The 52,255-nt window shown below is 37.4% G+C and overlaps 2 protein-coding genes across 2 annotated transcripts; one reads left to right on the top strand and one right to left on the bottom strand.

The window, feature by feature from the left end:
- The first annotated feature begins 25,438 nt into the window (after window positions 1–25,438).
- Window positions 25,439–41,775, top strand: aadac.L (arylacetamide deacetylase L homeolog). The gene is made up of 5 exons (XM_018263797.2): window positions 25,439–25,687; window positions 32,668–32,890; window positions 35,131–35,200; window positions 38,008–38,179; window positions 40,743–41,775. The coding sequence occupies exons 1-5, from the start codon at window positions 25,550–25,552 to the stop codon at window positions 41,349–41,351; spliced, it is 1,212 nt and encodes a 403-aa protein (XP_018119286.1). The 5' UTR covers window positions 25,439–25,549; the 3' UTR covers window positions 41,352–41,775.
- An 804-nt stretch (window positions 41,776–42,579) lies between these two features.
- On the bottom strand, window positions 42,580–50,659 carry XB5844514.L (provisional ortholog of cysteinyl leukotriene receptor 2 L homeolog). The gene is made up of 2 exons (XM_018263796.2): window positions 50,559–50,659; window positions 42,580–45,486 (listed from the first exon to the last, which is right to left on the bottom strand). Exon 2 carries the CDS (start codon window positions 45,484–45,486, stop codon window positions 44,479–44,481), a length of 1,008 nt encoding a protein of 335 aa, XP_018119285.1. The 5' UTR covers window positions 50,559–50,659; the 3' UTR covers window positions 42,580–44,478.
- Window positions 50,660–52,255: the final 1,596 nt, after the last annotated feature.

The raw sequence follows: 52,255 nt of genomic DNA, 5'->3' as shown, positions 1-52,255 counted from the left end.
TATATATATATATATATATATATATATATATATATATATATATATATATATATATATATATATATATATATACAGTGGTGTGAAAAACTATTTGCCCCCTTCCTGATTTCTTATTCTTTTGCATGTTTGTCACACTTAAATGTTTCTGCTCATCAAAAACCGTTAACTATTAGTCAAAGATAACATAATTGAACACAAAATGCAGTTTTTAAATGAAGGTTTACGTTATTAAGGGAGAAAAAAAACTCCAAATCTACATGGGCCTGTGTGAAAAAGTGATTGCCCCCCTTGTTAAAAAATAACTTAACTGTGGTTTATCACACCTGAGTTCAATTTCAAAGGTTATAAAGCCATTTCTAAAGCTTTGGGACTCCAGCGAACCACAGTGAGAGCCATTATCCACAAAAACATGGAACAGTGGTGAACCTTCCCAGGAGTGGCCGGCCGACCAAAATTACCCCAAGAGCGCAGAGACAACTCATCCGAGAGGCCACAAAAGACCCCAGGACAACATCTAAAGAACTGCAGGCCTCACTTGCCTCAATTAAGGTCAGTGTTCACGACTCCACCATAAGAAAGAGACTGGGCAAAAACGGCCTGCATGGCAGATTTCCAAGGCGCAAACCACTTTTAAGCAAAAAGAACATTAAGGCTCGTCTCAATTTTGCTAAAAAACATCTCAATGATTGCCAAGACTTTTGGGAAAATACCTTGTGGACCGACGAGACAAAAGTTGAACTTTTTGGAAGGTGCGCGTCCCGTTACATCTGGCGTAAAAGTAACACAGCATTTCAGAAAAAGAACATCATACCAACAGTAAAATATGGTGGTGGTAGTGTGATGGTCTGGGGTTGTTTTGCTGCTTCAGGACCTGGAAGACTTGCTGTGATAGATGGAACCATGAATTCTACTGTCTACCAAAAAATCCTGAAGGAGAATGTCCGGCCATCTGTTCGTCAACTCAAGCTGAAGCGATCTTGGGTGCTGCAGCAGGACAATGACCCAAAACACACCAGCAAATCCACCTCTGAATGGCTGAAGAAAAACAAAATGAAGATTTTGGAGTGGCCTAGTCAAAGTCCTGACCTGAATCCTATTGAGATGTTGTGGCATGACCTTAAAAAGGCGGTTCATGCTAGAAAACCCTCAAATAAAGCTGAATTATAACAATTCTGCAAAGACGAGTGGGCCAAAATTCCTCCAGAGCGCTGTAAAAGACTCGTTGCAAGTTATCGCAAATGCTTGATTGCAGTTATTGCTGCTAAGGGTGGCCCAACCAGTTATTAGGTTCAGGGGGCAATTACTTTTTCACACAGGTTTGGATTTCTTTTCTCCCTAAATAATAAAAACCCTCATTTAAAAACTGCATTTTGTGTTTACTTGTGTTATCTTTGACTAATAGTTAAATGTGTTTGATGATCAGAAACATTTTGTGTGACAAACATGCAAAAGAATAAGAAATCAGGAAGGAGGCAAATAGTTTTTCACACCACTATGGCACAGGTTATATAGCGGATAACAGATAACACCATTATGTTCGACAGAGCTTATCTGCTATCTGCTGTGTAACCTGAATGGCTGCCCCCATTGCTACACGGCAGTTTATTTATATAAACAATAGTAGTGTTTCTGAAACAGACACATCAGTTTTACCTGTGCAGGGCAACACTACACTAAGATGTGTAGTTCGCTGCGCTTTGCCGCACTTTGCCAGGCGTATTTTCGCCAGCGCTGCGCAAATTCACTAAAATCCGAAGTTGCACTCAGGGGAAGTGTAAGGTTGCGAAGTTGCGCTCGCGTTAATTCGCCAAGCAAAGCAAAGTTACACTAGCGATGCTTAAAGGGGAAGGAAACCTAGTCAGTGCAAACCCCCCACCCCCCCTCCCGTTTGTTGCCCACCCTCCCTCCTCCCCCCTGGCCTACGCGTCCCACTGGGCAAATGCCCCTAACTTGTTACTTACCCTTCTGCGCAGGTCCAGTCCAGGGAGTTCACAGACGACATCTTCTTCCATGCGATCTTCTTCCTGCTTTGAACGGCGCATGCGCAGTAGGATCATTTCGCCGGTACGGATCTACTGCGCATGCGCCAAAAGTCATGCACATGCACAGTAGATCGTACCGGCGAAATGATCCTACTGCGCATGCGCCGTTCAAAGCAGGAAGAAGATCGCGTTGAAGAAGTTGTCGTCTGTGAACTCCCTGGACTGGACCTGCACAGAAGGGTAAGTAACAAGTTAGGGGCATTTGCCCAGTGGGACGGGTAGGCCAGGGGGGAGGAGGGAGGGTGGGCAACAAACGGGAGGGGGGGTGGGGGGTTTGCGCCGACTAGGTTTGCTTCCCCTTTAATTTGAATACGGCGCCAAATTCAAGTTATGTAGCAGCACTACACAAGCCTGGGAAACCTTCAAAACAGCAAATAAAACTTTTATTTTGCCCTACACATGTGCCCACTGTATAGTTTAGTTGCCATGAGTTAGGAAATGTAGGGGGGAAGGAGGGTAGCCCCATAAAAAATTTCGATCTTTTTCAGCCTATCACCCATAAAAAATGAAAAAATGCCAGCATTTTTTGGGACTATTTTGGGAAAATTTTTTAACTTTTTTTGAAGCAATCCCTGTCTACTCTATTGCACTTTGCCTGGTCTGAGGTGGCGAAGGAAGTCTGGCGTAAAAGGTAGCATTCAGAATAATTTGCGCGTCAGGGAATTTGCGTAGTTATGTCTGTTGCGCAAATTTGCCAGGCGTAAGGGTGCGAAGTAACATTTACACCAGCGTCCGTTAGTGAATCGGCGAATTAGCGAAAATGCGCTACGCTGGCGTATTCACGATTCGTTGTTTAGTGAATTTGCCCCTATATTTTTATTACTTTAAAACACTTCATTTTTTAGATTCTCTGCTCTTTAAATATTATAAATTCACCCACCTACAGTACATTAGTAAAATTAAACTACCAACATACCTAGTATGCATGTATATTTTTTTATTTACACAGTACCTAAAGTCTATTTAATTTTCCTCACACTAGGGGGCACATTTACTTAGTTCGAGTGAAGGAATAGAGGAAAAAAAGTTCGCATTTCGAATGGTCGAATATGGCTACTTCGACCATCGAATGGGCTACTTCGACCTTCGACTTCGAATCGAATGATTCAAACTAAAAATCGTTCGACTATTCGACCATTCGGTAGTCGAAGTACTGTCTCTTTAAAATTTTCTTCGACCCCCTAGTTCACCACCTAAAACCTACCGAGGCCAATGTTAGCCTATGGGGAAGGTCCCCATCGGCTTCCTAACAATTTCTCGATCGAAGGAATATCCTTCGATCGATGGATTAAAATCCTTCGAATCGTTCGTTTCAAAGGATTTAATCGTTCGATCGTTCGATTATTCCTTCGTTCGATCGTAAGAATAGCGCAAAATCCTTCGACTTCGATATTCAAAGTCGAAGGATTTTACTTCGACGGTCGAATATCGAGGGTTAATTAACCCTCGATATTCGACCCTAGGTAAATGTGCCCCTAGCTGTCACAATAGCTGACTTAATTTTCCTATACGTGTTCATCCATACCGAGTGCCAGATTTAAGTCAACTGTTATGTCAACTGTTGGCTATGGTTAGCCTAGAAGTGGTGGCTTTCTCTGTTTGAGAAACCTCTTCCCATCTGAGTCTGTAAAGCAGTAATAAATATAAGCACTGGTAAACAGAAGCAATCTAGCAAGGCAAACAGTCTGAAGATATCTGCCTGGGAAGTCCTTTTTATGAAGTTGTTATTTATGGCTGGCTCCACTCAAACGCATAAACAGTATATCACAGACTTGTTGGAACAGCTGTCGGAAGTTCTTCCAAAATATAGATTAGCAGCATTGCATTGCTTGGTCATGCTGTAACATACACGAGCAATTGAGCAAATTGTATCTATTTATTTCTTAACCTTAGCAGATAAATTCTTCTAAAAAACTCTCATTCATTCTTTTAAAATTCTTTTTTTGTATAGATTAACTGTAGAGTCAAATTAAATTTTACTATACTGTATATGAAGTTGTTTTAAAATGAATGTGTTCCTGATATCCTAAGCTTTTCAATTAGCAGGGAGCATTTATTTCTTAACCTTAGAACATAAGTTGTTGTAAAAAAACTCTCATTCATTTTTTTCAAATACTTTTTTTTATATAAATGAATTTTAGAGTCAAATTAAATTCTAATATATATGAAGGTGTTTTAAAATTAATATGTTCCTGATATCCTAAGCTTTTCAATTAGCAGGGAACATTAACATGTTTTCAATAATGACTATTAACACATATGTTCCAAAAGTAATCAGATATAAAAATGCTTGCTCAACTTTCATTGTCTGTTCCTGTATTCTGATTGGCCAAAAACGTAATAATTGTGCCTGGGAGCAAAACACAGTTGTGTGTGCAAACTGTTATGAATTGCCTACAATAATGAAATCTAAAATGCTTTGAAAAGAAACCTATGAAACCTATTTTAGGGTCCGATTTATTAAATATCGTTTTTTTTCTGGTCAATTTTTTAGGGGTAAATGAGAATTTTTAGTGGAAAAATGGAAACTCACATTTTAAGAGATTTATTATACCATAAAGCTGCTAAAAATCCAAATCTGAAAATACTCAAACCTGTCGAGGTCAATGGCAGATGTCCCTGAAGTTGTTTCTTGACTTCGTGATCTGCACTGGATAATCCGATAAAGACTGAATTTTCAGACTTGAGTTGAGTTTTTGCTGTGAATTAAAATGAATACACTATTAATTAAAGCTTGATTTTTTCTTAGTGTTCTTTGCACTGAATTTTTAGAGAAAAATTATTGTTAATGAGTTAAACTTGCGGAAGGGAGTGTGGTCAACTTTGTTTTAAGAAAAAAAATTAGATTAATTTGAGTCTTTACTAAATAGGCCCCTTAGTGCAGATCTCATCCGTATCCAAAAAGACTTAGGAAGGTATTTAATAATATTCAAATTAATCAATTTTTTTTTATTAAAACAAAGTCAACTAATCTCCCTTCCATGACTATAACTCATTTATCAGTAATTCTTCTCGAAAAAGTTTGAATAGTTCGATTGACGGTTTGAAAACTCGACTATTGAATTGTCACTGCGGCAACTAGAATTTGTCATGATGTCAGGAAACATCTTCAGGGACATCTGCCATTGACTTCTACCTTGCCAGATTTGAGATAGAGTATTTTTGGATTCGGATTTTTGGCAGCTTTGGGTTATAATAAATCTCTTAAAATTCAGGGGGTTTTTTTCCTTTAAAAATTTGAGTTCTCCCCTTTATGAAATCGACCAGAACAATTTGAGGTTTAATAATTGGGCCCCTAAATCTTGCAAAACATTTTAATCCTTTTCAGTATATCATGCACATGCATCATGTTATATGATAGAGTTTTTCTTGCAAATATAATGAAACTAATCCTTGGTTTGGAATGGAGGAGAGATTCCTTTGCTGCTGCTGAATCCATGTGATTCTCGTGACAGTGATCACATTGCTCTGGGAAAACAATAGCCAAAGTCCTGATGCATCATTACACACAGTAGCACATTATACTTCTGATTAGTAGACTATGCAGTATATCACACTGTGGCCTTTCCTTTGTTCATATATTTGTGGATAATCTTTTTAAGCTACAACATTACTGCTTCTTCTAAAGTCAATCGCCACTGAACATTTTTTGAGCAAAAGCAATTTAGGGTTCCCAATTAGCTGACTTTACATTCTATCCGTGTCTATACATTACTTTCTAGTTTTTCACCAAGAGATTAGCTGTAGCATTTTTGCACTAAGCCGGGTGTAAGGACAATTATTTCATGCTCATATTTTTCTACTTCACTGTAATCCGATTATTTGCCAAATCCAATTACATGAATCCTATTTTAGTCTATTTATGGAATGATAGCTGAAAACGACTGCTTAGTGAGGAATATAGTGCTGCTGTGGGCATTCATGCTTCATTTACATTGGCAATTAAATGGTTTTAATCACATAAAAGGGTGAGAACAAAAACTGCTTTCATACACTGAGGATAAAATATTTGCTGCAGAACCTTTGTTTTAACTGTATTACTTGTAACAAAGTCGGTAAATGTATTGTACTCTATCTACGGCCCATGTTTTATTCATAGCAAAATTAATCATTATGAGATCTCCTGAACTGAATGCTACATTATCATTAGGATTATATTTCCCATCCCCATTCTGCATAGTAGGTTATAATAATGCGATATGATACTCCTAGACGGCTTGGCAAGCTTTTTCTATATTTTCTATATATTTATTTTTCATCCCTGTGGAAGCTGTATACTGTGCAGCAAAGAAGTTTATCAGCACATCATATATTTAGTGAGTTGTGCATTTAGTGAGTTGACTTACAATAATAATAAAATAGGAGGATTAGAGAGCGCTGATTGTAAGGATTTGTCTCCATATGTAATACAAGGTACTAAATTTGCCCAGTAGCAGCAATCCAAGACAGCCAATAAGATTATTGCATTTAAACAGGTAACTAGTAAATGCTACCTGCTGATTGGTTGCTTAGCGCCTTTTATTACATAACCCCATAAAGATTTAGCCAGCAGTTGACTCACAGGCTGTTGTAGTGAACACACCCTTAAAGGAAAACTATACCCCCAAAATGAACACTTAAGCAACAGATAGTTCATATCATATTAAGTGGCATATTAAAGAATCTTACCAAACTGGAATATATATTTAAGTAAATATTGCCCTTTTACATCTCTTGCCTTGAGCCACCATTTCGTGATGGTCTGTGTGCTGTCTCAGAGGTCACCTGACCAGAAATACTGAAACTCTAACTGTAACAGGAAGAAGTGTGGAAGCAAAAGACACAACTCTGTCTGTTAATTGGCTCATGTGACCTAACATGTATGGTTTGTTGGTATGTTTGTGAGTACAGTGAATCCTACGATCCCAGGGGGCGGCCCTTATTTTTTAAAATGGCAATTTTCTATTTATGATTACCCAATGGCACATACTACTAGAAAAGTATATTATTATGAAAATGGTTTATTTACATGAAGCAGGGTTTTACATATGAGCTGTATGCAATATCTTTTTATAGAGACCTACATTGTTTGGGGGGTATAGTTTTCCTTTAAGACCAATATTCAAACTTTTCTTTGTCAAAGCTTATACTACAGTGATTTTAGTTGTTTTCTAATTCTATATTGTAGGAAATGCTAAAGCGCAGCATGACTCAATTTCTGGCTCTGCTATTATTTCAGATGTGGAATTTCAGCATTTTTCACTTCCATATTTCCAAACCTCAGCATTCACGGAATACAATTTCGTTTCGTCATCTATACAGAGAAGTATTTAAAGCTTGTGCTGCCCTAGGCTTCTATAGAAGGTAAACAAACTCATTTTAAATGGGTAACACTATTTTTGATGTGGGACCTGCTGCTCACAGCAGGGCACCCATTACACATGACTTTCTCTCATGGAGGCCTGGCTGTTAGTACTGGAGCAATGGTCTTCTCACACATATACACTTTACGGCTTTACAATAACTTAGGCACTGGTGGTTTAAAAGCACAGTTTACAACTTTATTGCTGGAACTTCACAAGAGTCTTCCATCAACAGAAATTTTAATATATTGGACAAGACAGCTGCTTGCTAATCATAGAAAGCTGTATAAGCATAAGCAGCTATGTTCTTGGGAACACCAACCCAACCAAAAAGATATAATAATATCCAACACTATCAACAAATAAAAAATCAATAAAATCAATCAAGCATCTTTCTTAAAATAATAATATGAAAACATCCATTTTTGTGCCCCACATCTTATGCCATCATTTCACTTAATCATAGTCACATAGGCTTAACTGAACAGCACTGTAACAACTCAAATTAGCACTTGCTCTGTCTCTCTTTTTGAAACTCGGGCATTGGTGCTCTGTCTCAGACCCAGGACTCTTGGCCCAGCCTTTCACTTTCAATGAGAGCTTCCCATGCTTTTATTGCCCGAATGCAAAAAATCCCCTTTCTCTCTTTCATGTATGCATTTTTTGCACATGCACACAATACTTAACAGTGCAAACAATGCAACCAACAATAATAAATGGCAAGCTCATTATATAGACTATTTAGTTCACCCCCATATATATCTGGCTATTAGTTGCTATAGGTTACTAGAACTAGACCAAACACTTGCCAGTTTTTTACTGCCCCTGTATATCAGTCCATTATTTCTCATACACAAAAATATGGTAGGTATACAGCATGTAAGAAATGAGCCCATAATGGCAACAACGTATAAACATTTAGGTCATTGGTCAAATTTCTATTTGTTATTTACAGCCACATACTGTATAAAACTTTAAATGAAGGTCTCATATTTGACAATGGGTGTTGTTTTGGGTGCAGCTTCCCTTTGTAAAATGATACAGTTGTGGTGGCTCTTCAATGCCCTGACTATTGAACAAATACAAATATACAAATAATACCCAATAGGTAAGGGTACCAAAAGAATTTCCTGGCCATAACATTTCATATCAGGTCAGTTTAAACCTTACTTATGTACTCCACTATCAACATGTGATTGTCAAAATGAAATTCCCGTATTCATAAGATATGATAATAATAATAATATTGCAAATATATAATTTCTTCAAACTAACCATTTTAACAGTATTCGTAATTTCATTTATTAATAACTAAACAATTTTGTCCCTTTTATTAAATCTTCATGTACACTTTACAAAATGTAGGGGCTGATTTATCATGGCCTGAAATATTTTAACTGAGCATCAACAATTTTATATGAGCTGGAATAATTCTTCCACTCAGGAACAAATGTCCAATGAGGTTTCAAATATACTAGGTGCCACTCCTGCTCAAGGGGTTACAACCTCAAGGGAAAAGTATGGATAATACAACCTGAAAGAACTCTCATATAATGGCTAATATCCATGTCTAACAATATTAATTAATTCATTGCAGAACATTAATTACAGAACTAAGTTTAATTTTTATGTTGAAATGCTTGGCTTTGGGTTGTATATAAATAATTTATAAAAAGTATAATGATTTTCCTTAATGATCTTTACAAATGTGACAACTTGAACGTAATCCGGCGAATGCAATTTTTAACCGACAAAACTTAAAAACTTGAGAATAAATGAGAATGATAAGTGGTCAAACGCTAGACCTAGGGATCATTATATTTAGTGATGGCCAAATTTATTCGCCAGGCGCAAATTCGCAGCGAATTCCCCTGATTGGCCACCGGCGAATAAATCCGCGAAACCGCCACCAAAAAAATGGACGCCGGCATCAAAAACGAGATGCAGGCACTGATTTTTCGACGTTTCGCAAATTTCGTGGGAAATTGGCGACTTTTTCGACGAATCGAAACGCCCCAAATTCGCCCATCGCTAATTATATTCATATTGTTACTCAATCTGGACACATAAAAAGTTCATAAAATCATTTTATGTGGTCTGAATTAACAGTAATGTTGTTTATGTGCTGTGATTAAAGTGAGATGACAAATAGTAATTATTGTTAATGGCTTGCAATGTCCAGAGTAGCAACATGTAATAGAGAAAGCAATGTAAGATTCTGTAAATTGATTCCTTACCTTTTTGTCCTCAAATAAATCACTGCAATCTCTCTGCCAACTGCACATTTTTTCATCTTATATACATCTTGTGTTACTGTAACCCAATCCCAAAGGCCCTGCAGACTATAACAGATGTCACTATTGCAGGACTCTAGATGGGATTTTGAGCCACTAGCTCACCCAGAGAAGGTGCCTGGTATAGTAAAATGGTAATAAGTTTCTGCCCTTTAATTTAAAACAGATATAGGAGGCTAATTCCCTGTTATCTATGATAATACATACATACATATTTGATGCAGAACCCTTTATTGTTTCAAGCTGTTATACCATTCTCTTATTTATCTCTAACCTTGCTTTAAAAAAAAGAGAAGCACTAACAAATATTGAGTCTTGTGTTATACCTGAATTTAAAAAAAATCAATCAACCCATGATTTAGATGTTTATCAAGGGAGGGACAGGGGGCATAATATAAACAGAGAAAAGGGGTATAATATAGAATCCATTGGGTGTCAAAAATTGTAGCTCATCAAAAAAATGTTGCAGCCCATAGACTTCAATTTATTTCAGCAAATGTCCGGCAAAGCATATTGGGTCAGATTCACCATCACTAGTTATAATTGTGTTTTTTTGGATCTCATAATCAAAAAATCAATTTTTGCTTGGGAAACAGGCAATCCACAGCACATACCTGTAATCAATATCAGTTTAAATTAATTCTGATCATTTGATGACTATGTTGAAAAGGTTTAGAATGGAAAAAAATGCTTCTTGGTTATAACTAACTGACGTTATGGCATATGTAGGGTTTAGTCACTGGCAATTTTCCGTGGAGATGTAGATATCTGTCATAATTTTGAAAGTACAAGAGCTATGTTGAGAATAGTAAGTTAGATCAAGGCCAAGACTGAGTTACTGGGCTGTCTGCAGTGAGTGGTGGTGATAAGTTATTGATTTGCTGCATTGTTTGTGAAGGAAAGAATGTATTCTTTGGACATTGAACAAAAGCAGATATGGCAAAAATCAAATATTTGTTGGGTTTTACTTATAAATTATGCATGATTTGCAAGAAGTAAATATCAAAATTTCATGAAAAAATACAATACCAGGACAGTTCCAGTGAATATGTGTTATACAGTAGTTTGGAAAATTTCGAAAGAGGGCATTACTAAAACTATAACTAGGTTAAAATAACTAAAAGTAGACTAGATGGTAAAACTAGGCAGCCACTTTGCCGATTAACTGATATACTGATCTGACATATTACAAGAATGCAGACTGGAAAATGGGTCTAAATACATCACTTTTTACACTTTAGACATTAAGACAAAGCACGTTTTAAAAACTTGTCTTTAGAGTCCTTCATCTGGTTGTTGATATGGTCCTCTCCTAAGTCTTTATAGATCCCTAGTGGACTGGGGCCACACAATCAGTTTCATCACCTGGAAAAAACATGCAAAGATCCAAGTGTTTCTTGACCTTGTCAAATGAGCAGAGAGGTATTTATGTAAGCTCTGAATGCAAACACAAGGGCACTAAGGGCAATATGTGCCATCTGCAGCCCTGCTATTCATGAATGCATAGCTGCCAAATGAAGGCAGAGTTGTGTTAAAGAGGGAAGTGCAGCCAGGATGCAAAGTGTATTGCAGAGTACAAAACTGCAAAAAACATGAAGATTTTTGTCAACATAGGAAGGTTGTTTGACATGGCCCATAAATGGGAAGATACACTGCCAACTTGGTCTAAAGGGGCTGAATAAGCATTTATAACCTGCCCATGTATGACCAGCTGTAGAGTCACCATTACACTGTACCATTTGCAAAACTAAATGAGTGGGAAACAGCCCAAAGATTAGTTAAAAAGAAAAAAATGAAGAAAGCTCAGTGACCTTAATGTTGGCTTTCACTATCACCATTGTTTCAACCTGCTATGCTGTCTGATCAAAATAGATTAACATAATATCTACTGTATGTAATGGATAGGATCATTGCAGAAGGAAAAACTCTGTATTGAGTTTGGGTTTATAGTCTTAGTAGTAGTCAAGTAAGAATCAACCACATTAAATTATTCTTTTTGTATGGGTGCTCAAGCAGCTTAGACCCTTGCCAGGGTAATATTTGATCATGTAACAAAGAACACGCTGCAGCACTTGCATTTGCAAATATGAAAAAGGTGTTTTTATTGGTAAACGATCAATCAATGCTCTTGGCTTTCTCTTGCCTTTTAGGGCTGATGATCTAAATTTATCATAATTTTGGTGATGCTCAGACTTTTCTTGGAGAGAGAGATTACCATTAGGAGCTATACATTTAAATTGTACAAGTGTGTCTCTAGATCTAAACTAGATAACAGTCTCTAGATAATAGTGAAAAGTTGTGACATTCTTGTACAACAGTGGTGTAAGAGGGGAGAATATCTGTAATACTGGGATTGTCTCCAAGCCTGTTCTTCAAGTATTTGAGTACTTAATGCCATGCCTTTATTTAGGAGGAATATTGGGTGTTTCTGTAAATTACATTTCAGAGGTCCTTCAAATGGACCAGTTTATTTGCTTTTCATAAAGACCCTGGATTTTCTGAGTTAATGTCCAGCCTCCATCTAAAAGTTGTAGGTTGAGTAGCTATAGGGTTAGTTCACATGAGGAGATTCGGGAAGATTTTGTCGCAGAGGAAACTTCGATCGACTTTGGAAAACTCTGCGCCATGTGTGCGTTAGCGCAGGCGACTTGTCATTATAGCAGATGGGAAGACAAAAGGAGGCAGTTCGGGGAGATTGTCGCCCAGAAGAAGAGGCGATTAGTCAGCAGGTGACAAAATCTCCCCAAATCTCCTTGTGTGAACTAAACCTTAAAGTAGCCCTGCTTATCAGACACCTCAGGTCCTTTCTCTTTCAAGGAGAGGAACAATGAACTGTGTTTACCCTGGAGATTACAGGTGACCAGTAAAACTTATGTAACAGGGTACATACATTCCTGAAGAACCCAGGAGGAATACAAAAATTTAGGAAGACACTTAATTATGTAAATATTCATCCTTCAGGTTGAGGTTTAGCCATTTATCTATTACCTTGTATAGCTGTATCATTAGGGAATCTATAGTTAGTTCAAGAAATTTATAGATCTGAGAGCAAATCCTTGCCCCTAGACACTTCATTGTGTCAGTTTAGATATGTGGGTTCAAACACATCAGATTTCCAATACTTTAAGAATCTAAGAGCATCACAGGGAGCATCACTGTCTCATTTCTCTCTTGAGGTCTATTGATTGCGATATCATCTGCTTAGTAAGGATCTTAGCAGTATGGCGCATATACACAGACTGGATCCATAGTAGGAAGTTTTTGCCAAATCCAAAGGCTCTTAACATTTCCCATTAATAAGTCCACTCCACAAAATCCCTGTTGCTGTATGAAATTATGAGGTTGGTAAACAGCCAACTGGTATTAATATGAGTCCCCCTTTTGTGAGATGAAACCCACTTTGTTGGGGCCACTAAGGATGTTATTACCATATGAAGCATTTAGACAATATCTTGGCCAAGATTTTGCTTGTATTAATATATAAATGAGTACATCTCTGAATAAAAGAGCAAGGGCTCTTCCTGCTATGGAGTCATAAAAGATTTTTGTGAGATTAGGTGGCAGAAGTTTTGCATGAATATTTTACCATAAATCAGGAATGTTGTCATAGCCTGGAGCCTTATCCTCCAATACTTTTCTTCTTGTATTGGGGAATCTCTTCTATTATTGGGGAATCTAGCACTAGTTTTTCAGGGGGAGACAGAGTAGGACAATCTAAAATAAGGGGGTAGTTCCTGATTTCAGAGGGCAATTCTGTTAGCTTAGATGAAAGTGGGCAACCCGTGGGCCTTTTTAAGGGTTATGGCACACAGGGAGATTTGTTGCCCATAAGAAATCTGCATTACCTACAACCAACAAATCTCCTATAAATACCTTTGCATGGGTATGTCCAGGCTAAAACATCTGACATATAAATTGCAGATGGCACAAGTGGAGCTCACCAATATTGAACTGCAGCAATAATCAATCATTTAATTCTAACCAACTCTCAGAATTGGGTGCTCAAATTGATCATCAAATATAAATCATAGAATTGGTGATCGCTAATGATCAAATGCATTTTCCTAGATGAACGGTCAGAATAAGAGTTTTCCTGAATTGTTCTGAAATGAGATGTTGCCCACTGACCATACCCACAGTTATTAAAAGATTTTTATGCTGAAAGTGCATGTATGCCTGGAAATATTCCTGTGCAGTTACATTTATTCCATAATGCCTATTGTAGTCTAAAAGTCTTTACTCTGAACATTTCTTTATCACTGGAACATGATATTGAATATAACAAAGGATTTGTGTCTGTTTTTTGTTTTTGTGATGTAGCTGACTTGATTGTTGCAAGCTGCCTGACAGCACACAGCATTTCACTACAAATATGTACCTGATCTAGTTCTAAGATTTTGATAGGCTGTCCATGGTTGATTAGTTGTGTGTCTTGTACCACTTACAAGGGAAACCCGAATTCCTGTAGCCCTTTCAACTAAGAGGCAACACCTCAAATGCATTCCATTGTCATTATACATTCCCTTTGTCCCTCTAAAGGATTTATATACTTTGAGAAAATCTCTGTGGCACTTTGCTTGCCCTGATAATCACAAGACCTGCAGCATTCCAACAGCAGTCATTCTGTGTTCTCTCAAAGCAGGATACTGAAGAAATAGTTGACTGAAATCCAATAAATTTTTGGGCCAGACTCTGTCCAACTTTTTAAGAATCAAGTAAAGGATCTATTATCTGGAATGCTTGGAACGTGGGCTTTTTCCTGTGTAAGGCTATAATAAATTGAGCTGCCCAGTTATTCTAACTTGTATCTTTACCCCACTAATGGCTCCAGTTTAGAACTATATTCCTGAGGGGGTGAGCACTCGCAACAGTGAGGAGACAGTGAGGAGTTGTGCAACTGTAACTGTATGCAGTGCACAATAATTTGGCGTCAGTGGTTCTTGAACAATAACTGAACTGATTTATTAACACAGATCCACATGGGAGGCTAGAGCAACGATACAGAAGACAACAATAGTCAATACATACTCACAATGCAGACCAATTGTAGAGTCTTCCCTCTAATAGTGCTTGAGAGGGAGATATCAGTCTACCCAGAGATTCCTGTTTCCTCTGGGGACACTTCTAACTAGGAAACAATGCCCTTGGGATCTAATCCCTTCTATCACTCCTCAGTTGAGCCAGAACTGCCCAGTATAGCTAGCCCTAAACATGGTTGGCTCTCCTAGAGAGACTATTTCAGAATCTAGCTACCCCTTACTAGTCTTGATTATTGATGACTCCACGGGAGGCTCAAATCCATTTAGGAGAGGTTCCGGCACAGGCAGAATCCTTTGGCAAAAACCCCCATAAGCTCATACGGATCAGGCCTTATCTATTATAGCAAAGCACCACCTAGCAGCCAAGACTGGGATAGCTAGGGGTCATGCTGTCACCCAGGAAATGGGGCATTACTCCTTCCCTTAGACTAAGGGTCCCGATTGGGCATAATCTTTGGGGAAAGCAAAGTAAATGAGTATACAATTAAGCTCCAACTTATTACATGTAGTTGGACAATTTTTTTTCATACATCATGGTAAAGGTCCAGATTATCTTAAAATAATAATGTCATACAATAAAGTCTATGGAGCCCTTGAGCAGATTATGGGCCATAAAAACCCTTTGGAGGGTTAATTACAGCCAGCACACCTCCATTTGGACAGCCCTGCTCTATCTCAAAAGGCTGTTTGATAAAAGCATGGCCTTTGAAAATGGACCTAGAATGTGGTTTTAAATCTATTTCAGAATTTTCTCAGCCCACTCAGTCTTTATCACTTTAAATGTAAGCTTAATTTATGGAAGAACATTTTGAGGTTAGAAAATATTTTCTACTAGTTTTACAATGTGAACTAGATTGTAATGCACAGCAGATAACAAAACAGTTAAATATTTTAAAAGTCACATTAAACATGTGATAAAGAGCAGTTTAACATATTTCATGCTTTTAACTGAAAGACAGATATTGCTGAGGGCAAAGTAAGAGAAAGTTTTTAATGTCTGGCTGAGACTGTTTACTTGTTAAGCAATGGCTTTCTGTTTGTGTCATTAACCAACTCATATGCTACAGGTCAGCAGTGACTGAGAGAATTAGGTATAACTTGGAGGAAATGAGATCCCAACAGATGCTGGAGTCTTAGCTGAAGCCAATTGTGTTGATAAAAGGAATATGGAAGACGGCAGCTGCAGATTATAAAAAAATCCAATTAATTTGCTCAAACAGAACTAATCTTTCTCAAAGGTGTAGTATTCCAGCCTTTCCTCCTGCAAGTGAAAACGAACCTTTTCTTAATATTACTGAATATGATCTCCAAATGCAACTCTGATCCCTTGTGTGGGAGGCTATTGGCTTCATTTACGAATAGACACATCTACATTTCATTAGACTATGATTAATACAGAGTTTCTTGAATAGTTGCCATGTTTTCCTTGTTCAGTGAATACGCTAGAACAGGGATCCCCAACCTTTTTCAGCCGTGAGCCACATTTAAATGTAAGAAGGGTTGGGGAGCAACACAGGAAAGAAAATAGTTCCTGAGGATGCCAAGGAAGGGCTGTGATTGGCTATTTGGTAGCCCCTATGTGAACTGGCAGCCTACAGGAGACTCTATTTGGCAATACAACTGGTTTTTATGCAACCAGAAATTCAAAATTAAGCACCTGCTTTGAAGCCACTGGGAGCAACATCCAAGGGGTTGGGGAGCAACATGTTACTCACGAGCTACTGGTTGGGGATCGCTGCGCTAGAAGCTCATGCGAGCATCAACTGGTAAAATGTATTTTCTCATATTACTTTTAGCATGAGTAAAATTTTTACTCCATAATTGAATAGAAATATACAAACTGCATTCACGATAGCTAAAGAGCATGACATTTGTTCAGAGGATCATTTCTTTGTTAGAAACGACAGATGCCAGCTACTGAGAATGAAAAGTTCATGTGGGAATGTAGCAACTTCTCTTTTTTAGGCCATTTAGCAACATACAAAGACGCTCAATTTAGGCAACTTTCAATCATTACTCAATAGTCACCCCATATATGGAATTGTGAAGTTGCAATATGTTGTTCAGCACATTGTTTGCCCTGCATCTGGTTAGTAGCAAATGATTACCATCTCCCACATCTTCTGGAGTTATTGCATGGGAAATTATGGCCATTTTTTATGTACCCAAAGCCCCAGAGCCCCCAATAAGAAAAAATGTTGTGAAAAGAATAATACACGGATGTACTATATGGGCAAAAGTATTGGGACACCTGCCAATCCAATATCACATTCTCATTCATTGATATTTTCCCTGTATCCTATAGGGATGTCCAACTTGTGGCCTTCCAGTTGTTGTTGAATTATTTTGAGGGTTATTTAAATGATAGTTGAACAATAGCTGGAAGGCTGCAGGTTGGGCTTCCCTAATTAACATATAAAACCTCATTTATAACCAAAATTGCAAGTGCTAAATCTTTTCTATGTTCTTTTTTATCTTCTACCTTCTTTCCCCTTCATATTGGCCTAGAGCATACATTTAGTACTTGGATAGAGAATTGGCTGGATGAGATCTTTTGCAACTAACATCACAGGACCCATACAGGATGTTTCTACTGAGGTTTAATATTGATCAATGCAAGGTTATGTACCTGGGCAGAAGTAACATAAATGTCAGTTATACACTAAATGGAAATGCATGGTCCTCTTTAATTGAGTAGGGATTTGGAAGTAATTATTGATAATAGAGTTTAAAATGAAAGGTAGTGTAATTCAATATCTACTAAAGCTAACTCTTTATTGTATTCTCTTGTACTTTTTGTACTCTCTTGTTTACTCTCTTGTACTTTCTTGTACACTTTTGTACAAAAAAGGACATTTATACATCAGACTGTAACTTGAGTAAACAGTGTAGTTTTGGGCATCAGTCCTTATTAATGATATTAACCAACTTAAAAGGATGCAGAGTTGTGCTAGTAACTTGTAAGGGGAGCTAAACAGACACAACTTGTTTTGATATCCATCACTTGAGAATGTCGTAACTCTGTTTGTGCCGGTCAGGGTGCTTGTCACTGAAGAACTGTTAGGAACAGTGGAGGAGTGCTTTGTTCTTCACTGTTCTCCACTGGATAGTAGCAGAGGTCAAAATGGCTTATGTGCCATAATAAACAATATTTCATGGATATATGCTATCTCTGGGTGATCACTGTGCCAGGGCCCAAAAGCACTAGGCAGATATGCATGGTAACTCACTTCAGGCATTTATTTGTGCAAAATTGTGAAAAATAAACTCAAACCGTACCACATGTCAGCTACTTCCTCCTGACGAGTTTCGCACCATTGGGCACTTCACCAGAGGAGGCCATCACCCTAAAAGGAACAACTATCATCAAGACTAAGTATGTATATAATTACATAAGCGGCACATTTCCTAATGTGGGTCATTGATGCTGGGGGATAACATAGAATGGAATTTGATGGACAGTTGGCATTTTCCAAATTAAAGACTTCTTAATAGAACTGTCATAAAAGGAACTAAAAGACGCATTTCCAGATATGAAGTCCATGCACTTAAATGTTTCATAATGCTTAAAGATTTCAAATTATTATTATAAGTGCCACAATAGTTAAGTGGCCTATAATTAGCCATATATTCTACATTTTAAAGTGTAGGGATGCAGACCAGCAGGCACATCACTCTTGTTATGTCTAAAAGGCATCATACAGGTAAAACTGGCCTTGCCAGGCTCAATGACTAGTTTAAATAATTAGGGGGAAAGTAAAGGGATTTAAGCATTTGAGCACATAAAGTAGAGAATTTGAGTATACTCTGCCTCCTAAACATCTGCGAGTGTAAAACAGTTGCTGCTACAATATTAGAATTGCATGAGTCTCTTACCAGCCCACTGCTATAGAAACAAAATATTTCTTCAATACAAGGTGTATTCATGTATCATATATTCCATACAATGCTCTAAAGATCAACATATAGAGGCCCAAATATAAACATTCTCATTTTAGAGTAATTAGAGGTTCCTTCAGGTCCCCAGGCAGCATACTTCAAGGCATTATAGACTTGATGTTATGTCTTCAAGGGAGGCTGCTTTAGGAGAGAAAGTGTTACAAACAGTTTTATCCCTATCATTATTTTCAATATCTCTTGAAGTGTGCTGCCTGAGGGAACCTGAAGGAACTGTAAATTACAGGTAAGAAATTCTAGCTTTTTCTAAACCACGATTAAACTCATTTTCTCTACAACCACAAATGCAATGAAACTTACTAAAAGGTCCAACTGTAAAGAGCATGAACAAATTAATTTTTTTGAATGCATGTTCGTAGGAAGAACAGAAAAGAAGGGCAGCCATTGACTTCTACATGACTTTGACAGCTTTTGTTTGACGTACTCTTCTTTTTTTTTTTTTTATAATGTCTTTATTTGCACCAACAAAAATATATTAATAAACAAGATTGAATGCAAAATAATATTATACTTTTAGATAGGGTTACAAATATAGAGGAAGTAGGCCTACACACAAGGGTTACCCCCGGCCTATTCCCACATTTGTAGATATAAATAACAGGCTAAGATACCCTATCTATAGTAATAGATATCCTCTTTACCTGCATCTAAGGACCTGTAGAATATTGTGCCACTTGAACTGTTCCCATTTCCATTGTGTTTAAGTTCTCATCATTATTGGGTTTCTCCCTGCCAATTCCTCAGACATGTACCATGTGGTGAAAAATATAGGAAATTTCCTGCTGACGTGTGTGAGATAATGTTTGTATATATGTGTCAAAGAAGGCTGTAACTTGATGTTGTCTGTTTAGGGAGGCCTCCAGCTAGTCCATGCGATAGACAAGATCTAGCTTTGTAATCATCATGTCAAGTGGTGCAGGATTGTCTGGTCTGTTATCCAACAGTGTAATATAGCTTTTTTGCCGACTGCAGAAATTATATTTGCCAGTTTCTTGTCTGGCTTTGAAATATTTGATGTGTCTCCCATCAAATAGAGGTGTAGGAGGAATCTGGATGTGTAATATATGTTTACAATAAGAAATGACCTTCTCGCAGAATTGTTTAATTATTGAGCAGGACCATATATAATGATAGATGACTGCGACGTACTCTTCTATTCATGGATTTTATGACTTGGGCACTTGATAAATTATTAAAAAATCATGGATTAAGGTACAAGATCATTTGTGCTAAAAAGCCAGAATCAGAAAAGTGAATATTCCCTCAACATCCTTAAATTGGCCCCATAATAATTATTTACTACCATATTGTTTATAGTCTCTTATAAGAAAAATAGCAAAATCAGGCTTGTACCTGTACTAATACTTTAAACACCTAATGTAAACTGATGATCTCCACAGCAATGACTCAGCACTCACAGGACTTGCTTAAAAAATTATTTTTATTGTGAAAAATCAACGTTTCTGTCACATACTGTATTCAGACTTTATCAAGATGCCTCATAGTGTACAAACAACCATCTAAATACCCAGTGCAAGTTACACCAGCATGATGTCCAAAAAAAATAAAGGAATAGAAAGAAACCCCCGTCTATGACAATTAATTGGTGTCTGGTGATAGATTCAACCCCTACCAATAAGATAGGTGATTGACTTAAATTAAAGTGCAGTGCGTGCCTATTCTTTTAGTTCATCAACGATAATACAGTATATGAAAACCAATCACTTCCTGAATCAATTAATTCCAAGCCAATTCATCAATAAATAAATATAAAGTGCAAATTAGTGCATATACCCAATGACTGCTGCCCAGTTAATGGTAACAACCAGTTCATTGACAATTCATGATTGGACTCGAATAAATTAAGTTAAAAAATACCAAAATTCATTAGGAAGTGCCCAAAGTTTATACACACGTGCTTAATAATAAACTGATGGTTTTTTTTTATAAAAAAAAGAAATTCTAGGTAAAGTGCCAGGCATACAATTATCTATTACTAAAAAGATAAGTTAATGAGAAAAGTTTAAATCTAATTGATTATGACCAAGGATTGGGTAAAGGTCAATCAGAGAGCTACGGTCTTGAGGAAAGATAGAAGGATGTAATGACAAAATAGAGGGTGGAGCTGTCCCAAAACTAACTGCCTATTCATTTCTAAGACTGGGACACCACAAAGAGGAGGCAGGACAGGGTAACCAGGACTGTGGCCTTGTAAATTAACTTGCCCTGATCTTGTTGGAGACTAAGTTAAACCTGAAAAGCCACAAATCACTGGCCCCTTAGAATGGAAAGAAGATTGCGTAGATAGAAGGTCGACCGTGGCAACAGTGGATGAACCCAGCCCAATTAAATAACCCAAAGATTAAAGTTTGTTAAAAACCAGAGAAATTAAGCAGCTCGTATAATTGTATGCCTGGCACTTTACCTAGAATTTTTTTTTAAAAAAAACATCAATTTATTATTAAGCACGTGTGTATAAACTTTGGGCACTTCCTAATGAATTTTGGAATTTTTTAACTTAATTTATTCAAGTCGAATCATGAATTGTCAATGAACTGTTGTTACCATTAACTGGGCAGCAGTCATTGGGTATATGCACTAATTTGCACTTTATATTTATTTATTTATGAATTGGCTTGGAATTAATTGATTCAGGAAGTGATTGGTTTTCATATATTATCGTTGATGAACTAAAAGAATAGGCACGCACTGCACTTTAATTTAAGTCAATCACCTATCTAATTGGTAGGGGTTGAATCTATCACCAGACACCAATTAATTGTCATAGACGGGGTTTCTTTCTATTCCTTTATTTTTTTGTGCACTGATTTTCTGACGGTTGTCAGCCCGATTGTGACCTTTGAGAATTTGTTAGTTATTGTGATTGAAGAGTCCTTTCCTTTTAATTTAATCAGCATGAGTTCACCAACCCCCACTCATGCATACTAATGAGCCTCCTAATCATGCTTAGTAATAAGACCAACGTGTGAACCCAACAATATTATGACAGTTGTGAAGTGATCCATACAGGTTAATCCATATAGAAAGTGGTGTTCACAAGTTGGTCTTATTGACATGCATGATTGGGAGGCTCATTAGTAGTGATGGGCGAATGTATTCACCAGGCGCGAATTTGGGGCGAATATCTGCGTTTTCTACATTGAATATGTATATATATATATACACATACATATATATACATACATATAGATATATATATAGATATATATATAGATATATATATATATATATATATATATATATATATATATATATATATATATATATATATATATATATATATATATATATATATATATATATATATATATATATATATATATATATATATATATATATATATATATATATATATATATATATATATATGTGGGATCCATTATCCGGAAACCTGTCATCCAGAAGGTTCCGAATTACAGAAAAGCTATGTCCCATAGATTCCATTATAATCAAATAATCCAAATTTTTAAAAAATATTTTCTTTTTCTCTGTAATAATAAAACAGCACCTTGTACTGGACCCCAACTAAGATATTATTAAACTGGCCTATTGTGTTTATTGAATGTTTCCATGATTTTCTAGTAGACTTAAGGTGGCCATACATGGGCTGATAAAAGCTGCCGACAGGCCGAGCCGGCAGCTTATTGGCCTGTGTATCGGGCCCCCCAACGGGCTTCCCCGATCGAGATCTGTTCGTTGATGCGGTCCCACGATCCGACTGCCCGTAAAGCCACCATTAGGATCCGATCGTTGGGCCCTAGGGACCACGATCGGATCAGCCTGATATTGCCCACCTCAAGGTGGGCATATTGGGGAGAGATCCGCTCGTTTGGCGACATCGCCAAACGAGCGGATCTCTCTGTGTATGGCCAACCTTATATAAAATACATTTATTATTATTTAGCAAGGACCAAGACATCGGACATTTTCGTACAATGTGTTATATAAATGTATTTTATGGAGTAATATACACACACACACATATATATATATATATATATATATATATATATATATATATATATATATATATATATATATATATATTATAACAAACAAGGGAAAGTTGTGCTCACCACTATTTTTTAAAACCATTAGGCGGGGGTGCAATGAGGGTGTGACCACAAAATACATATAGTCAACTACAAGAGTCCTCTGCACTCAACCCATTATCAATATATTTAAGACAGAGACATTTTGTGCATACAGCTACTAAAAAATGCCTTACCCTTTAAACAACACAGGGATTGTTTGTCCATATATTGCAATATATTTAAGCTGGCCAACTACGTCAAAGTCATCCCATATCTGGCCAGTCCTATGCTCAATTTTCATCTGATTCATTAAGAATTCAATTGCTTAATTATACATTTTACAAAGGGACTAAATTTTACCTGCAACTTACTAGCTGCTTTCAAAGTAAACCTCCCAAACTTGGCTGCCCTTTTATTAGACACCAGTGGGATCACCTGACTATAGCTGGGAGGGGTGGGAGCTACAACATGGAGCTGGTCACTGCTCCTGTATAACTATAACAAACAAGGGAAAGTTGTGCTCACCACTATTTTTTAAAACCATTAGGCGGGGGTGCAATGAGGGTGTGACCACAAATACATATAGACAAATACAAGAGTCCTCTGCACTCAACCCATTATCAATATATTTAAGACAGAGACATTTTGTGCATACTGCTACTAAAAATGCCTTACCCTTTAAACAAAACAGGGATTGTTTGTCCATATATTGCAATATATTTAAGCTGGCCAACTACGTCAAAGTCATCCCATATCTGGCCAGTCCTATGCTCAATTTTATCTGATTCATTAAGAATTCTATTGCTTCATTATACATTTTACAAAGGGACTAGGTATTACCTGCAACTTAACTTGCTGCTTTCAAAGTAAACCTCCATACTTGGCTGCCCTTTTATTAGACACCAGTGGGATCACCTGACTATAGCTGGGAGGGGTGGGAGCTACAACATGGAGCTGGTCACTGCTCCTGTATAAACTATAACAATCCCTTTGTAAAATGTATAATGAAGCAATAGAATTCTTAATGAATCAGATAAAATTGAGCATAGGACTGGCCAGATATGGGATGACTTTGACGTAGTAGTTTTGGGAATATCTCTCCTTTAAAAGCCTGATTGCTGGCTGGGGAGGATTTAGCCCTCACTGAAAAAACAGCGTTCAACGGACATTGATTACAGGTAATGCTAAAATGCACATAAAATATAAAACAAGTTAGGGACCGCCATTCGGGGTTTACCTTGACGTGGTATGGTGGCTTATCAATTTTATGATCATAACTTTGTAACAAAATAACCCCTATTTGGGTACATATGCAATAGCATTTATTATACTTATATATATATATACTTTAAAGCCTTTAGAGTGCTCCCACAACCCCCCTGTTTTGATATTGTATATTTAGCCAGGAGCTGTGGCATAGCTTCAGTGGTTGTAGCACCCCATACCCCCCCTTTAAACTAGTGGTGTTCCTATGCTTTTAAAATTGGGCGTTTGTTTTGGGAATATCTCTCCTTTAAAAGCCTGATTGCTGGCTGGGGAGGATTTAGCCCTCACTGAAAAAACAGCGTTCAACGGACATTGATTACAGGTAATGCTAAAATGCACATAAAATATAAAACAAGTTAGGGACCGCCATTCGGGGTTTACCTTGACGTGGTATGGTGGCTTATCAATTTTATGATCATAACTTTGTAACAAAATAACCCCTATTTGGGTACATATGCAATAGCATTTATTATACTTATATATATATATACTTTAAAGCCTTTAGAGTGCTCCCACAACCCCCCTGTTTTGATATTGTATATTTAGCCAGGAGCTGTGGCATAGCTTCAGTGGTTGTAGCACCCCATACCCCCCCTTTAAACTAGTGGTGTTCCTATGCTTTTAAAATTGGGCGTTTGTTTTGGGAATATCTCTCCTTTAAAAGCCTGATTGCTGGCTGGGGAGGATTTAGCCCTCACTGAAAAAACAGCGTTCAACGGACATTGATTACAGGTAATGCTAAAATGCACATAAAATATAAAACAAGTTAGGGACCGCCATTCGGGGTTTACCTTGACGTGGTATGGTGGCTTATCAATTTTATGATCATAACTTTGTAACAAAATAACCCCTATTTGGGTACATATGCAATAGCATTTATTATACTTATATATATATATACTTTAAAGCCTTTAGAGTGCTCCCACAACCCCCCTGTTTTGATATTGTATATATATATATATATATATATATATATATATATATATATATATATATATATATTGAGGGCTTTTATATAAAGAGAGAGAGAGAAAAACCACACTGCTCAGGTCTTATAATAATTAAATGTATTTTTATTGGCACATACTGATGTTTCTCAAAGTACTTTGAGACTTTGAGAAAGGCTGCAGCAGCCGAAACATCAGTATGTGCCAATAAAAATACATTTCATTTTTATAAGACCTGAGCAGTGCAGTTTTTCTCTATATATAAATTGAATTCTTTCGAAACCTGCACCCAGGCATCTAATGATCTTGTTTTTCGAGAGTGCCGATATTCCAAGGTTGCTATATATATATTAGTCGCTTTCTAAATTCTATTAAGAAGCTGCTTACTAAATGCATTTCATTCTGGTTGGTTAGGTAAAGATCTGTTACTAAGGTTTCCAAGTGTGTGTGAATGAGTCTGTATGTAGAGCATTATGGTGATCATATGATACATGGGCTTAGGTCCAACACAACAGATTAACTTTGCCCTATCACTCTGCTGCTGACTTGTTACACAGTCCGTGTGGAGCTTCAATCAGTTGTGGGGAAGCAGGTATTACGGTGAGACATGGCAAGCAAGTCACTGCTCTTTCTCTTGCTATCTGCACTGCTAGCCTATTATATTTACACTCCTCTCCCGGATAATGTGGACGAGAAACTCACAGTCATGCTGGTACATGGAACATTTAAAGCTCTTGGACACATGGTGAGTTAAATACTTACTTACTTCTGTACAACTGCCATTCTAAGTGTGAAGCTCTGTCTGTGTATTCATTATCTGAGCAATTGCTCATAAGCCAGTAATGATAAAAAGAACATTTGCTAATCTGTAATCAGGATTTAGAAAATCTCTGAACGTGCTGGTGGATTCGTTTATATAGGGGATTGTTTGCATTATGTCAGCATTTCCGTTCTTCATTTATCATGATCAGGCGGTGAAGGGATGCTGGGACATACTGTACCTGTATGTTTGTCCTGAATTGTTACCTCTAGTTTACTGTGCTTTATTCAGCTCCTATCTTGTTTATTTCATGTAGGTGTAGTTTTGATACACTGTATAAATATAATGAAATCTGTTGATAAAGAAAGGGTTTAGGCGGGTTTGGGATTGATACATGTGTAACAACATGGATTTATCTCAGTAGGGAATACACTGGCATCTTTATAAAAACAAAATTGCTGGGCAGGGGAGGAATATGCAGTGCTTTTAGTCTTTGACTGAGCAGAGCTGCGGCTTTAAAAGAGGTGTCCTGGTTAAAGTAAAATGCATGGGCCCCCCAACTTGAGGGAGAAATTACATATTTATATTATACGTGTATATATATATATATATATATATATATATATATATATATATATATATATATATATATATATATATATATATATATATATATACAGGTATAGGATCCCTTATCTGGAAACCCGATATCCAGACAGCTCCGAATTACGGGATGGCTGTCTCCCATAGACTCCATTTTATCCAAATAATCCAAATTTTTAAAAATGATTTCCTTTTTCTCTGTAATAATAAAACAGTACCTTGTACTTGATCCCAACTAAGATATAATTAATCCTTATTGGAAGCAAAACCAGCCTATTGGGTTTATTTCATGTTTAAATTAATTTCTAGTAGACTTAAGGCATGAAGACCCAAATTACGGAAAGATCTATTATCCGGAAAACCCCAGGTCCCGGGCAGTCTGGATAACTGGTCCCATACCTGTATAGGCATGCCAGCTTAAGTTGTACTACAACTGCTAGAACTGCTGCAGGCTGTACATGCTTGGCATGAATATTAAAAATGTGTCATTTGCAATTTCTATCAATTATAAATTCTAACCACGGGGGTCTTTTGATGTTAGGGCCCAGGTCAAATGCCCACTTGTCTTAGGGTTGCCACCTTGCCAATAAACATGATGCTGTATACCACTATTATTAATAGTAAAGATAACAGAGATAGGGTGGCTGGCATTTTTCCAAATAAAGTTGAAAACCCTAACTTGGCCCTACCATAAAACTATCGCATGGGGTCTGTAATTATTCTTATATTCCAGTATCTTTCCCCCCACCAGGCTTTCTCTCTAGCTTGGTGTTATCACCTCTAGCCCTACCAGCAGCTGTATAATTATCAGTGCACTACTCCTCCTTATGTAAACAGGCTGGACTACATTATAAAAGGTCAACCTTTGGTATGTTTTCCCTTCAGAGGAATCTGATTTACTCTTGCTTATATAAACAAAACAAACAAACAGACTTCAGATTTATGTGTAAATGTTTTAAAGGAAAAGGATCAGTGCTGATTCAAAGGAACAGTAACACCCGGAAAAAATTAAGGCACTTTAAAGTAATTCTAATGTTGCTGTGCACTAGTAAAACTGGTGTGTATGTGTCATTATAGTTATATAGTAGTATATACTGTAAATAAGCTGCTGTGTAGCTGTGGGGACAGTCATTTAAAGGAGAAAAGGATCAGATTACATAGCAGGTAGCAGAAATTTGTATGATTCGAATTGTTGTCTGATTTTGTTGAGACTTTTCACACACCGACTTCAAGCTCATTCTTTGATAAATAAATTCCTGGCTGGGAGTTAGTCAACTTTGTTGTAATAAAAAAAAAAAAAATAGATCAATAGATTTGAGTTTTAGTGAAGACCCCCATAAACTTAGGCAGACAAACACAGGGAGATAAAGTATTCAATAGTCACAGACCCTGATAGCGACAGTGTGTTGCTCTGCAAACATACATTTTCAGTGGCATTCTTATTTTATCTGATTTTCTTTCTTTTGAGGCCCTCTTCTATTTCTCTTCCATTCTGACTTACAGATTATCAGGTAAACACCAAACTGTAAAGGTTGCAAAACAGTGAATTAAAAAAAAAAAAATGAAGATTAATGGCAATTTGTCTTAAAGTAGCATATTCTATGTCATATTTAAAGTTAATGTAAGATTAAATATCACTTCAAGGCTTGAGTTACATATCCTCATAGACCAGCAATGGACACTTGCAACCCAGCAATCCTCCAGCGTAGCTCAGGAAAGGCAAACTGGATTTCTTAGAATATTTCCCAGCTGACACTCAGTCATCTGGGGGAAAATATCAATCTTTCAAACCCCCCCCCCCCCTGGTTCTATTTACTATTCTTGGGCAAAGCAGTATTTGCCAGGCTGTTTGGGCCTTTGTGTACTTGAAATGTCATGGCCTATGTTAAACTTTAGTCTGGGCCTGTACTTTGCAACTTGCCACAGCTTATTCTCATCTTCCACCATAACTGAAACTCTCTCAGTTTACCAAACTGAGTGCAAAGAGTTGCAAACAATGTGTAATTATATGCAGGACAGGCAGCTCATGCTGGCACTGTATATACAGTATATAGGTGGATAGTAGACATGACATAAGTGTCCTTTATCCCACCATCAACCTTTCACCTACCATAGGCACACAGCCCTGTGCCTATGGTGGGTGTTTACTACAGAGACATCGATGATCTTTGCACCTTGCATTTGATTATTTACTATATGAAAAGTAAGGTTCTCTTACACTTGTGTTCAGGGCTTTAATAAAAGGACTAGGTGTGAGTCCAAGCAATATACATTGGAGGGGCCAAAATACTACTGAATTTACTACTACCTTGGGGCACACCCAGTTAGCTGGAGAATTGGTAGCATCTTTAATCCAGATGGATAAGTAACTGCTGCCCCCATAGATATATACAGAGAGCAGCACTTCAAAATGAGTCCACAACAACTAACCTGGGTGCAGGTAAAAGCAGCACTGTAACTAAACCAAGCTTACTGCATAAGGGTCTGGCCACACAAGCAGATTCGGGGAGATTAGCCACCCCAGCGACAAATCTCCTCTTCTTCGGGGCAACAATCTCCCTGAACTGCCTTCCCTCTGCCCTCCGCCTGCTAAAATAAAAAATCAACTGTGGCAATGCACTCGCGGCGCTTCGATTTCTGAAGAAGAAACTTCGGGCAACTTCGGAAATCAAAGTCGCTGGTCGCTGGGGGGCGACTAATCTCCCCGAATCTGCTTGTGTGACCAGACCCTAAAGGGCTTACAGATAAGGGATCCCATACCTGTACAACAAAACTGAAAGGAGTGATAAATAGTCAAAAGTGTGGTGGCACATGCTGCTACTGTGTCGCCCAGCAACAAATCACCTTTTCTTCGGATGTCTAATCTCCCCGAGAGGCGATTTGTCACTGGGCGAATAATCTCCCCAAGTAGCAGCATGTGCCACCACCCTAGTCACAAAAAGTGAACAGATGAAATAAACTGAAATGTATGTTTATATATACACATACACACAAACATAGCTACACACAAAAAAAGATATATAAGTAGATACAAAGAGTTAAAGAGATCAATAGATGATTCACTGGGCAGGTACTGTAAATTTAGTTGTAAAAAAAATGTTAAAACAAAATAAAATTATTTTATGGGGAAAATACTTTAGACTGGTTACAAGCAGTATAATCCTTTCTTCTGCCTCTGTAGGCGGTAATACAGTTGTAGGGATTCTACAGAGAAACAAACACAAGATAGCTTTGCTTTTTATGGGGAATTGTCTTACCTTGACTTGTTGTTTCTAAATCTGGACTTTGGTTTGATTGAACTCTCAGATAAATTTTACAGCTGTGCGTTATGTCAATAAATATGCTTTTCAAAAAATACTACATTAGGACAGTCAATTGTGATATTTATTGGACTTCAATGATCAAATTTGCAAAAATGCTATTCAATAAAGACAGTACCTAGTGATGGGCGAATTTATTCGCCAGCCGCGAATTCGCAGCGAATTTGCGCGATTCGCGAAACGCCCGTGAAAATTCGCGGAAAAAATTTGCGTCGAAAAAACGGGCCGTTTCGCGAATTTTTCGCGTTTCGCGAATTTCACACGAAATTTGCAAATTTTTCAGCGAAGCAAAACGGCGCAAATTCGCCCATCATTAACAGTATCCTGTAATTCATTTAAATCTCAACAGTCACTATAACATTAACAATCCCACATATTCCTTTTTGCAACCAAATTTCTCTCCCTTGTCCATTTTTCGTCTGCTTTACTGTTATTTTACCTTGTCATATTTCCACTTCTCATGTACACGTATTTTCCTTTATGTTCCCCTTTCTCTAACCTTTTGTCACCTTTCCTCTTCTACTCATCCCATTTGTTCCAGGTCTGGACTGGGAATCAAAATAGGCCCTGGTGGTTCAGGTACACAGAGGCCCAAACAGCCCCCCACCACCCCAATTAATAGTGACAGTCTATGGCAACTTACAGCAGCTCCTCTGGCATTGGCCAGAACCCACAAATTGCCACCACTATGCAGCTATGATATATCCTTCCAGCAGAGAACTCTGGATAAGGTTCTAGCCCAAAACAAATTATTACAGGAGAGAGAAACTCTCTTTGAAGGGAGGCATCTTCACCCCTCCACACACAAGCAGCCAACACTGAAAAGGACTGTACTCTGTATCTGACTTTAAACATACAGACGCTGCATCAAACTAAATGCAGAACAAGGGGGAATTGTAATAAAAGTTGTAAACGAAAAAATGCACACAAAGTTTGCATTTCAATGTACCATTCTTTGTTAGACTGTTATTGCACTGCACATTTTAATTTTGTATAGAACACTTTCCTCGTGAGGAAACTTCGGAAAACGAATCGCCGCAAGTGCCATGCCGCAGGCCTTTTTTTATTGTAGCAGGCGAAAGACAGGGGGAAGCAGTTCGGGGAGATAAGTCGCCCCAAAGAAGAGGCGATTAGTCGCTGGGCAACCAAATTTCCCCGAATCTCCAGGTGTGACATTAACCTTACTATTTAAGACAAATACAAGAGATCCTCTGCACTCAACCCATTATCAATATATTTAGAACATTGAGACATTTTGTTCCATAAGATACTAAATAAAGCCTTAAACAAAACAGGGATTGTTTGTCCATATATGCAAAATATATTTAATATATTATAGTTTATACAGGAGCAGTGACCAGCCCCATGTTGTAGCTCCCACCCTTTCCAGCTTTAGTCTGGCGAACCCAGTGGTGGCCAATAAAAGGGCAACCATGTTTGGGAGTTTTTTTAAATTGTTTAATTTTCTTTTTCATTTTTCAAAAAAAATAAAAAAAATTTACAGCATACATAAATGTCGCAACATTTCCATTTCCTGTGCATTTTCCATATCATTACAGTTTCTATCTCTTCGTTACATTGCAACATAGTAATACAAGAAAAACATAATAAAAAGAGAGAGAGAGAGTGAGAGAGAGAAAGAGAGAGAGAGAGAGAGAGAGAGAGAGAGAGAGAGAGAGAGAGAGAGAGAGAGAGAGAGAGAGAGAGAGAGAGAGAGAGAGAGAGAGAGAGAAAGACAAAGAAGAAGGGGAAAAAAAATTAACCAAAAAAAAAGGGTAAGAGCATGTTTGGGAGTTTTAACCTTGACAGCAGCAAGTGAGTTGAAGGTAAAACTTAGTCCCTGTGAAAATGTATAATGAAGCAATAGAATTCTTAATGAATCAGATAAAATTGAGCATAGGACTGGCCAGATATAGGATGAATATATTGCAATATATGGACAAACAATCCCTGTTTTGTTTAAAGGGTAAGGCATTTTTAGTAGCTTATGGCACAAAATGTCTCAATGTCCTAAATACAGTATATTGATAATAGATTCAGTGCAGAGGATCTCTTGTATTTGTCTATATGTATTTTGTGGTCACAGCCTCATTGCATAATGATTTTAAAAATTAGTGGTGAGCACAACTTTCCTTTGTTTACTATTTATCTAACTATTTCCTGAAGTGATTAATCTGTATTTCAGGACTAGCCGTAAGAACATTCAAAGCTGCTTCTGAAATTAGATCCCCCGCCTGCCTTATGTTGCGATAAAACTTAATATGCGCTGAGCAAACATGCAGATTCATTGCAAAGCAAATGTTGACACTGATATTTTGTTCTGCGTTCAAAATAACTCAATCACGTTGAGTGTAAATAAGGATATTGCCCAATATCATTATCTGCTCAACGATATTAAACAGAAATTTGCCGTAGCTTGGCATATGCACAATATCTATGATATAAACAGGTTTCTGCAGGAGAGATAAGCCACTAATATTGAAGCTTGAAAGTATAAAATGTATGTTTTCCAACTAAAAACAAAGCCCAGGATCCAGTTACTCTCAGCTGAGCTGCATTATGTGACCGTGGAGTGTCTTAAGTTAACATTTGGAATCAATGTGCTTATCCCAGAGGGCCTTATGCCTAAATCCTATCCAAAAGCTGGTATCCAGCACAGGCCCTTTTACTTTGCTCATCTGTATCCAGATGAATTGTGGTGCAGTATGAGAAACACCAAGTTTAATATGGAAAGGAATAAAAGGAGCCAAAACCCCTCTACAAAGCAAGAAATGTACTCTAAAAACAAAAGTTATTTGCATTATTTATGGTGCAGGCTTAGCTTTGCCTTAAAACCAAGGATGAGAGGCTTTAACTTTCACTTCAAACAAATATGGTCTCAGGCATGTAAAAATGAAGGCGATATTAAGGTGAAATTTGCTTGTCTGTGCCCAAAGTTTTGTGTGTGTGTGGTCACATGTGGTATCAATACTGTAAAACAACTTCCACACAACAATGCTTTTATTATATGACTGCATTATTAATATGTGTCTGTTCTTTCAGGCATATATGGCAGAGCTATTTGGAATCAAACATTATATGGATGGGATGATGCTTTTAACTCATGCTGAGCACACAGAACCAGTATCTGATGAAAATGTCTCAGTCACAGATACCGTCTTTAGCAATGTTCCCGTACGTTTATTTATCCCTAAAGCAGCAGTCACTGCACAAAGACGAGCAGTTATTTATATTCATGGAGGAGGATGGTGCTTAGGAAGTTCAGGTAAGTAATGCTTTGGGGAACTTCAAGCAGAGGTTAGGCAGGATTAAACGTTACACACTGTAATCTCCAATCTACTGGTAGGGATGTAGCGAACCGCCGATAATGTGTTCGCGAACGCCGTTCGCGAACACCGGCAAAAAATGCGAACAGTTCGCGAACAGTTTGCGAACTTCGAACATCCGAAAATCGTTCGATTCGAACGATCGAAGGATTTTAATCGTTCGATCGAACGATTTTCGTTCGAATCGAACGAAAATCGTTCGATTTTAGCGACCGAATGGTCGAATGGTCGAACGATTTTGACGCGAACGCCTATTGGCGAACGTCGCGCGACGTTCGCGAACTTGCGGCGGACGCGAACAGCCGATGTTCGCGCGAACAAGTTCGCCGCAGAACAGTCCGCGACATCCCTATCTACTGGAAGAACTATTTTATTTCATAAATTGTAAATGTGGGATATTCAATGTGGGATAACACAGGGGGCTTTATTTATCATAATCCAAATTTTTCTGACTGTTTAAATAAAAAAAGTCCAACCAAACTAGAATCCACGATTTGACCTTATTTGTTATTAAAAAAGCACAATTTAATAGGACCGGGGACAAACACAACAAAAAAATGAGAAAAAATCTTAGTTAGAAAAATCAATCGTTAGATTCTTTCAGATGTTTTTCTCAAATCGCTCGATTTTTTCAGGATTTTTCTTGAAAAGCCAGAATTTTTTGGATTTTTTGCCCGAAAAGTTGTATTTTCGGGTTATTTCCAGCACAGACCACAGAAACTTCCAAATAGGATGGGGGCCTCTCCCATTGACTTATATATGCTGGATTTTCTGATTCTGACTTTTTCCATCCTCGGGGTATAATTAATTTCAAAAATTCAAGTTTTTTTCCACTACAAATCCGGATTTGATAGTAAAAAAACTCAACTCTTTTGATAAATAACTCCCTAAAAGATCCTGCTTGGGTTTTTCTGGATAAGGGATTTGTCTATAATTTTTATTACTTTACCTTAACTCTGCTAAATATCCTTTATACATTAACTAAACCCAATCGGATGAGTTATATTTGTTGTTTGTAAAAGAGATTGTTGCTGATACAATCCTATACAAAGCTAATACATTTCTCCACACTACTGCATTAGGACAGTGCATAAAAGTGTACACTGCTTCATATTCCCATTACATTTAATGGGTTACTTTTGTAAATATAGATCCATATATCTGTACATCTGTCTTCATATAATTTGCACTTTCGTTGCACTTAGCTTCTACCTCCTGTTCCATATGACATATTTATACCAGGAAACTCTGGAGCTATCACCGACATCAGGCTGGTCGACAAGAGCAGTGGAATTGTGACTAAAGAATCTGGCACAGATGTCATTTTTACACAGAATAGCAAAAATAACAGCAAATGGAAAATGTACAGCAAAATTGTGTTTGATTTGCATCAAAGTGCACACAATTTGACACTTTGGCTACACTTGGGGAAGACTCAACTACCCCATCACAGCTGCAATTAGACTCAAATTCAGGGGGAGATACAGTCTTTTGGGTAAAAATCATTGTGTCTGAAAGTGCACATTGCACTTGCATAAGTAAATGACCCTTTATTGCTAATCTGTTACAGCCCAAAAGCCCTTCATCAAGATCAGGGCCCCCAAAGATGCCTCAAGTTCAAGTATCTCTCCATCTTCCTTTGTTTATTCACATTTCTGATGCAAAATGTTTCTGTGCTGTCATGTACAGTATTGATTAATAAATCAGCCTTGTAGCATCATCTTCTCTGTACGCATACTTTCTGCTAATGTTTTGATGCTTGTTGATGGCCCCTGAGCTTAGCTTGTCAACAGCAGCCCAGAGCACACTGAGCATGTGCAGTGTCACCAACACTCAAAAGTTGGCTTTACAAGAATGATTACTGTTATAGGACTGCTGAACCTCTAAGTTCAGTATATAAAATTGAACATTTGTAGCTATATTTTTTTCTAGGATTTAGTTCTATAAATGGTCAAACAGTAGACATAATATGGGTCAGGTGAACAGGGAACTTGTCCTCTAGCTACAGTCTTTACAACTTGCTCAGATTTCAGGTGAAATTAGTGATATTATCATAAGCTGACGCACAAATAGAAGAGAAAAATGCCTTTAAATGTCTATACTGACTACTAAATTGCTCATATATTTTTGTTTCCTTTTCTAATAACTGTGTTGTAATTATTGAACTAATTTCTTCCAGCCATGAAACCATATGATCTTATGGGAAGAAACACTGCTCAGCAGCTTGATGCTGTCGTTGTTTCAATAGAGTAAGGAACCTTTACTTTTCAGCAGATAATGTTCATCTCACAGTTTTCTTCAATAGCAATTATGATGGAAAAAACATTTACATTTTAAATGAATGCATATGGTAAGATTGCTTCAAATTGTATTTTCTCTAATTAGCCACAACTTTGTTTTTGGATTAACATCCCCTATATATACAAAAAGAAAAATATCAGTTATCAGAATAGAGTGTACATTAAAGTCATTAATAATTTACATGTCATATTCCCTTTTAAATGACAAATACATATTAGTGTTTTGAAACTTTATAATTTTAGACACGTTAGGATAGGGGATCTTTCTTTGGTTGGATCTCCATACTTTTAGGGGGGTATTTAGTTTGACTCAAATTTTTCCCATTTTGTTATTAGTACAAAGTCGACCTAACTCCCATCCATGAATAGACCTACAGTAATTTAGCAAAAAATCTGATCATAGTCGGTGTGGGAAAAAGTTGAGACAAAATCGTTCATCAAATAAAATCATGCACTTAAAGGAAAACTATACCCCCCAAACAATGTAGGTCTCTATTAAAAGATACTGAGTAAAACGGCTCATGTGTAAAACCCTGCTTCATGTAAATGAACCATTATCATAATAATATACTTTTTTAGTAGTATGCGCCATTGGGTAATCATAAATAGAAAATTGCCATTTTAAAAAATAAGGGCCGCCCCCTGAGATCGTAGGATTCACTGTGTACACATACAAACCACATGTAAGGTCACATGAGCCAATTAACAGACAGAGTTCTGCCTTTTGCTTCTTCACTTCTTCCTGTTACAGTTAGTGTTGTAGTATTTCTGGTCAGGTGATCTCTGAGGCAGCACAGATAGAGTCACGAAATGGTGGTTCAAGGCAAGAGATGTAAAAGGGCAATATTTATATAAATATATATTCTAGTTTGGTAAGATTCTTTAATATGTCATTCAATTTGATATAAACTATCTGTTGCTTAAGTATTCATTTTGGGGGTATAGTTTTCCTTTAATTTGATTTGACACTTGAACTCAACTTTTTTGGATTGTCAAACAAAAACCAGTCTGAAACCTGAAGGCAAGAACCATCTTCAAATTGTAAAAGGAATATCTGCCAATGACTTTTACATGACTTCGACAGGTTTTAGCTGGAGTATTTTCAGATTCGGATTTTTAGCAGCTTTGGAGCATAACAAATAAATAAAATTCAAGTTTTTTTTCCTCTATAAATTCACGTTTTCCTCTAAAAATCTTGACCAGAAAAAAATCTAGGCTTAATAAATAGATCACTAAGGGGCAAATTCACTATGATTAGTAGTTGCGCCAGCGTCCGCTTCGCCGCACTTCGCCAGGTGTATTTGCGCCAGCGCTACGCAAATTCACTAAAATCCGAAGTTGCGCTCAGGGGAAGCGTAAGGTTGCAAAGTTGCGCTAGCGTTAATTCGCCAAGCAAAGCGAAGTTATGGTAGTGATGCTTAATTTGCATATGGCGCCAAATTGAAGTTACAATGGAGGTATATGTAGCATCACTACACAAGCCTGGGAAACCTTCAAAACAGCAAATACAATTTTTATTTTGCCCTACACATGTGCCCACTGTATAGTTTAGGTGCCATGAGTTAGGAAATGTAGGGGGGAAGGAGGGGAGCCCCAAAAATGTTTTTGATCTTTTTCAGACTATCACCCATAAATAAAGAAAAAGCGCCAGGGTTTATTGGGACTTAGAAAAATTTTTAACTTTTTTTGAAGCAATTCCTATCTACTCTATTGCCTGTTTTTTGAAGCAATTCCTATCTACTCTATTGCCTGTTCTGAGGTGGCGAAGGAAGTCTGGCGTAAAAGGTAGAGTTCAGAATAATTCACGCGTCAGTGAATTTGCGTAGTTACATCCGTTGCGCAAATTTGCCAGGCGTAAGGGTGTGAAGTAACACTAGTGAATTTATGCAAGCGTCCGTTAGTGAATCGGCGAATTAACGAAAATGCGCTACGCTAGCGAATTAACGCTAACGTTAGGCGCTACGACGTTTAGTGAATTTGCCCATAAGTCTAATTAAAATATCATATAACATTAAGGGGCAGATTTACTAAACTCGAGTGAAGGATTCGAATGAAAAAAAATTCAAATTTCGAAGTATTTTTTTGAGTACTTCGACCATCGAATGGGTCAAATTCGATCGAATCGAATGATTCGACGATTCAAAGTAAATATCGTTCGACTATTCGACCATTCGATAGTCGGAGTGCCGTCTCTTTAAAAAATACGTCGACTACGTACTTCGCCAGCTACTGAGGTTCAATGTTAGCCTATGGGGACCTTCCCCAGCACTTTTCTAAGTTTTTTGTGGTCGAATAAAAATCCGTCGATCGATCGCTTAAAATCGTTCAAATCGTTTGATTCGAAGGATTTTATCGTTCGATCGAACGATTTTTATTCGATTGTTCAATCGAAGTATTTGCGGTAAATCCTTTTACTTTGAGGGTTTTTTAACCCTCGAAATTCGACCCTTAGTAAATCTGCGCCTAAGTAAACCCAGTAGGATTGTTTTGACTCCAGTAAAGATTTATTTTATCTCATTTGGGATCAAGTACAAGGTACTGCTTTATTATTACAAAGAAAAAGGAAATATGTTTTAAAATTTTGAGTTATTTGATTAAAATGAAGTCTATGGGTGATGCCACTCAGATCTCCCATACATGCATTACATAACACAAGTAGTAATAAGCAGTAAGACTTTTTGAGTTATGTTGTGCGGCTTTATTTGCCATTTGTATTATTTGTATATAATGAAAACTCTTTGTTTACTTTCGCTAAGTTACCGATTAGCTCCTGCATTCCATTACCCAACCCAATATGATGATGTGTATGCTGTGGCGAAGTACTTCCTGAATAAAGACATTCTTCAGAAATATTCTGTGGATCCATCCCGAGTGGCTGTAGCTGGTGACAGTGCTGGAGGAAACTTGGCTGCTGCATTAGCTCAAGAGGTAGCATTTCATTGATAAGCTCAAAGGATAGAAACTTAATAATATTAACCACAACTTCATGGCACCTCCAGTGAATTGCTTTCTCCTTGTCCTTTCTTTACATTTACATTTTCTAAAATGAAAGCAATAATTTGAGGCTGGAATTTATTTTAAAGGGGTTGTTCACCTTTAAACTAACTGTTAGTATGATGTAGAGAGTAATATTCTGAGACAACTTGCAATCGGTTTTCATTTTTTATTATTTGTGTTTTTTGAGTTATTTAGCTTTTTATTCAGCAGCTCTCCAGTTTGCAGTTTCAGCTATCTTGTTGCTAGGGTTCAAAGCCTTACAGAGCATTTGAATTTAGATAGGGGCAGGGACCCCCATTTGAAAGCTGGAAAGCATCAGAAGAAGGTAAATAATTAAAAAAAACTATAAAAATAAATAATGAAGGCCAATTGAAATGTTGCTTAGAATCGGCCATTCTATAACATTCTAAACGTTAACTTAGGGCAGAACTACACAGGCGATTTTCTGAGGCAACGTGAAGAAGCGCAGGCGTCACGTAAGATGCCCGAATGTAATGTAAGTAATACAAATGTCGTACATAGAAGCTGATTGCACCCGACATGACTGTCGGACGAAGACACAACATGCAGCTTTGTATTATGTCATGTCGGATGCAATCAGCTTCTACGCTTCCACGCATCATGTTGTAATGGATGAATGTGCACCGAAAATCGCCCGTGTAGTTCTACCCATAAAGGCGAATCACCCCTTTAAGCGTCTTGAAAGTTTTTGCATTGGATTCACAAGGCTGACACTTGCAATTGTAATTGAGCATCATACTGTATATAAGCGAATTACTTGGAATGTGATACTCTCAATCCTGTGCCAAATTAAACATTATTCTGGTTCAATAGTGCACTCAAAAACTGACTGCCAGGAATGTTGTAAATCATTGGGCCCCACCTCCCAACTGGAGACACGCACATTCAAACATGTTGAACTTGCTAACTAAAAATGAAAAGGGGGGAGAAATTATACCATATTACCAACCAAATGTATTTGTAATCATTTGATAAATGGCCGCATCAGTGGGTCTCATTTATAAACACCAGTGCATTTACACTTGTGCATTTGATGAGCATTTACACTTGTGCAGTAACTCATGGCAACCAGTAGCTCTCACTGGTAAATGAGCTTTTAACAACACAATTTAGAGGGTCAAGAACCACTGTAGGTTCTTTTAGGTTGTATGGTGGAGTGGTGTTAGCAACCCTATAAGTAATTTTTCTCGTTGTCCATAATCTTTGATAATGACACAGAATTGTTAAAAAGTAGCTATCAATGGTACCAACACTACTGTATAATGCAGAACATTGTCCCTTTAATATTTGATTGTTGATGTGGGTAGAGATTATTAAACTGAGCTTCAGTTTTCTGTTTCCTGCAGTTTCTTCATATGAATAAACTCATGTATTATATAAATTAGTCAACCAGTGGGGGGAGATGGGGTATCTAGAGAGGGGTTGCCCCTGTCCTTCTTGATACAACACTGCTGAACACAGACTGTACTGTATTTAATGACAAACACAGGAACCCCGCTCCATTTTGGAATACAGAAACCTGCAGTAATTCTTCTTTGCTTAGAGACATGTTAGGGGGGTTATTTACTAAGCTCCGAATACCCGAAATTCCCCCGAAATCCCCCCGAAATGCAAAAAATTTTTTATTTTTTGTGTTTTAATAGGCTTTTAAAAAAAATAACGAATTTTTCGGAATTTATTAAACCCTAAGGGGTAAAAAGCCCGAATATAAAAATACGCCATCTCAAAACCTGTCGAGGCTGCATAAAAGTCAATGGGAACAGTCCCATTGATTTTTGGTTGTGTCGGGGGTTTCGGGTAATTTCACAATGTTTTTGGAGCTTTTGGGTAAAAACTCAGAGTTTTCGGGGGAAAATTCACAAAAAAAACTTGAAAATTTGAGATTTTCCCGCAAAGGTAATTTTCGGAAAATGTAATAATAAATGAGCATTAAACTCCGTTAGATCGGAGTTTGTAGCAGCCGATATTGAGATAAATTCGGACCTTGATAAATAACCCCCAAGGGGTCATTTACTACCTATAGGAAACAACAAATTGGATTGCATCCTGGTAGTAAATGACCCCTAAAGTGACCATAAGAAAAGAGTAATCACTCTACACTCTACATACTTCATAACATCCTGCAGTTGACATATGGTCCTTAATTACTGTTTGATCATGAATCTTTTTATCTGATTTTATTATGAAATGAGGAAATAAGAGGAACCATAGTTTCCTTCCAAACACCTTTTGAAAGTTGTTGTTGAAACATTTATGCATTGTTCCTTTTTTTTAATAAACCCGTTTGCATTTTTACATTTACCTTAACAGTATGGAGCTGCATTCCTAGACTCTTCTGTTTAACATTCTGTTATCCTTGAATTCTCTGAGTTATTTCCTTTTGTCAACAAAAACAAACAAGCATCCCTGGCATGTGTTGGGAGAACTGCTTATTTAGTCATTATCTGCTAAACTTTGGATCTGATTTTTACAGCTGTTAAATGACCCCGAAGTCAAAGTGAAGCTTAAGATACAAGCATTAATCTACCCGGTTCTCCAGGACATCGACATGAATACTCCGTCCTATCAAGACAATGGAAACATGCCCGTACTGTCCAAGTCGCTGATGGTCCGTTTCTGGAATGAGTACATCACTACTGACAGGACATTGGGTGAAGCCATGTGGCATAACAAGCACATCCCTGCTGAAGCTGAACATGTGTTTAGATATGTAAACTGGAGCACTTTATTACCAGACCACCTGAAAAAACAGCATGTGTATTTGAAACCTGAATTTGGACCTTCACATTTTGTTAAAAAATACCCAGCAATTCTGGATGCAAAAGCAAACCCCTTATTAGCTGGAGATGACAAGTTAAAAGGCTTACCAACAACATATTTCATTACATGCATGTACGACGTCTTAAGAGATGATGGCTTTATGTATGCAGAGAGGCTGAGAAAAGCTGGAGTCCATGTGGAACATGATCATTATGACAATGCGTTCCATGGCGTTCTTTTATTTAATACTTGGCCATTTGAATTAAAAGTAGCACATGCCATGCACAACAACTACATACGATGGCTAAATGAACGCTTATGAGGAGCTCAGATTGTAAGCTTGGCCAACAGATTTGAGCAGAAGCACCTGGTTGTGTTGTAGCAAGGCATCCATGGTGCTTGAGGGTGCTGCACCCACATACACTGTACCTCCTGACTGACAGGCGGGTTACAGATACATGTCAAAAGGTTCAATAATATGTAGGCAAGTGACTGTTCCAGTTCAGTTTGTGCACCATTTTTGTGTCTTGATAGGGAGTATCTGGCTCACTGTGGATTGAAAAATGTATCATGGGTATGGTATTTACTTGATTTTTTTTGAAAAACTGCTTTACTGTTAAAGGAAAATATAATCACTTTTTTTTTAAAATAAACTCTCCAGTGTAATTATAACTATAAGCAAACTGTTAACTTAATGCTGGTGTGCTGTGTGAATATACATATAAATAAAAGCAGTGATGGGCGAATTTGTCCCGTTTCGCAGAAAAATTCACGAAATGCATTGAAGTCAATTTTGACGCCCACGACAATTTCTAAACGTGGACCTATTTTGTCCAAATGATTAAAGTCAATGGGCGACTGAATAACTATTCTGACACTTGACAATTTTTTTTGACTCAGCACATTTGTCGCCAGCGAATTTTCTCGACAGAAACACGAAAATTCGCAGCGAATTCGAACCTGCCAAATTTATTCGCCCATCACTAATTATAAGTCATTGAGGAGTACTGTGACCATATAAACACATGAGGCTGAAGGCTGAGTGCTTTTATACAGCTCATGAAACTCTGGGGTGACTTTTATTATCCACATATTTTTCAACAGAGTGTATTTTATTTACAGATATGTGACCTGTTATCTACAATGTTTGGGAATGTTTCCGCATAAGGGGTTTTTCTGTAATTAGATCTCCATACTTTGTCTCCTGAAAAATCATGTAATCGGTAAATAAAACCTAATAGGCTGGTTTTGCCTCCAATAAGGATTAATTATATCTTAGTTAGGATCAAGTGAAATGTACTGTTTTTACATAAAAAGACAAAATCATTTTTAAAACTTTTAATTATTTGATTAAAATGAAGTCTAAGGGAGATGGCTTTCCTGTAATTTGGAGCTTTCTGAATAACAGGTTTCGGGATAATGGATCCTGTATTATCCTATCCAAGTTTCAGTGAGTCATGTGACAGAAATTATATAAGTTTGTGCACATAATAAAACAATTTCCAGTGACTGAAGCATTCTGGTCTGCTTTCTTTAAAATCTGTCATTAGCAATATAACATGTACGTTTCACTTAATAAGCATATCCCACAGGTGATGGGTTCATACCAAAACACTGTACTGGGCAGTCTGAATACATCTCTTATTACTGTACATCTTATTCTGAACAGACCTTGTTCAATGCATTTTGGCATACATGTACTGGAAGAGGAAACATTTATTTCCGGGAACAATATGTACAGACAAATGGCCACAAGTATCACCCTCAAAAGCCAGATCACAGCTTTTAGTCATTGGAATAGACATTACTTAGATTGCAGGCTTCGCAGCATCTTTTAGTTAACTCTTAATGGTGTCACAATATTTGTTTCCAGTACACGACTTAATTTTGAAGCTAGGTTTTTGATGATCCCATATTTGAACATAGAGCATTCCCAAAGACTCTGTTTTATCCAAATAATCCACATTTTCAAAGACAGAATATTTTTTATCTATAATAATAATAATAATAATACAGTATCTCATACTTGATCCAAGCTAAAATATAATTAATCCTTATTGGAAAGAAACCCAGACTATTGGTTTCATTTAATGTGATTTTCTAGTAGACTTAAAATATTGTGGAAAGATCCATTAAACACCAGGCCTCAAGCATTCTGGATAACAGGTCCCATACATTTATTTATATATAAATATATGTATACATATTTCACAGTCATATAACATCATATAACACACAGATTGAGCTGGTTTACTTGAAGAGATGTGGAGACTGTTTGGTGCTTTATTTAATCTAATTTCATTCCATATTCTTCATACTGTATAAGAAAGCAAAGATACTATGTAATGTTCTATATATGGCTACTTCTAACAAACACACTATCAGCATAGTACTAACAAAAGTTAATTTGTGGTTGTTTTATGCATAAACTTACTAAAAAAATACTGGTGATTTTTCCATTGCCCCTGGTGCAAATGCTGATTTAGAATCTGGTGAAAGGTGCAACGCACAGGTGCAGGGGAGCTCTGTAATTAAACTTGCCATAGACAGGCACTATGTACAGTGTTCTCCTTGCCTTGCAGCTTCCAGTGCTCCCTAGATTTTAAGGGGGTTATTTACTAAACCTCAATTTTTGTGATATGCATTGGGTTTTGTCCTATAATCCAAAAAATGTGGAGTTTTAGGAAGATAACCCAAAAAAAATAAGCGATTGGGTGTAAAAAAGAAAAATTCATTTGATTTGGGTTTTTGCTCGATTTTATCAAGATTTTTTCTGACCTGACTTTTTCGAATTATTTTATTGATCAATAAGATAAAATCGTGGATGGGACTTTGGTCCCGATTGGTTTAGTAAAAACATGAGATAAATCTGAGTTTCATAAATAACCCCCTGAGGGGGTTATTTATCAAGGTCCGAATTCATCTCCAATATTGGCTGCTACAAACTCCGATCTAAGCCGCTCGGGTTTTTAACGCTTATTTATTATTACATTTTCACGAAAATTACCTTTGCGGGGGAAAAGCTCCGATTTTTTTCGGGAATTTTCCCCTGAAAACTCCGAATATTCCGGAGTTTTCACCCGAAAGCTCCAAAAACATTGTGGAATTGCCCGAAACCTAAACCAAAAATCAATGAGACTGTTCCCATTGACTTTTATGCAACCTCGACAGGTTTGAGATGCCGTGTTTTTATACTGGGGATTTTTAGCCCTCGGGGTTTAATAAATTCCGAAAAATTTGTGATTTTTTTAAAAGCCTATTATAACACAAAGAATCACAAATTTTTCAGATTTCAGCTATTCGGAGTTTAGTAAATAACCCTCTACGTGTCTGAATGCTGTTCAAGCTAGGTGCACTTGCTGAATTTTGAGTTTTAGCTCTGCTTTATGACATGTTACCCCATACGTTGTAAATAAGAAGATGTCTGCACTGATATCTTTACAAATACTTCATTCATGCCCTAGATCCATTGCTTCCATCTGAACTTCCATCAATTGCTGGTCTCCAATATCAGTTGAGCTAGGAATTAAGTATAACTTAGTCTTAGACTTGCATATTAACTCCAGCCAAGGCTTGAAACCATGGCCTACAAATACATAGAGCAGTGGATCCAGGCAGCTATTTAGAACAGCCAAACACAACGTCGCAACAACGCTTCTCTGAAGAATAGCATGTAAGCTGCATATGTTTGGGTGATGGACCAAGTAATAGAGATGCATTGTTCTTTGAATGTGGTATGGCAAAAAGCAGAAAGAAAACACTGAAAGGACAAGGACAATCATGATGCTTAGTTTTCTAATTTTTTTTTTCTCCGTGGGTATTTGCTTAATATGCCTGATGAGTAACCCATTAAATATCACAGTAACCAAGAACGGTATTGAGAATCCACAAATCAGGGCAAAATAATTCATGTACATGACCCGAGTCCACGAAAACTGCCCTGAGGGCTCAAAACAGCGCGTTGCATTTTCACGAATTTGAGTTCCTGACAGGAAAAAGGGTGAGGTGCTGGCTCCTGAAAATAACCAGACACATGTACAGAGTTTAATAGTTGTCTTTACACTTATGCTTCCTGGAAACACCACAGCAGAATATCGTAAGCCACTGAGACAGGCCAAGAGGAGTATGCTGGCGTACATGCTGAAATAAAAAGAATATGTGGTAATACGGCATAGTGCGTCTCCGAATATCCATGTGGCGTTATTTCTGTAATAGGATATTCTTAATGGCAGGAAACATATGAAGGTGAGATCTGCAGCTGCAAGATTCAACAGGCATATTGTTGCGTTCCCCTTCTTCTTGCAGACAAAACAGAACACATACAAAGCGGCTATATTAAAAATCAGCCCAAAAATAAATACAACTGAGTAGACAGCAGTGTAAACGTGATATTTGTAACTTTCATCTGGTTTGCATTGAAGGCTTTCATTGCCTGAGGGTGGTTGAACGTCAGCCATCTGAAAAAAAAGGGAAAACAAAGCCATTTCATTATTTTAACGGACTTCTGTTTCTGTAACACTTTTGTAAAGCACAGCTAAATAGAAATCCCATTTTTTCAAATTGTTATTCAGTGGTTAGAACCCCCCAAAACACATTTTGTAGTGAGCCATCTGTTCTCCACCACTGCTCCTTCATAATGTCAATGGTATAGACCCCTTTACAGTATTAGCAGTCACTTAGGCTCAGTTACAAATGCAAGCACAGAACATTAGTCTGAATGCACAATTGGAAATGCATTGATGCTATTCATAAGCTTATGAACTTTTATTATTATGATTCTAAAGCCCCAGCATACTGAGCAGCACTATACAATAAAAGGGTGCATATACTAATCATACAGATTATGAACAAAACTACAACAGAAGAGGTACAGTACTTACATCTATACATACTCCTATGCAACATACAGAAAGTGCCTCTCCAGTCAGACGAATTCCACATGCATTCACACAATTGTGCAATTACCAGCAACGTGGGCCAAGTCAATGCTATTTTAAAAGTTGCTGACTCTCTTTCTCTTTTTCAGGGGGCCCCTCTCTTTGTGACTGAAGGAAGGGTTTCCATACTGATTTTTCACACAATAACTTGGGTTTCAAGTGTTCTTTAAACACAGTTAACTATTTAAAGGCTGGAACTTCACAACACATTCTTAGATCTTACTTTAAGATGACACACACACTACATTCACTTCTCAGTATTTAATATAGCTATTAATTGCCTGATGACATAGTAGTGGCAGGATATTACAGCCAATGGTATAACTTACAAACAGTGGTAAGTCTCCACAATACAAGGCGCTAACAGTGTTTCTACTCTTGGGATCTATATGCCTGCACCTATACACTTGAATCCCTACTTTAGCATTTAATGCAAGAGATCTGATCTCCTCTGTGGAGCTTACAGCTGCACTGCTAACTACCCTCTGTCTGACTCTCACACATTGTGTGAGTTATCCCTCTATCGTCAGTCTTGGGGGTTCAGGGCCCTACATAGCTGCCGGCCGCCAGCTGCCCCATCTGCAAACCCCCTCTGCTTCTGGGCCCCCTGCACAAGCCTTGCCTCCACCCTCCCATTCATACTTTATTTTATCTTGATGTGCCTGAGATCAGGTGGAGGTAAGGGTGCAGCACCCAGGATTTTTTCCAGTGTTCTGCCAGCACAGTCCAACCCTGTATCCCTCTTCTGCAACTGAGGCATCAGGCTCTTTAGCACCATCCACCTCCTCTAGCAAGTGAGGTCCAAAAATGCTGAACCTTGGGTTCCCTTTCCTTTTAAAAACTAGGGAACACCTGAAATCCATGGTCAATAACAAAATCCCATTTTCTAATAAGGCGCCAACTGCTGCGTAGGCTAAATTTTCCTGAAAATACAGACACCCATTTTGAGGCAATACTTAACTGAATTTACCATAACTTCAATTCATGGTATTTGTTTTATGACAATATTCCATAACCTGCCCTGTATAACATGACCCTTGGGATAAAGCACCTTATATAGAAACAGCTCCTTAAAAAAAGGTACAGTATTTGCTTTCTCTATTGCATATACAAAAGAAACCTCTCTGCAGGAGGGGAGTGGAAAAATCAGACACATACTAAAACTTGGGTTGGAAGCAGTTGCTGAGATCTAAATTGTGTTGGCTGCTTTAACTGCAATATAGATTTATTGTACAATTATACACATCTGAATATTTCCTCTTTGTTCAGCTAATTGTGTGAAATCTCCATGGTGTGACACCCGCCCTGCCAACACATTCTCTCATGCACCAGTTGAATTGTCACGGATCAGTGCCCAGCTACATCTCTAATTTATTTTGATTAAAATGAACCTGTTCTCTCTATGCTCTGATAATACATGTGCAGTTTGGCATTAGCAAAAGGGCAATAGTGGATGACAAGTCCAAGTCTGAAATAATAACACAACCATCTATAACAGGAATCACTGTATAACTGTGTAGTTGGAAGCTCATATTAAAGGGGTAGTTCGCCTTTGAGTTAACTTTTAGTATGATGTGGAGAGACAATTTTTTGCTATTGGTTTTAGTTGTTTATTATTTGTAGTTTTTGGATGATTTAGCTTTTTATTCAGCAGCTCTCCTGTTGCTAGGGTCCTACCTTAGCAACAAGGCATTGCTTTTTAATAAGAGAATGGAATATACTGTAAATAGGAAAGGGTCTGAATAGAAAGACGAGTGATAAGGAGCAGCAATAAGAATAAACATGTAGTCTTACAGAGTATTTGTTTTTTAGATGGGGTCAGTGACCCCCATTTGAAAGCTGGAAAGAGTCAGAAGCAGAAGGCAAATAATTCAAAAATGATAACAATGAAAAATGAAGACCAATTTAAAAGTTGCTCAGAATTAGCAATTCTCTAACATACTAGTTAACTTAAAGGCAAACCACCCCATTAAGCTCAAATAAGCTCATTCGACATTGAACAAATTAACTTGTCTCCTAATTCTATGCCGAGATGGGATGGCCTTGCTCTCTAATGCAAACACGAAATCCTTAATTCGTTCTGAGTTTAATTCATAAGTCACGTCACATGATGTGTACTTTTACTCACAACAAGCCAAGAACCACCCTTGTTCTTAAAAAGACTTTGTGGCCAAGATAATGACTGGATTTAGTGTTCTGCACTGAATTTTCTATTCACGTTTATCCAAGAAAATGACTTAAAGGAGAACTAACATAAAAAAATATGATGACCTTTCTCCTGCTTTTCGCATTAAGATATATAACTGGAGCTGCCATATGTGTTTCTCTGCTACGACAGTCTTCTTGAATTCAACAGGGTATAAATTACCCATATATAGAATGCTGTTCTGTTTATGTTATTGTGCAGCACATATGCGACCTGAGAAAACGGAAAGAAGAAGTGCTATGCCTTACACACCGTTTAACCCTTTCCTTGCTTGCTCTGTCCGTTCGAACCAGCATCACGACAGATTCTTCATTGCCCAACATGAAAAATTAAAGTAAGTTGAAATATATAATACAGGTATAGGATCTGTTATAATCCACATATTTCATAATGATTTACTTTGTCTTTCTAATAATAAAACTAAGATATAATTAATCCTTATTAGAAGCAATACCAGCCTATTGGGTTTATGTAATGTTTGCATGATTTTCTAGTAGACTTAAGTTATGAAGATCTAATTTACGGAATGATCTGTTACCTGGAAACCCCAGGTCCCAAGCATTCAGTATAATCAAGTCAATAGTGGTGCCACACTTACACTATATCACCTTTTGAAGCGTCGGGTGCACAGCTGTGTTCCTCTCTGCCAAGGAATATATCCACAGTATGAAAATAAATCCAGCAGCACTCTGATATGTGATTCAATTGTATATTCGTGCCACTAGCAAAGCGATGTTTCTGGCTATTCCAGCCCTTTATCAAGCCTTGATAAAGGGCTGGAATAGCCTGAAACGTTGCATTGCTAGTGGCACAAATAAGCATTCTGGATAAGAAATCCCATACCTGTATTAGCAAGCTCAAATGATATATTTCACCTTTAAAAATCATTCTATTACTTTTATGCATATAGCACATAGAGCTGTCTTTCTCTTCCATGGGATATTCCATAGTCACCTTGAGCTGCCTTGAGAAACCTTTCATTTCCATGGAACTGAATAGTTAACACCCCCCCTCCCCTTTGACAAGTACAGTGGGCCCACCATTAACTATATATTAACTATAGGACTGGAGTTGCTTTCCCACAATAATACAAAAGTCAGAAGTTCATGGGAATGGGACAACCTTAATATCAGCTGAGAAGACAAGAACTACATCAGTATTGTGGTGGAAAATATACTGTTATGGGATCCTTCATCCAGAAACCTGTTATCCAAAAAGCTCTGAATTACAGAAAGGCCATTTCCCATAGACTCCATTGTAATGATCTCCTTTTTCTCTGTATTAATTAAACAGTATCTTGTACTGGATCACAACAATGGTAAAATTAATCTTTATTGGAGGCAGAACAATCATATTTGGTATAATTAATGTTTTAATTATTTTTAAAGCTACAAAAATATCCCTTACCTGGAAAACACAAGGTCCTGAGCATTCTGGATAACAGGTCCCATATCTTTAAAAATTCCAAAAACCTCCCCCAGATACAAATATGACTGCTTCTTAGTGGCAAATATATTAAACCGACCCTTCTACTACTACAGGTACGGGATCCGTTATCCGGAAACCCATTATCCAGAAAGCTCTGAATTACAGAAAGGCCCTCTCCCATAGACTCCATTTTATCCAAATAATCCACATTTTTAAAAATGATTTCCTTTTTCTCTGTAATAATAAAACAGTAGCTTGTACTTGATCCCAACTAAGATATAATTAATCCTTATTGGAAGCAAAACCAAAAAGCCTATTGGGTTTCTATAATTTTTACATGATTTTCTAGTAGACTTAAGGCATGAAGATTCAAATTATGGAAAGATCTGTTATCCAGAAAGCCCCAGGTCCTGAGCATTCTGGATAACAGGTTCTATACCTGTACTGCCATTTGTGTTCAAATAATATCTTAAAATGCACAAGCAACATGTTTTTCTAAATGTCACAGCATGTGCTTTCATTCAGTACCACCACAGGAGGGTTACGAGTTTCTAGCTGAGCCTATGCACAAATATTCATAATATTACAAACACATGCTAAAGATTTAGATTTTATTAGAGTCCAATTCCCAAAGCATTTCACTCAGATGGTAATATTGCATGGATTTCAATGTAAGCAATATTGTATCTGTAAACCTTGGAAACACTTACTTGATTGGTGCCACCTTGTGGTAGGAAACAGTTCTGAAACCTGACAATAACACCACAGAAGGTATAATAAAACTAAACTGGATTAAAAAAAATTTGAAGCTTGATATCTTTTAAAATGCTTTGATCCGAAAACCATTTTATTTTAAATCTGATGCCAGTTTTATGCCTAAAATGGCTTATTAGTGTCCAGATATCCTCCAATGCAGAAACAGAATAATGTAATATTTAACTATCCAAGGAAATCTGACCTTTTTTAGCTGAGACTGTTGTTCACTTTCGTAAGAGAGAAGTAGTAGATGTTGGCAGTGCGCTGAGATGCAGATGATAAATGACAACTATTGGCACTGTCCTGAAAATGTTTTCTGTTTTTTCGCTTACATGCGCTATTTTTGTAACTTCCCTTTTTGTATTTGAGAAAACTCTGTGTGAAGCTCCTTCCACATACCCAGACTTATAACACTTTATTAAAAAAAATAACAACTTCATAATTTACAGCATAAGAGAAAATGTACTGCTCTAAACTTGAACCGAGTGAACTGTTGCAAGTGTTGTTTTCTGAGAGAGGGTTTGCAGAGTGTTTAACAGCAAATTCAATTGTTATGCTTTTGATAATGTCTAAATTCACAAAGTATTTATCTATGAAATGTGGCATTATTGATCATTTCAGCAACACAATGAGGGCAAACATGAAAGCCAACATGTTTAAATTGAAAATTAGGTTAGATACTAATTAATCTGAAGAGGATTATCCCAAATCAAATGTCAAAGGGCAAATTTAACAAAATGTTGTATTCTTTATTTTTTTTGTTAAATGCCATTGAAATATCCAAGACATTTTTTTTTGAGATCAGGTCGTTTTTCTATAGACTTTAATTGTAAAAATATCAAGTCAATATCAAATATCAACACGATTAAGTTGAGGAAGTAATTCATTGATGTCCCCATTAATGTGAATTGGTCTCTACAGGTCTCAGATTGCAATATTTCTCATGTAAACACTGTGCAAATTTTCAAAAATGTAGGGCGAGAATGTGGTATTTGGCCAGCCTCTATGCAGGACATTTATTTAAACCAGGATGTGGCCTAGGGAGAGAAACATCTACTTGTTTGTAAATAAAGGGAGTAATAGAGAATGATTAATGTAGGGCAAGAAGAGAATAGGGAGTAGAGTAAATGGTATAAGACAGGGAGATAGTACAATAGAGGTGAAAGGAGTAAAGATTAGAGTAAAGGACTAAGAAGGGAGGGATTCAATTAGGAATAGGCAGCAGAGGCATATTGCTAAAGTATAACTCTTTTTGGAAAATGGGAGGTGTCTGGGCCCAGATTTGTGGGGAGGCCTCCAAGGCCTGGGCCTAGGGCAGCAGGATTTTAGGGGCAGCTTGCTGCCCAACCACACCCACATTGGTTAAGAAACACTGGGGATGCACAGGATATTACCCAAGTCTTACCCCGGACAAATGCTCCTAACGTTTTACTTATCCCTCGGTACAGATTCAGTGAGACCGGCGTGTCAGCGCATACACATATGGAGCCATTTTTTTGGAGCAAGTTTCGCGGCAATTGCGCATGCACCATAACTCGCGAAAATTGCCGAAGCACCGGTCTCATTCCAAAGATTACCAAAGCGGCTGTAAATGGCGCCGGTGATCTCAGGTGCCTGAATCTGCACCGAGGGGTAAGTAAAACGTTAGGAGCATTTGCCCCAGGTAATGCTTAGGCTGGAGGGAGGGGGGGTCTATGTAGGGTAGTGTTTTTTTAAATTTAGGGTTTAGTTCTCCTTTAAAGAGACAGGTAACTATAAAGGAATTATGTATTATACTCACACATCATTTCTTCCTAGGGCAGAACTACTGACATTGGAGGTAGCGAAGAGGTACGAGGAATTTGAGGTTTAGTGGAACAATTGGTCTCAAAATATATCTTATTAGGTTCTCTGATATAT

This window comes from Xenopus laevis, chromosome 5L, assembly GCF_017654675.1.
Source record: "Xenopus laevis strain J_2021 chromosome 5L, Xenopus_laevis_v10.1, whole genome shotgun sequence".
Classification (NCBI taxonomy): Eukaryota; Metazoa; Chordata; class Amphibia; order Anura; family Pipidae; genus Xenopus; species Xenopus laevis.
This window is presented reverse-complemented; position numbering and strand designations above follow the sequence as displayed.

What these genes read in the sequence shown, in the direction of transcription:
- aadac.L (XM_018263797.2), top strand. Translation starts at nt 25,550, where the DNA reads ATGGCAAGCAAGTCACTGCTCTTTCTCTTGCTATCTGCACTGCTAGCC. An exon ending in ATGGTGCTTAGGAAGTTCAG is followed by an intron (nt 32,891 to 35,130) that starts GTAAGTAATGCT and finishes AATTTCTTCCAG; the next exon opens with CCATGAAACCATATGATCTT. An exon ending in GCTGTCGTTGTTTCAATAGA is followed by an intron (nt 35,201 to 38,007) that starts GTAAGGAACCTT and finishes ACTTTCGCTAAG; the next exon opens with TTACCGATTAGCTCCTGCAT.
- XB5844514.L (XM_018263796.2), bottom strand. Translation starts at nt 45,486, where the DNA reads ATGGCTGACGTTCAACCACCCTCAGGCAATGAAAGCCTTCAATGCAAA.